At 44.5% G+C, this 72,089-nt stretch overlaps 2 protein-coding genes across 2 annotated transcripts; both read left to right on the forward strand.

The window, feature by feature from the left end:
- Nucleotides 1-42,617: 42,617 nt before the first annotated feature.
- Nucleotides 42,618-44,306, forward strand: LOC103654526 (uncharacterized). The gene is made up of 2 exons (XM_008681361.3): nt 42,618-42,936; nt 43,014-44,306. Exons 1-2 carry the CDS (start codon nt 42,695-42,697, stop codon nt 44,077-44,079), a joined length of 1,308 nt encoding a protein of 435 aa, XP_008679583.1. The 5' UTR covers nt 42,618-42,694; the 3' UTR covers nt 44,080-44,306.
- Nucleotides 44,307-48,517: 4,211 nt separating this feature from the next.
- On the forward strand, nt 48,518-51,237 carry LOC100274885 (uncharacterized). The gene is given in 3 exon segments (NM_001149144.1): nt 48,518-48,629; nt 49,008-50,427; nt 50,578-51,237. Coding segments are annotated over 2 exon segments (1,914 nt in total). The 5' UTR covers nt 48,518-48,629; nt 49,008-49,035; the 3' UTR covers nt 51,100-51,237.
- The last annotated feature ends 20,852 nt before the right edge of the window (nt 51,238-72,089 follow it).

Genomic DNA, 72,089 nt, shown 5'->3' on the forward strand with positions numbered 1-72,089 from the left:
AACAGTGCCGACAACCCTGACTTGGCGCCACCATATCTCCCAAACCAGACCCGATCTTCCCTTGGAACTCACATGAACTAGGTAGACCTAGGTGCAGAGAAGAGATCTTACAAAAGTCTTATGGCGAGATTCACACATTTGGCTGTTCAGCAAGAGCTAGAACTCGGGCAGAAAGAAACGACCACATGTTCGACCTGCCCTGGCAATGCCAGAGCACGCCCCGGCGCTCGGTCGGGCGTCGCGCCGCGCCGTGCGACGCCCGACCTCGCGCCCACGCCCACGCCTATAAAGCCGACCAAGCCCTTGACCCTACACCCCCGCTCGCTCTCAGCCCCGCCCAAGCACAAGTTCATCGGAGCTCGCTCTGCGCACGGCAGCCAACGGCCGCCCGAGCCCCGACCACCGTGGACCGGCTACTCCAGCCCTCCTCCACCCCATCCAATCCCCCGGCTAGCCTCCCCGGAGCTCAATGAAGCTCCCCGAGCCATCGGACCAAGCACCACATCACCGGAGGTGCCGGATTAACATCGCCGGACTTCGCCTGACCGCCGTCGCATGTAGACCGGGATGCACGGTGAGCCACTCTTCGATTCCTTGCGCCTACATCACCATTGACCTCCAGTGAAGCTCCCCGTACGGTTTAATTAAATCTACCACCGTGGGCAGGCCAGAGCACACGTCGCCGATGAGCCCGGTCGCCCGCGCACGCGGCCAGCCCTACTCCGGCCATCACCGCCGGCGATCCGCCCCTCGACGTGACCGCCAGAAGCCCCCGGACCTCACCCGACCCTCCACCGGACCTCTCCCACCACCGGTAAGTGAGAGCACCTAGAGGGGGGGGGTGAAAATGTGATCCTGAAAAAACTTGAAACTTAATGCCACACAACTTGATTAGGAGTTAGCACAATAAAGCCAAGTGGCTAGAGAGGAGTTCTTGCAAGACACGATAACCACAAGAAGATCAACACAGATAGGCACAGTGGTTTATCCCGTGGTTCGGCCAAGTCCAACACTTGCCTACTCCACGTTGTGGCATCCAAACGGACGAGGGTTGCAATCAACCCCTCTCAAGCGGTCCAAAGACCCACTTGAATACCACGGTGTTTTGCTTTGTTTTACTATATCCCGCTTGCGAGGAATCTCCACAACTTGGAGCCTCTCGCCCTTACAATTTGATGTTCACAAAGAAGCACGGAAGTAAGGCTGGGATGAGCAACACACACAAGACACAAAATCAGAGCACAAACACGCACACAAGTCACAACTCGAGCTCACAACAAAACCCGGAGAGTTCTCTACTCAAATGGAGCTCTAGTTGCTATCACAAAGAATCAAATGCGCGGAATTGGAGTCTTGGTGCTTAGGAATGCTTAGAGAATGCTTGGTGTACTCCTCCATGCGCCTAGGGGTCCCTTTTATAGCCCCAAGGCAGCTAGGAGCCGTTGAGAGCATTCCAGGAAGGCAATTCTTGCCTTCTGTCGCCTGGCGCACCGGACAGTCCGGTGCACCACCGGACACTGTCCGGTGCGGATTTCTTTCCTGTTTTGGCGCAGCCGACCGTTGGAGATTCAGAGCCGTTGGCGCACCGGACACTGTCCGGTGCACACCGGACAGTCCGGTGCACCCTTCTGACCGTTGGCTCTGCCACGCGTCGCGTGCGGATTACGCGGTCGACCGTTGGCTCACCGGACAGTCCGGTGCACCACCGGACAGTCCGGTGATTTATAGTCGTACGCCGCCGACGAAACCCGAGATCAGCCCGTTCGCCAGAGTTAGCCTGGCACACCGGACACTGTCCGGTGCACCACCGGACAGTCCGGTGCACCCAAACCGAGTAGCCTTTTGGCTGTACACAACCAACTTCTCCATAATTGTTTCTCCTGTTTCTAGCACTTAGACACAATGCATTAGTCTTCAAAACAATGTACTAAGTCTAGAAACATACCTTTAATCTTGATTTGCACTTCTTGAGTCCTTGGCATAATTTAACACTTAAGCACTCGTGTTGGACACTTAATCACCAAAATACTTAGAAATGGCCCAAGGGCACATTTCCCTTTCAATCTCCCCTTTTTGGTGATTAATGCCAACACAACAAAAAGCAACTAAAAGAAGTGCAACATCAATGCAAATAAGAACACAGATTTGTTTTGAATCAAATTTGGCATATTTGGATCATTCTTTGCCACCACTTGGTTTTGTTTTTGCAAATCAACCTCAATTTCCTATCTCTAAGTCAAACACACTTGTTGAGACATAAAGAGAGTTGTTCCAAGAGAAATTGATCAAAGATTTCAAAAACTCCCCCTTTTTTCCCATAATCAACCACTCTCCCCACAAGAGGCCAACTTTTTGACAAAAGAGACACTAAGAGATTTTTGACAAACCAAAAGCTGTATTCTACTATTTTCAAAATTCTCAAGTGGTAGCTGATCCATTTATTGCTTTGGCCTTATTTTCTCCCCCTTTGGCATCAAGCACCAAAACGGGATCAATCTTGGCCCTAGAACCCCATTGCCTCACCAAAATCTTCAATTAAGAATAAAAAGGCAATAAGAGCATGGAGATGAACTTGGAATAAGTTACCCTCTCATCGGAGTGCAGTGGAAGTCTTGCATGGTCCAAGTCCACCTTTTCCCTTTCAAACCTCCTTTGAGACTAAATTAAGAAAACTCAAGCACATGGTTAGTCTCAAAGGGTCAAGTTGTAGCACATCTCCCCCTAAATATGTGCATCATTCACACATGGACTTTTGAGGTCCGGGGAGTGTTTGTACAACTTGAACACCACAAATACATAATAAAATGCATAAAGGAACATGATCAAAGCATAAGACACATGTATGCTACAAATCAATCCAAGTTCCGCGAATCCAAGACATTTAGCTCACTACGCAGCCTGCAAAAGGTCTTCTCATCTAGATGCTTGGTAAAGATATCGGCTTGCTGGTTCTTGGTGCTAACATAAAACACTTCGATATCTCCCTTTTGGTGGTGGTCTCTCAAAAAGTGATGTCGGATGTCTATGTGCTTTGTGCGGCTGTGTTCAACAGGATTATCCGCCATGCGGATAGCACTCTCATTATCACATAGGAGTGGGACTTTGCTCAGATTGTAGCCAAAGTCCCGGAGGGTTTGCCTCATCCAGAGTAGTTGCGCGCAACACTGTCCTGCGGCAACATACTCGGCCTCAGCGGTGGATAGGGCAACGAAAGTTTGTTTCTTAGAGCTCCACGACACCAGGGACCTTCCTAAGAATTGGCACGTCCCTGATGTACTCTTCCTATCGACCTTACATCCAGCATAGTCGGAGTCTGAATATCCAATCAAGTCAAAGGTAGACCCCTTTGGATACCAGATCCCGAAGCAAGGCGTAGTGACTAAATATCTAAGAATTCGCTTCACGGCCACTAAGTGACACTCCCTTGGATCGGATTGAAATCTAGCACACATACATACACTAAGCATAATATCCGGTCTACTAGCACATAAGTAAAGCAAGGAACCTATCATAGACCGGTATGCTTTTTGATCGACGGACTTACCTCCTTTGTTGAGGTCGGTCTTTCCGTCAGTTCCCATTGGAGTCTTTGCGGGCTTGGCGTCCTTCATCCCAAACCTCTTAAGCAAGTCTTGTGTATACTTCGTTTGTGAGATGAAGGTGCCATCTTTGAGTTGCTTCACTTGGAACCCAAGGAAGTAGTTCAACTCGCCCATCATCGACATCTCGAATTTCTGAGTCATCACCCTGCTAAACTATTCACAAGACTTTTGGTTAGTAGAACCAAATATTATGTCATCGACATAAATTTGGCACACAAATAAGTCACTGTCACAAGTCTTAGTGAATAAAGTTGGATCGGCTTTCCCAACCTTGAAAGCATTAGCAATTAAGAAGTCTCTAAGGCATTCATACCATGCTCTTGGGGCTTGCTTAAGTCCATAGAGCGCCTTAGAGAGCTTACACACGTGGTCGGGGTACCGTTCATCCTCAAAGCCAGGGGGTTGCTCTACGTACACCTCCTCCTTGATTGGCCCGTTGAGGAAGGCGCTCTTCACATCCATTTGGAACAACCTGAAAGAATGGTGAGCAGCATAGGCTAACAATATGCGGATTGACTCTAGCCTAGCCACAGGAGCAAAAGTCTCCTCAAAGTCCAAACCTGCGACTTGGGCATAACCTTTTGCCACAAGTCTAGCCTTGTTCCTTGTCACCACTCTGTGCTTGTCTTGTTTGTTGCGGAACACCCACTTGGTTCCCACAACGTTTTGCTTGGGACGAGGCACCAGTGTCCAAACTTCATTTCTCTTGAAGTTGTTGAGCTCTTCCTGCATGGCCAACACCCAGTCCAGATCTAGCAAGGCCTCTTCTACCCTGAAAGGCTCAATAGAAGAGACAAAAGAGTAATGCTCACAAAAATTAACTAATCTAGAGCGAGTAGTTACTCCCTTGCTAATATCACCCAAAATTTGGTCGACGGGATGATTCCTTTGAATCGTCGCTCGAACTTGAGTTGGAGGTGCCGATTGTGCTTCTTCCTCCATTACATGATCATCTTGTGCTCCCCCTTGATCATGTGCCTCCTCTTGATGAACCTGTTCATTGTCTTGAGTTGGGGGATGCACCATTGTTGAGGAAGAAGGTTGATCTTGCTCCTTTTGTTCCTGTGGCCGCACATCTCCAATCGCCATGGTGCGTATTGCGACCGTTGAAACGTCTTCTTCATCTACATCATCAAGATCAACAACTTGCTCTCTTGGAGAGCCATTAGTCTCATCAAATACAACGTCGCTAGAGACTTCAACCAAACCCGATGATTTGTTGAAGACCCTATATGCCTTTGTATTTGAGCCATAACCTAACAAAAACCCTTCTACAGCTTTGGGAGCAAACTTAGAATTTCTACCTTTCTTTACTAGAATATAACATTTGCTCCCAAATACACGAAAGTACGAAACATTGGGGTTGTTACCGGTTAGAAGCTCATACGAAGTCTTCTTGAGGAGGCGATGAAGGTACACCCGGTTTATGGCATGGCAAGCCGTGTTCACGGCTTCCGACCAAAACCGCTCGGGTGTCTTGAATTCTCCAAGCATTGTCCTCGCCATGTCTATGAGTGTCCTGTTCTTCCTCTCTACCACACCGTTTTGCTCTGGTGTGTAGGGAGCGGAGAACTCGTGCTTGATCCCTTCCTCCTCAAGGTACTCCTCCACTTGAAGGTTCTTGAACTCGGACCCGTTGTCGCTCCTTATCTTCTTCACCTTGAGCTCAAACTCATTTTGAGCTCTCCTTAGGAAGCGCTTGAGGGTCCCTTGGGTTTCAGATTTATCCTGCAAAAAGAATACCGAAGTAAAGCGAGAAAAATCATCAACTATAACAAGACCATACTTACTTCCTCCTATGCTTAGATAGGCGACGGGTTCGAAGAGGTCCATATGAAGCAACTCCAAAGGTCTTGATGTGGTCATCACATTTTTGGTATGATGAGAGCTTCCCACCTGTTTACCTGCTTGACAAGCTGCACAAGGTCTATCTTTTTCGAAAGTAACATTTGTTAGACCTATCACATGTTCTCCCTTTAGAAGTTTGTGAAGGTTCTTCATCCCCACATGTGCTAAGCGGCGATGCCACAGCCAGCCCATGCTAGTCTTAGCAATTAAGCATGCATCTAGACCGACCTCCTCTTTTGCAAAATCAACTAAATAGAGTTTGTCATCTAATACACCCTTAAAAGCTAATGAACCATCACTCCTTCTAAAGACAGACACATCTACGTTTGTGAATAAGCAATTGTATCCCATTTTACAAAGTTGACTCACAGACAACAAGTTATATCCAAGTGACTCAACTAAGAACACATTAGAAATAGAGTGCTCGGATGAAATAGCAATCTTTCCTAGTCCTTTGACCTTGCCTTGATTCCTGTCACCGAATATGATTGAGTCTTGGGAATCTTTGTTCTTGACATAGGAGGTGAACATCTTCTTCTCCCCCGTCATGTGGTTTGTGCATCCACTGTCGATAATCCAGCTTGATCCCCCGGATGCATAAACCTGCAAGGTAAATTAGGCTTGGGTCTTAGGTACCCAACTCTTGTTGGGTCCTACAAGGTTAGTAACAATAGCCTTAGGTACCCAAATGCAAGTTTTATCTCCCTTGCATTTTGCCCCTAATTTCATAGCAATCACCTTCTTATCCTTTCTACAAATAGCAAAGGAAGCATTGCAAGCATGATAAATTGTAGAAGGTTCATTAATTTTCCTAGGAACATGAACATTTCTCCTAGGCACATGATTAATGACATTTTTCTTAGTCACACTTAAATCATGCATAATAGAAGAACTTGAAGCAAACATGGCATTTGAATCATAAGCATTACAACTCCTATCATAATGAACATTTCTAGAATATCTCTTATCACCATAAATGAAAGCATGATTCTTTTGACTACAATTAGTCATAGGAGCCTTCCCTTTCTCCTTGGCGGAGATGGGAGCCTTATGACTTGTTAAGTTCTTGGCTTCCCTCTTGAAGCCAAGCCCATCTTTAATTGAGGGGTGTCTACCAATCGTGTAGGCATCCCTTGCAAATTAAATTTTAATTTATCAAATTCATTTTTGCTAGTCTTAAGTTGGGCATTAAGACTAGCCACTACATCATTTAACTTTGCAATAGAAACTAGGTGTTCACTACAAGCATCAACATTAAAGTCTTTACACCTATTGCAAATTACAACATGATCTACACAAGAGTTAGATCTATTTGCTACTTCTAGTTTAGCATTTAAATCATCATTAACACTTTTTAAACTAGAAATGGTCTCATGGCAAGTAGATAGTTCACAAGAAAGCATTTCATTCCTTTTAACTTCTAAAACAAGAGATTTTTGTGCCTCTACAAATTTATCATGTTCTTCATACAAAAGATCCTCTTGCTTTTCTAACAATCTATTCTTATCATTCAAGGCATCGATTAATTCATTAATCTTATCAATCTTAGTTCTATCTAAGCCCTTGAACAAACTAGCGTAATCTATTTCATCATCGCTAGATTCATCATCACTAGAAGAAGCATAAGTAGACTTTCGAGTGTTTACCTTCTTCTCCTTTGCCATGAGGCAAGTGTGATGCTCGTTGGGGAAGAGGGACGATTTGTTGAAGGCCGAGGCGGCGAGTCCTTCGTTGTCGGAGTCGGATCGAACAATCCGAGTCCCACTCCTTTCCAAGGTGTGCCTCACCCTTAGCCTTCTTGTAGGGCTTCTTCTTTTCCCTCTTCTTCTCTTGTTCCTGGTCACTATCATTATCAGGACAATTAGCGATAAAATGACCAATCTTACCACATTTGAAGCATGAGCGCTTCCCTTTCGTCTTGTTCTTGTTGGGATGCTCCTTGCGACCCCTTAGCGCCGTCTTGAAACGCTTGATGATGAGGGCCATCTCTTCCTCATTGAGCCTCGCTGCCTCAACTTGTGCCACCTTGCTAGGTAGCATTTCCTTGCTCCTCGTTGCTTTGAGAGCAACGGTTTGAGGCTCGTGGATTGGGCCATTCAACGCATCATCAACGTATCTTGCCTCCATGATCATCATCCGCCCGCTTACAAACTTCCCAAGTATTTCCTCGGGCGTCATCTTGGTGTACCTAGGATTCTCATGAATATTGTTTACAAGATGTGGATCAAGGACAGTGAAGGACCTTAGCATTAGGCGGACGACATCGTGGTCCGTCCATCGCGTGCTTCCATAGCTCCTTATCTTGTTGACGAGGGTCTTGAGCCGGTTGTACGTTTGGGTTGGCTTCTCTCCCCTGATCATCGCGAACCTTCCTAGTTTGCCTTCCACCAACTCCATCTTGGTGAGCATGGTGACGTCGTTCCCCTCATGCGAGATCTTGAGGGTGTCCCAGATCTGCTTGGCGTTATCCAAGCCGCTCACCTTACGGTATTCATCCCTGCACAATAATGCTAGAAGAATAGTAGTAGCTTGTGCATTTTTGTGAATTTGCTCATTGATAAATATGGGACTATCAGTACTATCAAATTGCATTCCACTTTCTACTATCTCCCATATGCTTGGATGGAGAGAGAACAAGTGACTACGCATTTTGTGACTCCAAAATCCGTAGTCCTCTCCATCAAAGTGAGGAGGTTTACCAAGTGGAATGGAGAGTAAATGAGCATTGGTACTTTGAGGAATACGAGAATAATCGAAAGAAAAAATAGAGTTAATCGTCTTCTTTTTCTCGTGGTCGTTGTCGTCGTTGTCCTTTTGGGAAGAGGACTCGCCGCTGTCGTCGTAATAGACGATCTTCTTGATGCGCCTCTTCTTCCCTTCCTTCTTCTTTTGACTCGAGTCGTAGTCAGTAGCTTTGTCGTCCCTCGGCTCGTTGAAAATGGTCTCATTCTCCTTATCGTTGACCACCATCCCCTTTCCCTTAGGATCCATCTCTTCGGCGATTAGTCCCTTCGTGAAGAGAACGGCTCTGATACCAATTGAGAGCACCTAGAGGGGGGTGAATAGGTGATCCTGAAAAAACTTGAAACTTAATGCCACAAAACTTGATTAGGAGTTAGCACAATAAAGCCAAGTGGCTAGAGAGGAGTTCTTGCAAGACACGATAACCACAAGAAGATCAACACAAATAGGCACAGTGGTTTATCCCGTGGTTCGGCCAAGTCTAACACTTGCCTACTCCATGTTGTGGCATCCCAACGGACGAGGGTTGCAATCAACCCCTCTCAAGCGGTCCAAAGACCCACTTGAATACCACGGTGTTTTGCTTTGTTTTACTATATCCCGCTTGCGAGGAATCTCCACAACTTGGAGCCTCTCGCCCTTACAATTTGATGTTCACAAAGAAGCACGGAAGTAAGGCTGGGATGAGCAACACACACAAGACACAAAATCAGAGCACAAACACGCACACAAGTCACAACTCGAGCTCACAACACAACCTGGAGAGTTCTCTACTCAAATGGAGCTCTAGTTGCTATCACAAAGAATCAAATGTGCGGAATTGGAGTCTTGGTGCTTAGGAATGCTTAGAGAATGCTTGGTGTACTCCTCCATGCGCCTAGGGGTCCCTTTTATAGCCCCAAGGCAGCTAGGAGCCGTTGAGAGCATTCCAGGAAGGCAATTCTTGCCTTCTGTCGCCTGGCGCACCGGACAGTCCGGTGCACCACCGGACACTGTCCGGTGCGGATTTCTTTCCTATTTTGGCACAGCCGACCGTTGGAGATTCAGAGCCGTTGGCGCACTGGACACTGTCCGGTGCACACCGGACAGTCCGGTGCCCCCTTCTGACCGTTGGCTCTGCCACGCGTCGCGCGCGGATTACGCGGCCGACCGTTGGCCTGGCCGACTATTGGCTCACCGGACAGTCCGGTGCACCACCGGACAGTCCGGTGATTTATAGTCGTACGCCGCCGACGAAACCCGAGAGCAGCCAGTTTGCCAGAGTTAGCCTGGCACACCGGACACTGTCCGGTGCACCACCGGACTGTCCGGTGCACCCAAATCGAGTAGCCTTTTGGCTGTACACAACCAACTTCTCCATATATGTTTCTCCTGTTTCTAGCACTTAGACACAATACATTAGTCTTCAAAACAATGTACTAAGTCTAGAAACATACCTTTAATCTTGATTTGCACTTCTTGAGTCCTTGGCATAATTTAACACTTAAGCACTCGTGTTAGACACTTAATCACCAAAATACTTAGAAATGGCCCAAGGGCACATTTCCCTTTCAGTAAGCCGCGCCACCGCTTTTTCTCTCTGTGGCTACTGTTCTGGCGAGGAGGGAGCGTGGGTTAAGAAAAGGAAAAAAGCCAGGGGGTTATTGGAAATATTAGTGACTCTAGTGAATAGTTTCCCTAGGGCGCGGATTTAAGGTTTTGGTTAAGGAAAACCTCAGGTGCCCCGGTGCAAAGCTGTTTTTCTTAAACCTTTAGATTTATTCTTTTTCAAATTAGCAGTAGACTTAGAAAATTCATAACTTGAATTGTAGTCAACCAAATTTGGTCAAACAAATTTTTGCTAGAACCTGCCTTTCATAAACTACCCAGCAAAAATGATAAATGCCATGGTTCCTGTAACCCTTTTTATAGTTTGGATTTATTTAAGTAAACTGCCCAAACCTTGAAATCCAGAGGAAAAATAAAAAATACTTTTAGACTAGGGCTGAGAAAAATTGGAGACATACTTAACTAGTATCTACACTGTTTAAAAATATTAAACTCCCCAGTATACTAGGTTAAGGGAATATTATCCATTAAAAATTATATTGGCCCAAACCTTAAGAAAATGAAAAAGGGATTTAAAATGAGGACCAGAAGGTAACCACGTTTTTCCTAGCTTGCTCAGGTGATAAAGTTTATGAGAAAAAATTGTTGAGCCCTAATCCAGTACAAAGAAAATGCACCACCTTTTATTTAATAAAAACAATGAGAACTTAGAAAAATAATCTTAAGGAGGAACCACCCCAACCTTAGGAATAACTACTATTATGCTAATATGAATCTAGAAAAAAATACAAGTTCTGCTGTTTGATATTTTTCAAATGGCAAGTTAGTTATAAGTGTCTTTTTGGCATTAAACTTTAGAAAATCACAACTAAATAACCATTGAGTCACCTTCTAGGATTTTTGGCACAAAAACATGTTATTACCCATAGAGGCTAGCCAAAATAACTTTTAGTACAGAACCCCCACCTAAATCAGAGTTGTAGTACAAAATGACCCTCTACCCTCACTTTTGTTATTTTTGCCTAGAGTTTGTCCTAATTTCTCTTAACCTCAAATTTATAGAATAGACTACAGTGACCAATGTTAACCCACTGTATCTGTTACAAAATTTTTAGAAATTTCTAAATCATTATGGTAGTTCAAGCTCACCTTAAAGACATAAATAGAAAATAAAAAGGGGGAATTAATGGGAGGCAATAATGTTACACACCCTACAACCAGACCTCCCTAAATGCCCACTAAAACTTTAATGGGATGATTAAATTCTTAATCCACTCAAAAACCTAAACTAGTAATTATGCACAAATAAGAACTTCGTACAGCAACGAAACCCTAATGTACCCACTGCCTTAATATTGCTTCACCATACATCGTGTTTACAAAATTTGCATATCATTAACATACATGTATCTTATTCATTGCCTTCGATAGACTGTAACCTCGCTGACGGAGAGTACGTACTCATCCCGGAGCAAGGAGTTGCTCAGGAGGGAGTCGAGGAGCTAGCACCAGAGCCTGCCACCGAGGATCTCCCTGCCCCAGCTTTTGAAGGCAAGCCCCGGTTTTATGCATAACCGTTATATATACTATTTTACTGCACTTAATGATTGTAGGCTTGTACTGTGCACCTAAGTATAGGAGTTGCCTGAAACCATAGTTGCATGAACTCAGGATTCCTTTTGAGATGTATACTAGTATGCTAGGTCGAGTAGCTGTTTTGCTAATTAGGGATCTCGGTAGAAGTCGAGTGATTTTTCTAGCACTCGTGTGAGGTCAGGAATTGGTTGTATCCATTTTTATATCAGAATGACGATGGTCTATGGACAACGATCCATGGGGACGCGTTGTCTACGAGACGGAAATTGGAATAAAGATTAATGTGTGGTACCTGTGTCAAGCGTTTGAACGTACTAAACACATGTCGAGAAATATGGTAAATCGATAAGCCTAGTACCTGAGTGAACCTGCCTGCAGATTGCCCTCCTCACGCGACCTGAGACGTGGTCTCCCATTCCAGTTATGGTGGGTACAAGTGCGGTCACTGCACGACGGCAGTCGGGGTTAGTGAGGCATTGTACGCCAAGGCGGTGATCCTCTTTCTGTTGACGGGGAATCGATGGGGACGGTTGATGTGTGTGGGGACGGAGTGCCTCGCCACGTCGTGTGTTTAGGTTTACCTTGCAAGGTTAAAACTCGATTCGAATCGTCTGCTTCTCGCAGCTAATGAGACTGCTTGATCCATTGTACTGCATCGAGTAAGAAGTGGAATGAGGTGACAGTCAAAAGATATTGATTGAAATAATGTTTGAATCCATGTATGAATAGCTAGGTATTCATCTAGTCTAAAGGATTACACTAAAACTTGAAAAGTTAAAACTGGTTTTCAGACTCAGCTAGTGCTTTTGGCAAACCAAACCCCTCATCCAAACAGCTGCATGGTCTAGAGGTAGAGGAGTAGACTCCTCACACCGGGTAAGTCTAGCTGAGTATTAGTACACTCAGCCTTGCTTGTGGCACAATTTTACAGGTACTCTGGAGGATATGGTTGCTGGAGTGCCTTGGCCGTCCACCTTGTCACCGGGTTGGACAGTCGAGTGGGACCCTACCTCAGTAGGAGAGGAGCATGATTGATGGGACAGGCTTCCCCATCCTCTCTTCTTTACCGTTAGTTAATTTCCGCTGCATCGAGAACAATGATTACTACTTTTGCAAAACTCCGATGATGATGTAATAACATTAAGTACTTCTTTAATTTATGGTTTTACGCTTTATTGTATTTTCTCTGTGCCTCACCTTCGAGTGAGTATGTGGTACTTTATCTTGTTAGTGGCTTTATTGGACTAGATCTAAGGGACTAACGATTTATTCCGATTTAAGTGCGGACTTGCCTCTAAGGCAGGACTTGGGCACTTAAGTTGGAATAATTCGGGCGGTTCCGCCACACTCGGTGTATGTGGCTCGCTCTGACGAGGATGGTTTGCCCCTTGGGGAGGAGTGCGGTACATTTAGGAAACCTAACGGGCGGCTACAGCCTCAGGGAATCTTTGTAAAGGCTTTGTAGTGAATCCCTGGCCATTCACCTCGGGAGTGAAGAAGGGTCTTGCAAGCCCGGGCTAGAGAGGGAATCACGGCTCGTGGGTGAAGTGTGAAACCTCTGCAGAGTGTTATGAAACTAATATATCAGCCGTGCTCGGGGTTATGAGCGGCCTTGGGAGCTCCATTGATTAGAGACACATTGATCAGAGATATTACGTTTAGAGATAATGATGAGAATAATTCTGGTTTTGATTATTATGATTATGGTTTATGGTATTCTTTCCGTTTGGAAGGAGTACTTTTGGGTTAACAACTTGGGTTAATGTTAAAACCTGGCTCTGTACTAGAAATAATTACCTAACCAACTAAAAGCAACCACTTGACCTCAACCCCACATAAAGCTAGACCACTACAGCCAAACGGGACATTTGCTGAGTACGTTGATGTGTACTCACCCTTGCTTTCACAAAACACCAGGTTGCCTTTGGTGCAATCTATGCTCAGGTAAAGAAGAAGGTGTCGAGGCGGATCTTCAGGAGTTCCAGGACTTCGGCGAGTTCAAGGATTAGGATAGCGACCTCCCCAGTTAGCTGCCTATGGCGGGTTAATTTACGTTGGCTACGTTTCGATTCTGTGTACTTTGATGTATATTATGTAAATGGCTCTAGTCTGTAATATTATTACTTACTCCTTATTGTTATTCGAAGCATTGTGCTATGATGAGTCATTTATGTAATCGTTGTGTACGTGAATTTCTGATCCTGGCACGTACATGGTTCGTATTCGGTTTACCTTATACAACCGGGTGTGACAACCTTTTTATTGTTGTCCATGCGCCTTTCATCGTTGAAGCGGTGGGTGCGCCTGCCTAATTATTAGGGAGCGTTGCGCTAATCCTTGTATGCTTGGAGATGTCAGTGGCATTGGTCGGGGTGTCGCCCTTGTCCTCGACGGATTTGAGGGTGCCAGAGCCACCCCTAGGTGCACGGGTGGCATCCTAAAAAGCGACCTTCTAGAGCTTGGCTAGCTCCATCATTGTGGCCAGTGTCAAGGCGAGCTCGTAATTAGCTTGCTCGCGAGTGTAGTCGACTTTGAATGAAGCAGAAGTCGCGATGATTCTGTGTGGTCTAGCATTTTCAGCTTCATATATGTGTAGTTTGGTATGGCCATGAATTTGGTGTAGCATCGCCTTTCGAGAATGACGTTGTAGGACCCCCGAAAGTCCACCACCTCGAACTGAAGCCGCTCGGTGCAAAAGTTGGAGGGGTCACCAAATGTGATGCATATAGTGATCCACCTGAGCGGGTAGGCCTGGTGGCCAAAGATGATGTCGTGAAATGGCACCGAGTTGGGTCGTAGTGAGGAGTGTGTGATCCCTAAATCATCGAAGGTCTCAACATACATGATGTTGAGGTCGCTTCCCCCGTCCATGAGTACCTTGGAGAGGCACTTCGAGCCCATGATTGGCTCGACCATGAGGGGGTAGGTCCCAGGTGTAGGATCCTGTCTCGGTGGTTATGGCAGTTGAAGACAATTAGGAACTCTAACCACTAGAGATACCATGGGATGGTAGGCTCTGCCTCGTGCACCTCGTGGTGGGCCACCTTGAGGCAGCGCTTGTTGCCATACGCTTCAGTCCGGCCGAAGATCATGGGGCACCCCGTCGTTTTGGGGCAATCCACACGGGGGCCTCCTGTTCTGTTGGCTTGGCGGGCTCCTCTGGCTTCACCTTCTTAGCAGACGGTTTGCAGATGAAGCACTTTAGGATATCACATTCTTAGAGCTTGTGGAGGATAGGGAAGTCGTAGTTCTGGCACGACGAGTCCATTAGCTTCTAGAAATGGTTGCGTTCGTTTTCAGCGATGGCCTGGGAGACCGATCCACCGTGCCGACTTCCTCTTCATTGCGTCGGGGATGATGGTTCCTCCGGCGCTTGTCAGGGTGTTCCCGACGCTCATTTTCACTGCTTGGTTCGCCGGCATTGCATGGGCCTTTTCCCTTGCAAAAGATGGTCCCTACGGCGTCCTCCCCGTCAGCGATCTTGGTCGCTATGTCGAGAAGATCGGCAGTGGTATTTGGTCACCCTCACTCAAGCTTGTAGAAGAGCGCCTCGTTGGTGGTGTCGTAAGTGAAGGCACTTGCTACATGGGTGTCGGTAGCGTCAGGGAGTTCATTTCTTTTCTAGGAGAACCTCCGAATGTAGTCCCAGAGCCTTTCCCATCTCTTCTGGTTGCACCTATTGAGGTCCCAGGAGCTCCCAAAATGCTTGTAAGTACCCTGGAAGTTTTTGATGAACGCCTTTCTGAGGTCGGCCTAGTTGTGGATGGTGTCGGCTGGCAGATACTTGAGTCAGGCCCTTGCCCCCTCCGTAAGGTGGATGGGGTGAAACTGGATGATGAGGTGGTCGTCCTTGATTCCCACCATGCGACAGACAAGGCGGTAATATTCCAGCCATATGATGGGATTTGAAGACACATCATACTTGGAAATATTTGTCGACGCCCTTGCCTCTGGTTGATCTGACTCGAGGATGGATCAAAGCATCATGGCGGCTACGGCCATGTTCTGCCTAGGGTTGAGGAAGTATTGTGCCCCATCACTGCTCTCAGCGAGCTTGTCGCCTACTTTTCTCACCCAAGATCTTTTGGCTTCGAGGCGTCTTCGCACGATGTCACCGTAAACTCGATCAAGCTTTTGGACAAGAGCATCGAGCTCCTGCTGCTGCAGGGTGGCCTCACGGGCGAGGATGCACACCTGACGCTGGCGCTAGTACTCCCTGTTGGGGCCTACATTGCAAAAGGTCCTCACATATATGTATTACATAATTGTGTTTCAGGTATACAAGGAAAGCCACACGAAGCTAGTCTTCGGCAATCTCAGGCATTTGATAATGGTTAAGCGAAGTTGTCTGTCTGCCAAAGGAGAAAAGCTTCGTCGGTGCGCAAGTGGCGAGATTAACACTCGAAGCCAACAACTTTGGACGCAACCCAAAGGGGAAGCGAAGCCCACATAACTAAAGGCAGAGAAAATACGCTACTGCCTTAATACTATTTGTAAGCAGTGTTTGTAAAACCTTGATGGGCATTATTATAAATATGTACAAAGGCGGTTCATATCCCCTATAAATAGATGAACATTGCCCAGCATAAGGCATCTTTTTTCAAGAGCGATAGCTTCGTGTTGCTTAGCCTTTGAAGAACCTTCGAGCCACCCTCTGTCCAGGAGCCGAAGGTATGCTTGTAATTTTATCTTGTGTAATGGGAGACATAATGAAAATGCTAAGGCAATGGAGATAAGTTGTCATGTATCATTTCCACTATCTTATTCCATTACATATCATTTCTATTAACACTCTTGTCTGAAGACCTCCGTCCTTTGTGTTAACACTTCAAAGAAGTGTTAAACCTAGGACAATGGCCTCCATTCCTAACTTGTGTTGCCTTGATTTTCAATACCTTCAGAGGATTGAGATCAAGTACACAACATTAGCGCCCACCTCTGGTGATTCCACAACCACATCAGCATACACTATGCCATCAAAGAAAGCAACGACAACTGGCTCCATCCTTGCACCCATCTATCCCAATCAAGGGAACGAAGCTCTGATCAGAGAAGCAAGGAACCAGAAGAAGAAGGACACTAGCCCATCACCTCAAGAAGAGGAACTTGATGAGGAGATCAGCAACCTTGAACTCATCCACCAGCAAGTTGAGAAGCGCAAAGAGAAGATGCTTCATCTTTCAGAGCTTTAGAGAAAGATTGATGAAGCAACTGAAGAGATGCGGAACATTGAAGCACATGAAAAGATGAACAACTATAGGGACCAAGATTATGACGGACGCAACCATGAGAACCTTCGTCATGAAGAATACAATGTCTAGGATTTCATCTATGATGAAGCCTCTCCGCTGACACCAGAATTACAAGCTACACCATGGCCACCGTTGTACAAGGCCCCTACACTGCCTATCTATGATGGCCTGGCCAAGCCAAAGCAGTTTCTCATGAGCTACGAGGCTACCATATCCTCGTATGGTGGTAACTCAGCAGTCATAGTGAAGTCCTTCGTCACGACGGTCCGAAGAGTGGCCCAGACTTGGTACTCGTCGCTTCGGCCAAGGACCGTCAATTCATGGCTGAAGCTCATAGAAATACTGCATACTAGCTTTTAGGGTTTTTAGTCTAAGCCTGTCACTGCACAAGCCATGTTTCTATGCACCCAGGAGCCAGATGAGTAACTTTAGTCATTTGTTCGAAGGTTTCACAGGCTTCAGGCTCAGGCTCTAGCAGTTCAAGATGACATTTTCATCGAAGCCATGGTCAAGGGGCTCAGGCTAGGACCAGCTGCTTAGTATTTTGTAAGGAAGCCCCCTCACTACCTTGAAAAACTACTGCAAAAAATGGATGAGTACATAAGGGTTGACAATAACTTCTGCCAAAGAAGGGAGGAGTTCCATAGATACACCAAAGTCGCCAGGGGCTTCGAAGGAAGGTTTCATCCGAGACATGTCCGAAGTATCCATAACCCACCACAGGGTGAGGAAAGGATGGCCCAGTCTAAGGGTCAGTTAGGACAACAACATGCAATCTCTCAGCAGCAACACTCGCATAGCACGTTTCGTCCACCTGCTTCGAGAGGAGGAAGGGGAGGTCGAAGCTTTGGTGGCAGATTCATTGCACCCCATAAGAAAACCATTCTATTTGTTTTGTGGCGAGGATGAAGGCCACAATACAAGAACATGTCATCATACCATCAACAAGCAAAAGGAGCTTGCTTCATCAGTAATGCAACCTTCACAGTCAAAAGATGTGTTTAGTACATCCTCATACTGTTCACCCTACATCCCACAATATGTACAACCTTAGTTGTAGGAACCAAGGCCAAGTCTACCTTCATCCTCAAACGCTTCAAGTAACCCAGTGATGAGTGTGTGGTCACCAGCTGCCTCCTTCGTCCCAGGACCACCCACTTATGACCAAGTCCCTGCTGGTCAACCCAAGTTCCCAAGGCAATACCTACAGCAAAGGGACAGAAGGGAGCAATCCAAAACTCATACTGTTAATAGTATGGTCCCGTAGACGAAGCACATATATTAAAGATCCCAAGGGGTTGGGTAGATGAGCTCGAAGTTATCAAGAAGCCATTATTGTCTATCGACATTTACCTTTGCAAACGTTTTCCTATATCATGCAAATCAATACAATAATGATCTGGTACCTTCGAGTGTAATGACAAAAATGTTTCATTTCACCTAAGTAATGATGAAAAAGCTCCAAAGTTGTTCCTAAGGGAATGCGGAGCTATGTTTCATTTCACTTAAATAATGGTGAAAGAGCTCTGAAGTCGTTCCTAAGGGGATGCAGAGCTATGTTTCATTTCACCTAAGTAATAGTGAAAGAACTCTAAAGTTGTTCCTAAGGGGATGCAAAGGCGTGATTTATTACATCCAAAATAGTGTAAAAACCCCCCAAAGACATTCCTGAGGGAGTGTACATATACATTTTCTTTTGTCACGTGTGAAAAGAATATAAGGTGTTTTTGCCTTCGGCTAAAAAACGCATGATTGGATAAAATTTCACACATTACAAAAGAGAAGAGACAAAAGTGAAACATAAATACGAATATATTACAAAACATTTGAAGAAACTTCGAAAGAGTTTAGACACTTTGAATCATCAAAAAATATTAGAACAAGAAATAATCGGTTTCCTAGGTTGCTCTGCATTGCTTCATCATAAATTTGCTCGCAAATTTTTGGGATAGCATCATCTTCAGCTTTTTTCACAGCTTTAGCAGAGATTGCCTCAGCTTCGACAGCAACATCTTTCGATTCGACTTCATTATGTTTTACTTCAATTATTACCTGTGAAGTGGAAACTTTTTAGCAAGGGTTAGTAAAGCAATTGTTAGAACAAATACACTAAAAATTAACAAAAGCGAAAAGTCAAATACCTTCAGATTTTTTTTGTCTTCAAGCTTCTTCCGGATGTCCACAACCTTTTGAGCCACTTGTTGCGCCTATAGAAATCTTTCGGTTAGTATGAGCATGCCCCGCAAAGGTAAAGACGAAGGTGATATAGTGCATACCTTCACCCTATTCGTTATAGATTCTTCAACAATTAATTATTTCTCGCCCCTCTTCGAAATCTCAGATAAGAATTTTTTGGACAACTTCGAAGCTTTGATACTTGATCTTCGGACATGGTCGGCAGAGACTCTGAAATCAGGGCCTGTGCAATCCCTCACATGATTGCACATGGCTTTTAGTAGAACCAAAGCAGTGCTTCAGGCGCCTATCCAAGCACAGTAGTCCTCTCGAGCTGAGAGAATGCCTTTGAAAGCACGGGTCTTGCTAAGCACCCACCTCATCAGACCCTCCAAGTCACCATCTGAAAAAAAAATATTTAGATAGAGCCCCGATGGAGGATATGGTTTTCAGCAGCTCATTGTGGCATCTGTTGCCGAGGGTGTGACAATTGGCCAGCAGGATTCAGTAGTTTTCATTAAGCCCTCTGTCACACTCGGGCATGAAATAATCACCAAGTGTGCTAGAACCAAGTCTCACACATATGATGACTCATGGTACAAAAACAAATGTCACATCTTTACTATATAACAGAAGTTCTATACAAAATAGCTAAATAAATACATCATATGCAGACAACAATCCAGCAACCATAAAGTTGACTGGGAGACGACGGCCTAAACCACTCACGAACGCATCACAACATCCTTCACGCGCCTCATCCTGTGGTACCTGTTCTTGACCTGGGGGTGTGAGTACAGCAAGGGTGAGCTCACATACGTTCATCGCTCAACAAGTTGTGGGGAATAATGTGCATGATCTCACCAGAGGTGGGAGCTCATGTGAAGTGTAAGGCTTACCAAAGGAGATGGTTAAAGCTGAGCATTGCTTTTAAAGTTGGTCAGAATTTTATTAGCAGTTACTAAGTATAAGTAGATACCAACCCAATTAAGTAAGAGAACACAATTGATAATAACACCGCGATGCAATGCATATGATAGATTAAGTTTAGTTCCATAAATTAATCATGCGGGAGTCCTGAGTTGCTCATGACCGCGAGCATGACTGATATACCAGTTTTACACTCTACAGAGGTTGCACTTTTTACCCACAAGTCGTGTATCCCGTCTAGCCAGGGTTAGCTAGACCCTTAGACACTTCCGAGGTGAATGGCTAGAGATCCACTACGAGGCCTTTACAAAGTTCCACTAGCATCAGAAAACCTGGTACAGTTTCTAGGAAGGGCAAGATAGGAATCACTCGTCCGAAAAGCCAACGCAGCATGATCGACCCGAGAACCTCCCTATACACAACTCCCCTACTGCCCTTGCCCCTTTCGGGTAAGGTAGTCCTCCACTAGCTTTCCTAATTAGTCAACCAAGGGCGTCCCATTCCACCCTTGTGGTAGCACGTGTTTCTCAAGTTAAGCTCCATGTTCCAATTAAGACAATAATCTTGTCATATACAATAATTAAACAACAGTATAACTGGAACATGATCATAATGTAATATTAATCCCAAAACCAAGTAGAGCAATAGTAAAGCTACCCATAATTTCAGTGGTAAACAAGGTGCGGGATAAACAAGTCTAGGGAAACCTATTAGGTCCCATCAGATTAACCTGAGCATGTCACACTGATTAACAGTAACATATTGGGTAAAGAAAAGTGATCAAGGGCACAACTTGCCTGGGACTCGTGATTCCAGGCACCAGGATGATCTTTAGATTCTCGTGACCTCACTGCTATTCGTAGCAATACAAACAAACATGGTATAGGCAAAATTAACATCACACCAAACATAAGCACAAACTGCATAATAATATTCTACGCGTCGTAACGAGATCCTAGGTTCGAGAACCACTAAATTCGAAGTTACGGTTAAAGAGTTGTAATTTTATGAAGATTTAAGTGGTAGATATAAAATAAGTTGAGTGTATAATTTTAACCATAGGCTTTACAGTAAAATAAGGTTACTAGGTGAAGAAAAATATTAATATGAGATTAATGCAACTAGAATGGGCTAAATCGGAGTTAAAATGCATTAGTTATGGATTTCTGAAGTTTATTAGTCATTTGGGTATTATTTTATACTGATTTTTATATACCAGGGGCTAATATGCAAAGTCCTCGATTAATTTTATTTTCTTTATACCGGAAAATGGATGGCAGGTCGAATTCCTAGAACCTCGAGGACTCATAAGCAATTAAACCAGATCGAAGGGATATCCTCAATTCCTAGCTGCCCGATCAAATCCGAGGGCCACAATTTAACCTAGCTCAAGCGCACTGCCCACCATGAGATCATAGGCAGATGGTTTAGATATTATGAAGCCCAGATACAATCTCGACCCTCGGTCTCGCTCTCAACGGCCCGATTTGCATACGTCAAAGGGGTATGTTACGATTTAATCTCTATCGCTCGTTAGCTCATCAACGGTTTCACGCAACTCTGCCCTTACGTCTAATTTCCACCGTCGATGACCAATCCAAACGTTCGCCCCTCATCTCCCTCCTCCCGAGCCGAGGCGCGTCGGCGGGACACCCTCCGTGGCGGTGCCATAGCTGCGGTATGCACCTGAGTACCAAAGTCGAATCGGATAAAAGCCACACAACTCTATGATCCTGGCGAACTTGGCTAGGAACTTACCGGAGGTAGATACGACGCCTGGAAAACCACCCACGGTACGATGCGGGCACACGACGGAGCCATTACTCCGATGAGAAATTGGTTGAGCACAGGAGGATAACTTCGCTAGTGAATCCCCGAGAATCCTCCCGGAGGCTAGGCGCATCTCCTAGGTCCGCTTCCCGGTGCATCAGGGATGGCGAATCGAGGTCCCTCGATGACGGCCTCCAACTTCTCTGTTCGTCCGGTGATGTCGACCGAGCTCTCGACCTTGCAAGAAACCCACTACAACCTGATCCTATGGCCAAGGGGGTGTGCCCGTGGTAGCCATAAATACCCCAGGTGGAGATCCACCATCAAGGTCGACCGTAAGGATTGCGATTTTCCCGGTGCGTGAAACGAGCTAGATGCGCTTGGTCTGTTACGGAGAGAAGGATGGTCCACACGACAGTGATTACACAACAGCGTGCGTACACCAGTGAGCGACCGACCATGGGGCCCCACCTGCCAGCACCAGATGCGCGCGTATGAATGAATCCGGCCAAGTGGCACACGCGGCGAGAACAGGAGGTTGGGCGCGGAGAGGGGGGATGTGGGCCGCTGGTGGAGAATTTCGGCCCAGGTGAGATTTCATGTTTTATTTCTTTTTTTCTTTTCTTTTCCTTTCTAATCTAATATTTTAAATTCAGATTCGCATTCAAGTGTGGTTTTGAATTTCAAACTTCAAAGTAGATGCATCCAACAAAAGAGCTCCAGCATGATATGCAAAGGTTTTATGGTAGTCATTTTAATGTGTTTAGCCATATGCTTCAAAATATAAGCCACATACACATGTTTTATTATTATTATTATTATATAAGATATTGCTTTTGAATGTATAAATTTTATATTCTTATTTATTTGAAAAAGTTAGTTTATACTCTTCATCATGTATTATTTTAATTCGAGTATATATATTATAAAGGGTGCTTTAAGGGAATAATTAAATAATTTGACAATTCCTTCTTCTATATGTTCCAAGTTCAACTTAAACTTCCAGTTTCAAAAATTGGGATCTTAGTTTCGAACTACCCAACTTTTTAATTTTATCATTTATTTACCCTAGCGAGGTAAAACTTTATGAAAGAAATTATTAAAAGTCACTTTATCTCAAATCCTTTGGAGAAATTTTTATAAATCTCAAATTAGGATTTCGAGTGTTACATCCTCCCATATGACCTATTTCATCCTTAAGGTCATCAATCTTCGCCTGAGCACTGCTAAGATTGACATCCACTTCGGCGAATGCTTGCATCAGCTTTGTTGTTTCACCTTCGTGCTCCTTTTTTACCCGTTCCAGCTCAGCTTCGAGTGATGCAATTCGTTTGTCCTTTTCGGCATTCGAAGCTTCAAGCTTATTTTTCTCCTCGCGCATTATCTGGACTTCGGTCCGACTATCAATAAAATCCTTTTCCAGGATCTTGAAAGATTTTTACTTTTCTTCATAATCAAACCGAAGTCCAGACACTTGAGATCTGAGTTTTATTATTTCTTTCTGGGAAGCTTCGCCCTCAACATTCTTCTTGTTTTGTAAGGCCTTGCTTAGGAACTGACCTCGCAAAGATATAAACAGTGAAAAATAAGCCAATCCATTAAAGCAACCTGAAGCTAAAAACAAAAACCGATAGAAAATACCTTAAGATGAGTATAAGCCAGACAATCTGAAAAGTCTTCAGAAGACATAGTCGAAACCATGGCCTCCAGCTTCGGGAAACCAACATTGTCCGCCATGTAGCGGCATACCTTTATTTCCATATTGTCGGGGCAGCAGTATAAAATAATCATCTAGCTCGCCCCCAAAAATGGTAGACTTCGAAGGGTATCCAAGTTGTTCGGTGAAACCGATAGCCTCAGCCAGCTGTTTCGCGCCCATCACCTTTCCTGTAGCATGGTGGACCCGATACCTTTGACCACCCAGGTCTTGGTCAAAAGGTCCCTCACCAAGCGACGTATCATCTTCGATCACTTTCTTGGCCTCGTCAAATTAAGCAGGCCCATTTACTTTGTCCTCCGTTAGGGCAGGCTTGGAGGAACCCTTATCTTCGACTGCCATGATTGCCGAAGGCGACACCGCTGCACTAATCTGTTCAAATATTAGACTACTTGGACCAGTCTCATCTACATCAGTTATCAACCTGTTCTTCGATGCTAGTGTTATACCGACAGTATCTTTCTTAGCTTCTTCTTCATTAGCATTGAAGAATGAACTCATTATAGGAGCTATTTGCTCCCCTTCCTCTTCTTCCTCGCTCCTCGGAAGCGATTCCAAGGGTTTAACCCTTTGTGCTATCAAGGCAATAGCTTCTCCAATATTTGCCTCTTCGACTCCCATAGGAGGGAGTTCCTCAATCTCACTTGCTACCTTGGCTTCGAGTGCAGCCTAAAATAACCAAAATAGAAAATTAATAAAATAAATTCATAACCAGTATACCAAAGACCAAAAAAGCCTATTTACAAGAATTTCCTCTCAAGGTTGAGGAGTTGATTCAAGCTACACCCTCAAAACTTTACTCCACCTTGTATTTACCTTCTTCTTCCTCTTCTTAGAATCCTGGACCATTATGGAATAGTCAGGATAGAAAAAGTCGATAGCATCAAAGACACGATTCAATCGATGCTTCTTTCGAGCCCCAAAGGCTCATTGTAAAGCTACGGCTTCGGGCTTGCTATAGTTACCAAGTATCTCATTACATCTAGCTTCAACATAATCTAGCCACCCATCACTAGGTCTACAAACTCATCTTTGAATATATACTTGTAACAAAGCCTAACCAGCCCAAGCTCGGCATCCGAAGCGTCTCCTTCAGACATCTTTCGCATTTCCCACTCAACCGCTAGTGGCCATGTCTTAAAAGCTAAGAATTCCTGAACAAGATCCCTTGTTCCAATATGTGTGCAGACAATATTAAAAGCAACCATGGCAGCCTGGGCTTCGAAGTTGTTGTAGCATGTTGGCTTTTTATGACCAAAACTTGTAACAGTAGGAGTTTGAAAAAATGCCTCTTATATCAGCCCGCGCAGTCAAGTCATGCTTCATATAAAACCACTCCTTCGCTCATTCATTCGGCCCCTTGCTTCGGTAAGCAAGAGTCGGAAACATCGAGTCCCTTCGATAAGCAAAGTTATAGCAACCAAAATTGTTATGAAGGCCCCTAGTCGCCTTCGTCTAAAAATGCAGTTCATGAATCTGACTGAAGGTTTCGCAGAAAGCTTCAGCATCAAGTTCAATCCCTTGACTCTGAACAGCCCAAATGAAAATTTCTAGACACACTAACTCATCAAAATTGTTATGAAGGCCCCTAGTCACCTTCGTCTAAAAATGCAGTTCATGAATCTGACTGAAGGCTTCGCAGAAAGCTTCAGCATCAAGTTCAATCCCTTGACTCTGAATAGCCCAAATGAAAATTTCTAGACACACTAACTCACCACCTCCCTTGAATCTGATTGAAGGGTTTGGGGTGAGCTGATAAAGATAAATGTTAAACCTTTTTAACAACGTGGTTATCATCTTATGTAGAGGGAATCTAAGGTCAGACTTCAAAAAGCTCCAAAACACGATAACTTCATCTTCTTTCAGATTCGACACTAACTCATCACCTCCTAACCGCACCCAATCAACATTATCATATAGCCAAAATGATTAAGTACCTTAATGTGTCCTCCTTTAATCATGGATTTGCCGAAGTCCACATGGCTTGGCTTCGTTGGGCGTATGATTGCGCTATCCTCTTCAATGTCAATGTCGTTGCTGTCTTCCGACGGATTCATAGAGCCGCCCTCGGCCTAGGAGGCAGTAGCTCCCACTGCTAAAGCAAACTCTTCAGCCCTTGTCTCTGGCACATCTGACGAAGGTGTCAACGACATCTTAACAACACACGGAGTGAAAAGCGAATGATCTCATAACTAGCTAAGGCTATTTTGAAAGTGGCAAAGATGTTCGAAGCTAGCTTCAAAGGTGGAGCAATCACTGACAGTGGTGAATGCAAACATCAAAAGTCGTACCCATAATGGTGGGTGCCACCCCCTTTTATACGCACAACCGTTTGGCTCTAATCGTTGCACTCAATGACCGTTGGGTCCCACTATTCAGAGCTGCCACTTCATAATGAGCTTCGGGGAGGTGGTTTTCGGACCTTCGGCATAAGTCCTCCCAGTTATAATTTTTTGTGATCTAAGCTTGTTTTGAAACAACAAACTCATTCCGCAAGGGGCTACTATTGGGGGCCTACATTGTTGAAGGTCCTAAGCATATTTGTATTACATAATTGTGTTTCCGGTATACAATGAAAGCTACACAAAGCAGGTCTTCAACAATCTTAGGCGTTTGATAATGGTTAAGCGAAGTTGTCTGTCTGCCGAAGGAGAAAAGCTTCATCTGTGCCCAAGTGGTAAGATTAACAGCCTAAGCCAACAACTTCGGACGAAACCCAAAGGGGAAGCTACTAAAGGGTGACGACTGAAGCCCGCATAACCGAAGACAGAGAAAATACGCTACTGCCCTAATACCCTTTGTAAGCAGTGTATGTAAAACCTTGATGGGCATTATTGTAAATCTGCATAAAGGCGGTTCATCTTCCCTATAAATAGATGAACAGCGCCCCGCATAAGGTACTTTTTTCCAAGAGTGATAGCTTCATGCTGCTTAGCCTTCAAAGAACCTTTAAGCCTCCCTCTGTCCAGGAGTCGAAGGTATGCTTGTAAATTTATCTTGTGTAATGGGAGACATAATGAAAATGCTAAGGCGATGGAGGTAAGTTCTCATGTATCATTTCCACTGTCTTATTCCATTACATATCATTTTTGTTAACATTCTTGTCCAAAGACCTTTGTCCTTTGTGTTAACACTTCAAAGGAGTGTTAAACCTAGGACGAATGTCTCCATTGCCTTGATTTTCAATACCTTCAGAGGATTGAGATCAAGTACACAACACTCCTCTTCTTGGTTAGGGGACTCCTTATCTTCCCCACCATTGTCATTCCGTGGCGGCATTGCCATGAAACATGCCCTTCTTGTCACCTCGTCGGAGTTAGAGTTGGGCTCTGTCCAAGTGTGACTGGAGTCGTCTTCGAGCAGGTTGAGGACGGATGTCGGCTGGCGACCGACGATGGCCACTAAGGTTGATGGTGAGGCTTCCTTGGTGTTGGTCACTTATTCTCAAATGTTGTGAGTCAAGAACAAGGCAACACGATTGTTAAGTATTAAGGACCTTCGTCTTCCGAAGCATCATCTCCTTACGGACATAATGATCATCAGATGAAGGTCATGAAGGACATGCCAACAACAAGTGTATCTCATTAATTCATATGTATTTGCATTTCACAGAATCATGCATGAATATTAACAAGATTTATATTACAATGATACCTTCGGCTTGATCGAAGGTGTTGACACGGGGGAGATTACAAATCAGCGTGAACAGTACGGTGCTACTGTTCATCTATTTATAGGCATGAGACACGGCGAGGGTAAAAGTACATTTATGTCTCCGACATTCACCCATGATCATAATATAAGTCATTAAGAACTAAGTAGTCTTTTCCCCCCTTCAGTCAGCATCATCATCATACTTCATCTCCATCACGAGCCGAAGCTGTCAATCTGGTGATAGCTTCGATGTTTATTCTTATCATCTTTAGGTCATATCTTCATCTCGTGTACCTTCATCATGAGAAAAAGACTTGCATCTTGAAGACAAAGCTCCCTGTAATAGCTTATGTTGAAAACAAATGGTTAATTATGTTTTTGAGGACCTTCGGAAGCGGAATGCCCCCAACACTTGGCATGCTGCTTGATGGCAATGGCGACCCAGTTGAGGTGCCAATTAAGGGAAGCGGCATGCCTTTTGAGGCATTGCTTCTTCGCCTTGCTTCCAGCGGTGTGCGTGGGTCCCATACCCATGGCGATAGGCGCGCCAGGACTGGCAAGGCAGAGCTCGCTGGTGGCGGTGGTGAGGAAGTCGAGGGAACCGAACATGATGTGGCTTTTGGGGGTGAAAGTCTCGCCTCCGATTAGTGCTGAGGACTGGACCATCAGAGTGTGTAGGCATACACTCGGTATGGTGTACTATCGCGTCTTTTCTGGTATGCGGGTCACTGTAGAGACTCAGGTGCTGAGGTTCCCTACGGTCGAGGTTGACTAGCCCCCACAAGGCAGTGGGGATATATTCTTGGGACCATTCGCAGGGCGTACAATTGTGTTGACAGCGACCTCCCGGCGCGCCTTTAGTACGCCGCACGTATGTCCTTATGTGGCCTAGGGATGTCGCGTCTTGTCATAGTTGGCGTGGGTTGGTAGTACTAGATTGAGACCTACGTCTCGCTGGGTTGCTCGGCGGGGGCTTGGTCGGTCGCCGGTTTACTCACAGGGACTTGGTCGGTCGCTCCGCCTCGCCGGGTGACTCGGTAGGGACTTGGTCGGTCGCTCCGCCTCGCGGGGCTGGTCAGTTGCTCTGCCTCGCAAGATTGCTTGGCAGAAACTTGGTCAGTAGATGGGCCGTTTAAAAAGAGGCCATGGGCCTATTTCAGGTACCCAGTTCCCGAGTACCTAACAATATTTGTCTACATTTTGTAATAACAACAAGATAATAAGTGATACTTCTAATACAAATATTAATAAGTCCCATAATATTCTAACATACATGTAAGAGGGTGTGGAAAATTATTCATATCATTCTGTAGTGCATGGAAGAGAACACTTGTGTCTTGCATATGTCCTATAGAGGCATACGTAAATTGCATGTCAAAATCAACAACATTCGGAACATTTTGGGTTTCATTGCCACCTCTACCGCTATATCTAATAGCTTCTTCTCATGAAGGTGTCGCAATAATGTGGGATCCATCAAGAGCTCCAATGCAATATTTAAAATTAGATATTGTTCTTCGATCTCCAGAAATTCTACTATGCATTTTGAAGAAATTTGGAAAAATAGGTCGAATATAGTCCTTCCACATGGCTACCACACAATGCAAGACTTCATGGATTTTTTTGCTAATCATCTTTCCAGAATGTTAAAGCATTGTTTGACCAACTATACCGACAAGTAATAAGAAATATGGATAGCGACTCCATGAAACTCATACGAGTATATGATTTAAGACCACATGTACGCTCTAGCAAATCATGCAAACTATAAAATAGTGAAATATTCATTCGGGACATGTTATGACTTGCTCCATCAGTGTTCAAAATGTCCATCAATCAATCATATCCACTTTGTTTGGTTGCCCTAACTTCATTTTTTCACGATACTTCGAATAATAATTGGAAACAATAAGAGCTGCACATATTAGACTGCTTTGTGTACATCGTACCTAAGGAATAACTTGAGTAATAATATTTCCATCATCGGAGTCAATGTCTATCATACCAAAATCGGTGTCAACCAGATCATTTTCAAAATGCATAAAAGAGTGATCAGCGTCCCTAACTCCATACCCAAAGAGGTGCCATTCATATCAATATCATCAATGCAATGGAAATAATAAAATATGCACATAAATAACAAGATGCAAATATTAATTAGTAATAATATTATTATTAGAAGAAGAAAAAATACATTCATTATTACAATGTTCTTATAGAAATAGAAATCAAATTACTTCATAGAATCAAAAACTAATTTCTCCAAGATGCATCGTTTCTTGTCATCCATTCATGCTTGTTCTTTAACCACTGGACCTTTCTTCTAGATTATCGATAGTCACGAACATATCACTTTCAACTCTTTTAGCAAACAATACAAAAGCAATGAAATGTTCCTTTGTTCCAACAATTGTACCACAATCGTTTACCAATGACATACATGTTCAATTAAACATCCAAATGTATCCTCCCTCCTTGTAATAGACACACAAGTCTCTGTTGTTCTCTTTGTCATCTCAAGTATTTGATCTAGGCCTTCTGCAACTCAATTTGCTTTACCAGTCCATCATCTTTTAACTTTGTTATTAGCAGGCATCCTACACCTCTTTCCTTTACTGCTACTAGGGTGACCTCCTCAGGCTCACTCTCTAAAGCGTCTGCATCCTTTTGGATTCAAATGTGATACAAATACTAGTCTCAGAAGGTGAGTATACACATTTATACATTAGATGGTTTTAGATCTGCTTAAACGAGACAAACCTATACAAGTGGCGATCAACTTTAAGAGTTGGTCCACAACTCAGGACATATCATCAAAGTGGGACTAGAGCAGTCTAATATACGTAGCGGAACAAATTAGTGGCCAACTTTCATAGGCATGTTTGGGAAGCAGGTGTAACTCTTATACCATCAGTGATCTTCTCTAAAAAACAACAAATAAGCAAGGGTGAGTACTTATATACTCAACAACCCACCTTCACCTATGGAGTGGGGATTCAAGATTAAATGCATTGAGTCAGTGGAGTTTAGAGTATATTGCAAAAAAGCTATTTTAACGCAGGGCTATTTTGTAAAGCATTTTATTTTTTTAAAGCGCATTCTCTCCCAAAGGAGTAGAAAGTTTTCCATTATCAAATCCAATCCCCTGAATTAAACTAAACCATCTAGGTATCTCGATAATTTCGCACTGATTTTCATTTTCAAAACCAAAAGTAGCTACCGGACTTCTCGTCAACTATAGCTCACCGACCTTTCCAAACCATTTTCAAAGCATTTTAGAAAACAAAACACTAATTGTCAAAACCAAGACATAACTTGTCCATACCAATGGACACGGAATATTTGAATATATTTTTAACTCTATGCAGAGGTGTAAACTGTACCCACTAGTTTAGCTCTGCAGTCCCACTACTATGAGACCCGATACCGAAACCCATCCTCCTCTGCATGGTTTTACCTTAGCGGTCATGCCGAGAGGAACAAGGTCACCATCTTGCCCAAACTAGGACAACAACCTTCCCCTGCCTTTTCCTTCTAGTGCTCCCTAGCCACCAATAACCCTCATGTTTAGCCCATACAGACTTGGATTAAGCGGCTACCCATACAACCTCGAGTGGCTGCACTTTTGAGAGTACAAGTAAGGAGTAATAACAAATTGGTCCTTATGCGAGATGGGACAATCCATCACGCTCACACCTAACCTGACTGAGCCAACTTTTGTTTGTGCCCTCCCATGACCAGGGAGTCCGACCGTCCCGCTCATGGTACTGACAGTGATAACCATTTACTTTTTTTAAAATCATGATTCTTTTGCATAACTCACACCTTGTCTCAAATCACTTTGTAACAAACATTGTTAGGAGTATATATATATGAACCACAACAATGTTCTAAGGCTCGGTGGCTATATCATCATGTGTCTTAGTAGCAAAATAATATAATGCATATATAAAACATGTTAAGGGATTGTGTTTGAAATATAGGTAATTTATGCATCAAAGGGATTCAATGAGCTTGCCATTGATTTAACCAGCGAAAGTGTGAGAGCTCGTGGAACTGGCTTCTAACTTCATTGTCTGGCGTAGCCTCATAGAACCGGCCTTTATGGGACAACACGAACGCTCCGATAACTACACGACACGAACAAGCAAACACAGAAATCAGCGAGTATATCAAGTAGTATTCATTATAGTGGTCAAGAATGGTGGTAGATGAGTGAATAGAGTTTTGAGTAGAGTTTGGGTTGATGGAGTGCAAATGCTTACCTGAAGGTATATCAGATGTGAATTAACACTAGAAGTGTAGTCAGTAGAGCGGAGTGACCGAGTGTGCCGAGGTTTGCCTAGACATAGGGTGTTGAGTGTGTGAGAAGGAGAATAGCTCTCTAGGACTCTAGGTGTATTTATGGTTGAGGTGAAAAGGGCTTAGTACGGTAGAGCTCATGGTTATGAGAATAGTGGTGAAAGAATCAATTCTGAAAGTCACCTAGAGGGGGGTGAATAGGGCGAATCTGAAATTTATAAACTTAAGCACAACTACAAGTCGGGTTAGCGTTAGAAATATGAACGAGTCCGAGAGAGAGGGTGAAAACAAATCGCGGGCAAATAAAGAGCGAGACACGATGATTTGTTTTACCGAGGTTTGGTTCTTGCAAACCTACTCCCCGTTGAGGTGGTCACAAAGACCGGGTCTCTTTCAACCCTTTCCCTCTCTCAAATGGTCACTTAGACCGAGTGAGCTTCTCTTCTCAATCAAACGGGACACAAAGTCCCCACAAGCACCACCACACAATTGGTGTCTCTTGCCTCGGTTACAATTGAGTTGATCACAAGAAAGAATGAGAGAAAGAAGCAATCCAAGTGCAAGAGCTCAAATGGACACAAGTCACTCTCTCTCTAGCCACTATTTGATTTGGAATGAACTAAGGACTTGGGAGAGAATTTGATCTCTTTGGTGTGTCTTGTATTGAATGCTATAGCTCTTGTAAAATGTGGGAAGTTGGAAAACTTGGATTGCAATGAATGGTGGGGTGGTTGGGGTATTTATAGCCCCAACCACCAAAAGTGGTCGTTGGGAGGCTGTCTGTCGCATGGCGCACCGGACAGTCCGGTGCGCCACCGGACACTGTCCGGTGCGCCAGCCACGTCAGCCGGCCGTTAGGTTCTGACCGTTGGAGCTCTGACTGGTGGGGCCTCTGGGCTGTCCGGTGGTGCACCGGACAGGTCCTGTAGACTGTCCGGTGCGCCTTCTGCGCGTGCTCTGTCCTCTGCGCGCGCAGGCGCGCATTAAATGCATTGCAGTCGATCGTTGCGTGCGAAGTAGCCGTTGCTCCGCTGGCACACCGGACAGTCCGGTGTGACACCGGACAGTCCGGCGAATTATAGCGGAGCGGCCTCCCATTTTCCCGAAGGTAGCGAGTTCAGTGTCAAGTTCCCTGGTGCACCGGACACTGTCCGGTGGCACACCGGACTGTCCGGTGCGCCAGACCAGGGTGCCTTTGGGATGTCTTTAGCTCTCTTTATTTGAACCCATCTTTGGTCTTTTTATTGGCTTGTTGTGAACCTTTGGCACCTGTAAAACTTATAGACTAGAGCAAACTAGTTAGTCCAATTATTTATGTCGGGCAATTCAACCACCAAAATTAATTTAGGAAAAGGTGTAAGCCTATTTCCCTTTCAATCTCCCTCTTTTTGGTGATTGATGCCAACACAAACCAAAGCAAATATAGAAGTGCATAATTGAACTAGTTTGCATAATGTAAGTGTAAAGGATACTAAGAATTGAACCAATAAATTCTCATAAGATGCGCATGGATTGATTTGTTTTTCATTTTCAACATTTTGGACCACGCTTGCACCACATGTTTTGTTTTTGCAAATTCTTTTGTAAATTCTTTTCAAAGTTCTTTTGCAAATGGTCAAAGGATAAATGAATAAGATTTTGAGAAGCATTTTCGAGATTTGAAATTTTCTCCTCCTGTTTCAAATGATTTTCCTTTGACTAAACAAAACTCCCCCTCAATAAAATCCTCCTCTTAGTGTTCAAGAGGGTGTTCTAATTTGAAATTCTATCAAAAATAAGATACCAATTGAAAAATTCATCATTTCAAAAAATATTTTCTTAACTCAAATTTTGAAAATTGGTGGTGGTGCGGTCCTTTTGCTTTGGGCTAATACTTTCTCCCCCTTTGGCATGAATCGCCAAAAACGGATACTTGAGTGAAATATAAGCCCTTTGTAACTAATTTCTCCCCCTTTGGCGAACACAATATGAGTGAAGATTATACCAAGGTTGGAGAGTGGCTCGGAGCGACGACGAAGGATGAGTAATTTGATGGAGTGGAGTGGAAGCCTTTGTCTTCGCCGAAGACTCCAATTCCCTTTCAATCTATGACTTGGTTTGAAATACACTTGAAAACACATTAGTCATAGCATATAAAAGAGACATGATCAAAGGTATATTAGTGAGCTATGTATGCAAGACATCAAAAGAAATTCCGAGAATCAAGAATATTTAGCTCATGCCTAAGTTTGTTAAAAGTTTGTTCATCTAGTGGCTTGGTAAAGATATCGGCTAATTGTTCTTCGGTGTTAATATATGCAATCTCGATATCCCCCTTTTGTTGGTGATCCCTTAGAAAATGATACCGAATGGCTATGTGTTTAGTGCGGCTATGTTCAACGGGATTATCCGCCATGCGGATTGCACTCTCATTATCACATAGAAGAGGAACTTTGGTTAATTTGTAACCATAGTCCCTAAGGGTTTGCCTCATACAAAGCAATTGCGCGCAACAATGGCCTGCGGCAATATACTCGGCTTTGGCAGTAGAAAGAGCGACGGAAATTTGCTTCTTTGAAGCCCAAGACACCAAAGACCTTCCCAAGAACTGGCAAGTCCCCGATGTGCTTTTTCTATTAATTTTACACCCCGCCCAATCGGCATCCGAATAACCAATTAAATCAAATGTGGATCCCCGAGGGTACCAAAGCCCAAACTTAGGAGTATAAACTAAATATCTCAAGATTCGTTTTACGACCGTAAGGTGAGCTTCCTTAGGGTTGGCTTGGAATCTTGCACACATACATACGGAAAGCATAATGTCTGGTCGAGATGCACATAAATAGAGTAAAGAACCTATCATCGACCGGTATACCTTTTGATCTATGGATTTACCTCCCGTGTCGAGGTCGAGATGCCCATTAGTTCCCATGGGTGTCTTGATGGGCTTGGCATCCTTCATCCCAAACTTGTTTAGAATGTCTTGAATATACTTCGTTTGGCTAATGAAGGTGCCCTCTTGGAGTTGCTTCACTTGAAATCCCAAGAAGTACTTCAACTCCCCCATCATAGACATCTCGAATTTTTGTGTCATGATCCTACTAAATTCCTCACATGTAGATTCGTTAGTAGACCCAAATATAATATCATCAACATAAATTTGGCATACAAACAAATCATTGTCAAGAGTTTTAGTAAATAAAGTAGGATCGGTCTTTCTGACTTTGAAGCCATTAGTGATAAGAAAATCGCTTAGGCATTCATACCATGCTCTTGGGGCTTGCTTGAGCCCATAAAGCGCCTTAGAGAGTTTATATACATAGTTAGGGTACTCACTAACTTCAAAGCCGGGAGGTTGCTCAACATAGACCTCTTCCTTGATTGGTCCATTGAGGAAGGCACTCTTCACGTCCATTTGGTAAAGCTTGAAGTCATGGTAAGTAGCATAGGCAAGTAAAATGCAAATTGATTCTAGCCAAGCTATGGGTGCATAGGTTTCACCGAAATCCAAACCTTCGACTTGTGAATATCCCTTGGCCACAAGTCGGGCTTTGTTCCTTGTCACCACACCATGCTCATCTTGCTTGTTGCGGAAGACCCACTTGGTTCCTACAACATTTTGATGAGGACGTGGAACTAAATGCCATACCTCATTCCTAGTGAAGTTGTTGAGCTCCTCTTGCATCGCCACCACCCAATCTGAATCTTGAAGTGCTTCCTCTATCCTGTGTGGCTCAATAGAGGAAACAAAAGAGTAATGTTCACAAAAATGAGCAACACGAGATCGAGTAGTTACCCCCTTTTGAATATCGCCGAGGATGGTGTTCACGGGGTGATCTCGTTGAATTGCTTGGTGGACTCTTGGGTGTGGCGGTCTTGGAACTTGTTCATTCTCCTCATCTTGATCATGGGCATCTCCCCCTTGATCATGACTCTCCTCTTGAGGTGGCTCAACTTCTTGATCTTCTCCTTCATCATTTTGAGCCTTACCTTCATCTTGAGTTGGTGGAGATGCTTATGTGGAGGAAGATGGTTGATCTTGTGCTTGTGGTGGCTCTTCGGATTCCTTAGGACACACATCCCCAATGGACATGTTCCTTAGCGCGACGCACGGAGCCTCCTCATCATCTAGCTCATCAAGATCAACTTGCTCTACTTGAGAGCCGTTAGTCTCATCAAACACAATGTCATAAGAAACTTCAACTAGTCCAGAGGACTTGTTAAAGACTCTATATGCCCTTGTGTTTGAATCATATCCTAGTAAAAAGCCTTATATAGCCTTAGGAGCAAATTTGGATTTTCTACCTGTTTTAACAAGAATAAAACATTTGCTACCAAAGACTCTAAAATATGAAACATTGGGCTTTTTACCGGTTAGGAGTTCGTATGATGTCTTCTTGAGGATTCGGTGTAGATACAACCGGTTGATGGCGTAGCAAGCGGTGTTGACCGCCTCGGCCCAAAACCGATCCGAAGTCTTGTACTCATCAAGCATGGTTCTTGCCATGTCTAATAGAGTTCTATTCTTCCTCTCCACTACACCATTTTGTTGTGGAGTGTAGGGAGAAGAGAACTCATGCTTGATGCCCTCCTCCTCAAGGAAGCCTTCGATTTGAGAGTTCTTGAACTCCGTCCCGTTATCGCTTCTAATTTTCTTGATCCTTAAGCCGAACTCATTTTGAGCCCGTCTCAAGAATCCCTTTAAGGTTTCTTGGGTATGAGATTTTTCCTGCAAAAAGAACACCCAAGTGAAGCGAGAATAATCATCCACAATAACTAGACAGTACTTACTCCCGCCGATGCAGGCATATGTACGCAGTGCAGTCCCTCGAACGGCGCCGACGACGAAGAACCGGATCAGCGTTGGTCGAGCGAACGGAGCGAGCAGTCGCGAGTACACTCCCCAAAAACCTGATCGCCCGCACACCCATGCAAGTGTAGCTCTGCGGACGGCGATTTCGGAGGCCTGCTCTCCACTCTCTCTGTGCTCGCAGAAGGTGGGATGGGGATGGGCTGAGTGCAAAGCGTCTGAGAGATGTTCTCGTGTGACTAGAAGAAGCTGCACCTCCTCCGTCTCCTCCGTATTTGTACACGCACAGAGGGAGTGGAACGAATAGTAATGGTCACCATTAGGGCTAGAAACTGACAACCATTACAGCTCGTCCGTTACTACCGTTAGAAAGGAATATTCGGACCAAGGTCCGATCTACCAGGAGCCACGACCTCGGCTTCGGCCACGGCCCGGCCGGCGGCGCGCGTGTGACAGTCCTTCATCCTTTTCCATTGATTTGTCCCTTAAACTTATAGTATGGTACTAAATTATTAGTACATTGTAGCATTGAAGTGGATTTTTACCATTGACTATTATTGAATATTAATTTGGGCCAAGCCCACATTAATCCAACAAACTTAGTGAACAAAATTATGAGATGGAACATATAACGTAACTAGATGTATACCCTGCGTTGCTATGGAGTCAACATGTTATCATACTCTTAATTTCCTGTTAATGGTTTTCAAGCTCTCCAGTTTTTTTTGAAGGGAAAAAGAGATATATGGATGAGCTATCTCAAATATGCTAAAACCAAAATTCAGATTTTGCTTAGTGGACAGTTTTAGGAACTGAAGTCAAACTAATCCTCAGCTCAAATTGTAAAGCTATGTATAAAACAGGGAATGTGCAATATATATTTCTATGATTGGGCTGAAAAATATTGTTGGATTAAACAAAATCACACGAGTTACAAAAAGAAATTTTGAAGAAAAAAACCTAGTTGAGTAAATTGCTATTGTATCTCCACTTAGGAAATTATCGATGCAATGGCAGTGACTAATCCTATGTGCATATATAGAGATGATCCGAGGAGGCTACATGTCTGTGCTAAAAAAAATAGGAGTGCCGAGAAAGAAAGATGCTAGATAAGATGGATACCTAATGCTATGCATTCTAAACTGCTTCAAGCATCTGGACAACGTGACTCATCTCTGGGCTCTTGTCAGGACCAACACAATCCTATATGTTGGATAAACAAACTGCACTACTGCATGCATATGCGTCATGCATGAGAGAAATGTTGTCCAAACAAAAGAGACTTGTCACTCATACACCAGTGCCCCTCGAGAAAAAAATACACCAGTGCCCTCACCTGGTTTATTCACAGGCTACGCTGCAGCAGTAGCTACAGGGAACAAGCAAGGCAACAACCAAGCAGCTTTTGCACCTTTTAAGACCGGCCAATCGGCGTCAAATATATCGCGATAACATTAAATACGGAGATAAGTCGATACACACCTCCTCCGCAAGGTATACAGCTCACACATCTCATCAGGCTCCCTCCCAGCACCACCGTTAGCCGACGCCTTGGTAACCGCCTTAGGTGCTGGCCGTCGCCGGCGAGAGCCCCGTGGTGCGCTCCGGGTTCTACGCCTTCATCAGGGCCTTCCTCGTCGTCTCCCTGCTCCTGCTGGCCATCGAGGTCGCGGCGTACATCAACGGCTGGGACCTCGCCGCCTCCGCGCTCGCCCTCCCCACCCTCGGCCTCGAGTCGTTGTACGCCTCCTGGTTGCGCTTCTGCGCCGCCTACGTTGCGCCGGGGATACAGTTCCTCACCGACGCCTGTGTCGTGCTCTTCCTCGTCCAGAGCGCCGACCGCCTCATCCTGTGCCTTGGCTACTTCTACATCCGCGTCAAGAGCATCAAGCCCAAGCCAAAATCCCCGGCATTGCCGGATGCGGAGCGCACCACGGGGCTCTTGCAGAGGTCGAAGAGACGGCGATCCTGATCCTTGCTCGGTGGCGCACCTTTCTTGACCGCTTTGGCGTACCGGCTCTGCAAACTCCTCACCTTCCTCTTGAGATCGGAGAGGCTGCAACCACTATTGTCGAGCTAGCCAGCGAGAGCGTCGGCCAACACGTCCGTTTGATGCAGCGCGCCGTGCTCCAGGCGTTGTGCAGCGACGGCCTCCAGGATGCGGAAGTCGTCGTCAATCGACCAGCTCACACATCTCGTCAGGCTCCCTCCCTTCTTTAATCTTCTGCTTCGGCTCCTTGGACTTCTTGCCGCCGCCGGCGTCGGCGGCTCCATTCGTTGTTACGCAGCAGTTGCCCATCCCCAGCCGCCGCGGAGATCCGACAGCCCCGGAGAAGGCGAATCGATGAACCTCACGTCCAGCGGAGATCTCTGGGGGAAAAGGACGTGGCTAGGGAGAGCGGCAGAGGAACGAACACCGCGTGCGCGCTGTAGGGAACCGGAGGCTGCGAGCGAGGCGAGGGGTTAAATCGCGCGGGGGGAACTCGGTGTAGACGGGGACAGCGCGGCGGAGGCGACGCCCGTGAGCTTCCCCGCGGTGCGGTGCGCCTTGAGCAGAAGCACCCACGTGATCCGGCGAGCGTTCTTGTCGCGGCCGGCCTTCCCCCTCGCCGCCTCTGGCTCCCCGACGGCCCAGTCCGGGCTCTCCATCTTCACCACCACCGACGTGCCGTCACCGCCACCCCGCGCTTCTCGGCCCCACCACTGCGGCATTGGCACCGCGACGGTGGGGGTGGAGCTTAGACGAGGGGGCGGTAGCGAAAGGAGGTGGGGGTACGAGGATAAGAACGGAGGAGGGGATGCGGGGTAGGGGGAGCGTGCGCGGCGGACGCGGATGCGGCGCGAGCATCGCGGAGGGCAGGGGGAGCGTGGGTTGCGGACGCGGAGCGGAGACTGTTGCATGGAGGGGAGCCAGGCGGGGGCAGTCTACACTGCTGGTTTAATAGTTAGTAGAGACAACATGTGTGTTCAAAGTGTAAAACAAGGCATGGTTAATGTATATGCTACTCGATTTGTATAGGTTATCATATCATTGTAACAGTAGAAAACAGACAGAAAGAGCATGAAAAAATAGTTAAATTGAACAGTACCTTGAGGCGGGCTTGATACCATAGGCCCTCGAACATAACAGATAGTTCCGCCTAAAGCGTGTTCTCCCCAAAAACCTGACCTACCATCTTTCCCATGGCCTTGACAGCTTCATAGGGCTGTTTACTGTATCAACTCGCGTGTGCAAGGTTCCAGAGCGAGGAATGTCTGGAGGTGCTCAATAGTTGTGTCTCGTAATCATAGGGAATAGAATGGCATTCTCATATAAGCCCAGACAGGAAATATAAAGAGATTAGAAACTAATATAAATCAATTGTTGAAACCGATGCTAATTGCTGCAATGAATGAAGCATCAGTTTTCGAAAACGATGTCAGTTACCACAGTGAATCAATTTTGTAACTAATGTTAGTTATCAGTGTCAACCACCAACACATTTGTTACTAATGGTGTTTTGATTAGCTGGTTAAAGTCATTAGTTCCCCATCGAGCCTAGTAGGGTTGGCCATTCAATTTTTTTTTATTTCGGTTCGGTATTCGGTGAAAACCGATTACGATACCGAAATTCTCAGATATAAAAACCGAAACCGAACCGAAGTAAAAAAAACGAAATTTCGGTTTGGTATGGTTTGGGTAAAAAAATGCTCACCCCTAGAGCCTAGACTCGACTCGGCTCGACGCACGTGTGTGGTCACACAATGTCCCTTTTGAAACTCACGATAGAAGAACACATCTAACAATGTCATCAGTAGAGTAAACATTATTAGCCAAAGCCTCTATACACGTCTAACTTAAAATATAGAGGGGGGGAGGGGGATCTGGCAAAAAAAGATCTTTTTGGTTGCACTTGCACTTGCGCCTCCGAGGTTTTCCACCTAAACCTTTATTTTATTCCCCCAAAACAGACCATGCCCTCTGAATCGTATCGACTTCGATTATTTTTATTGACTCCCCCCGATCAGGCGTGCGCTTTTGGACTACCCCTCCTTTAATTTCTTCATCTCGAGCGACTAAGCTTAGTTAGATTGTGATGTCTTAGATAGAAAACAAAACAGGCTACATGTTGCCAAAAAGATGCTATTGCTTTGCATCATTATGTCATCATGTGCTGTAAGTTTAGGATTCTTGTGAATAAATCAGTGCAACCAAAAGAGAAAGCAACGAGGATACATGATTAGCATCCGATGTGACGGAGGCCATCGAAGGAAACGGAGATCATGCAAACGATAGCACAGATTCCATCCCAGCCCCACCATCAAGGAAAAAGCTAGCTAGAACATGCTTGGACATCAAGGAATAATTTTACTGGCCACTGTTCCTTTGTGGAGGACTGACTATAGTGTGAAGCGGGCAGAGAGCCAGAGAAGAGAGACGAGACGACACATCAACATCAGTCAGCCTCCCTGCCTGCGTGACGCTGACGCTGACGCGGCCAGCAAATTAAAAGAAGCAAATTAATAAATCACCTGAGCCAGCGACGACTGGTTCTAGTAGAAAGTATGAAGCACTCCAATGATCAAAAGCTAGCAAGCAGCCTGGGAGCTGGGAGGCGAAGTCCTCGTACCTACTCTGAAATTACAATGCTGATGAAAACTCTCCAATTCAAGCGCTTCTGGGGTGGAGCCAGTAGGTTTCTGGTCTTCCCTTGGCCATTGGCTGACGCGACTGCCGGTCCTCGCACTGGCAGCGAGCGACGCGCCCCTTTGCTCCTGCCCGTCGTAGCCGTGGGTCCGCGAGCAGATCAAGAGATGGCCTCGACGACCTACCTCTCCTCCTTCCTGTCGATGCTGCCATCGTGCGTCCGCCTGCGGCGACGGGCGTTTGAGCCACCGCACCACGTCGGTCCGTCCGCGCGTAGTGGTTCTTTTTCCTTGACCACCGACAAGATCTCTGCGATTGGGTGCTTCTTGGCCTCCGTCGCCGACTCGTTGCCCTCCGGCCACCCAGACCGCTACGCCGACCCCCTATGTCCAAGGTTCGGGTGGTCGACCACGTTGGTTATGGGCGAAAGCCTTGCTTGGCCTTCTGTCAGCCCCGGCTTGACTTCTATGTCAATCTCCTTGTTGGAGGCAATGTCGGGATGCGTGTGTTTGTCATCTTTAGGCGCTCTTAGGGGCGATTTTCTCGAGGTCATCTAAAATATAGGTAAAGGTGATATTTATGCAGCGAAAGTGCCACGCCTCGTGCGCAGAGAGATGTCCTACCTTCGCACAATTGTCTCTGCTCGCCTGATGGTTGCTATGTGTGTTCTTCTCTGTTGTCTTTGGCCTGTAGACGGTAATGGTTGTGGCTCTTAGTTACTTGACCATTAACATCTCTGTTTCGTCATCCGTCTCCTGTTGGTGGTGACATCAATCTTATGCAGGTGCAGTCAAGATCTCGCCCTCTCTCCTTAGAGGATTCCTCCCCTCTAAGGGTGTTGGATGGCGGTTTATGGTGCCTGGATGTGCTGGGTATGGGGTGCTCGTCATCAATTTCAAAGGAGATGGTAGTTCTTTGGTAAGCTTCAACTGGTGTGCTCCCTCACTCTTAGTCCACTCTCAGTTGGGCGGTCCCTCATCCCTCAAGGATTCCTCCCCTCGTCGTGCGCAATGGAGGAAGACAACTGCACGACATTGCTACGACGGGGTGATGTGGTTTACATTGGTTTGAGATATCCGACGAGTACGTTGTTTGATGATTAGGTCCTCAAAAATTCGGTTGTTGTTGTCTTGCTCGCGTCAAGCCCATTTGTGTTGTGTTTGTTTTCTTTTACTCCTTGTCGCTGAAGTACTTGCTACGGTGTGCTTGCAGCTGCGAGTAATCTGTGGTCTGTCACTAAAATTGTAAATGTTTTCCTGGTTTCCCTTAAAAATGAGGTAATTGCCCTTACAGGGTTGTTGTTCCTAGGCTGCCAAAGTCCAATATATCAGGTGGGGTTTTTTGCCCCTACAGAAAAATAAAAAAAACCAAAATAAGATAAGATTCAAATGATACAATACAAAATATGAGGTGCACTAGGGGTGATTAGATCTATTACCACCCCTTAAATATTTGGATCGCGATCCATTAACACTAGGTGGCAGGTGTGATTGGATCGATCGTGAACGATGACAACGCGCTATGCTATAGTGAGAGAGCAGGCGCACCACTCAAGAAACCGTTTTTACAAGCGGTCCCAAAGGGCCACTAATCATCCAACGTTGTGTCGTTCAGACTGTCTTCAGCGGTTCCCCCTAAATTTGTCCCCCTATATCCCACTCACGTGCCACGTCAGCAATCTCTCTCCCCCTATATCTCCACGGTCTACAGCGGTTCCCCCTATAACAATCCTCTATACCCCACCACACCAATATTATATACTTTCCTCATCAACTAACTCAACTACCATGAAATATTAAATTTATTTTTATTTATTCTTTGTATAGTACACGGGCGAATTTTGGTCCACATGTAATTAGCAAACTTCATAATTACTATTACTACATTAGTACATAATCCTGTACAATTTGATGTATTTTTATAAATACAAATTCTCATTCTTCTAGTACACGACACGAGTGGCTTGCACGACACGACTGGCTTGTACCGGAAGCCACGATCGCCTGGCTTCCTTCACACACCTAAGGCACCTATAAATATGGTACCCTGAGGAAATGCTCCACTCATCTACACACTCACCTCTTCTATATCATCCGCCATACCATAAGAAGACCGTAGTACGTACTCGTAGTTTAGGTCGTCATGGAGTCATTGAAAAGCCTTGTGTTGTCCTCGTCATCCGACGATTCCGACGATGAGATTGATACCTTGTTGCTTGCCCAACATGTTGACCACCTTGTACAAGGAGACACGAGCACGCGCCGTAGGCGCTCCTCATTGCCTCGCCGAGTTATCCATAGGGACCACGCTGCTGGAGAAAATCTCATCAAACATCACTACTTCGGACCTAATCCTGTGTATCCATCACATGTTTTTCGTCGAAGGTACATTTCCTAAGTTATGATTTTACTTTCATTTGTAGGTTTGTTTTGTTAATTTTATGCTTTATTTTTGTTTATAGGTTTCGGATGCATCGTCCTTTGTTCCTACGTATCCTTCGTGCCGTTCAGCGAGAAGACGAATACTTCACTATTCGTTGTGATGCAACAGGTTTAGCAGGGCTTGGTCCATTGCAAAAAGTATGTGCTGCATTGCGTATCCTTGCGTACGGGTTACCAACCGATGCGGTAGATGAGTACATACAGATTGGACAGACTACCGCTAGGGACTGCCTTATCCGTTTTTGTCGCGCAATCATATCTTCCTTTAGCGAACGATACCTTTGTATCCCTAACCACGACGACATTGCTCGCATACTACGTGTAAACGCCGACAGGGGGTTTCCTGGTATGCTAGGCTCTATCGATTGTATGCATTGGGAATGGCGCAACTGTCCTACTGCATGGCGCGGACAGTTTTGTGGGCGAAATTCGAGGCCAACAATGATACTAGAGGCAGTCGCTGGGTACGATTTGTGGATTTGGCATGCCTTCTTTGGAATGCCTGGTACCAACAATGATCTCAACGTGCTTCATCGCTCACCTGTGTTTGATCCGTTACGTAATGGGACGATGCCACCAGTGCACTTCACTATTAATGGGACTACTTACAATTTCGGATACTACTTAGCAGATGGCATATATCCAAATTGGCCTACCTTTGTAAAAGCTATTCGCCACACATTTGAGGAGAAAAAGGTTCACTTTACAACCAAGCAAGAGAGTTGTCGAAAAGACATTGAGCGAGCATTTGGAGTTTTGCAGGCTAGGTGGGCTGTTCTACGTGGACCTGCTTATGGTTGGGATCGTAATCACCTCGCAGAGATGATGACTGCTTGCATTATTATGCACAACATGATTGTCGAGGACGAAGGAGATGGTGCAGCTAATGTCGACTTCATTGGCCCCTCTGGGCCGCCTGAACCGTGCAACAATACTGCTGAGGACCGCAACGAGTGGCTGAACAATCATATCCGCTCCGAGTTACCCAACGATCCGGACCAGGACATCACCTGTGAGGCAACATACTTGTCTTTACAGCACAACCTCATAGAACACCTCTGGGCTCGTCGAGGCTCCATGGGTTGATGCATTTTATCCAAATGATGTGCTACACCAATGTTGTTTACTTTGAATTATGAACTAAATGATGTGTACCAGGATTAGTAGTCGTATGTGGTTTGTATGTCCGTAGTTCAGAAGTCATGGTTCCTTGTAAGTGTAATGCCTCTGGTACAAATAAGTTTGCATATGTTTCCTAACTTCAAGTAATGTATCATAATCCTTATTATCAATATCAATAATGTGAAAATAAACAATGTTCAAAAACCAAGCTGATGAACTCAAACAACTAAGGAATTGTTCAACCACTCTAAAATAGACATGTCCAAACACAGAGGAGCACGGTTCGCCGATACAAAGGTGACAAACACCTTATCAAATACAGTAGTACTCGTCACACAGGATTGTTGATGAAATATTCCATTAAACCTTTTCTCATCGCCATGTATACAGCTCTCATCTCTTCTGGTAAAGCATCCATATCCATGGCAAAAAGTTTGTTGAGCTCTTCAACCTTTTGCTTCCTATCTTCCATCATCAATTTTTTTTCCTGCACTTCTATTTCCTTGGACTGAACCTCCAACTTCTTCAGTTCAACTTCCTTCATGAACTCAATGTTCTGTTGTTTCAGCTCTGATTTTTCTTCACTTTGCTTCAATCTTGCTATCTGAATGTCATGGATTCTTGACAGGTAGTCAGTAGATTGGGATGCACTGGACATTGACTTCTTCCTTGATGCTTTCGTTGAGTCACGTCCTAATGGTCTCTTGCCTTTTGAACCACCTTCATCAGTGTGTACTTCATTAACAGAACCTGTAGGTGTAAGACTACGTACTGGCTCGGTCCCCGCATTGCCTCTCCAGGGGCTGCCATGAACCATGGCATCCCATTTGGGTTCGTTTTTCAGGCGAGTCCAGCAGTGCATGAAATTGAATGGCTTTTTCTGTGATGTTGCATACAAAGTTGCAGCTTTCGAAGTCTACACAAGATGTATTACCACTTGTCAGTGCACAAATAACATTACGTTCACATCTACCATGACCATACATTTAGTTTTACAACTGAATATAACTGTACCTTGTCGTTATCTGTAAGGCCACTTTGGTTTTCCCTGAGGACTCTTGTGTAGAATCCGGCAAATTTCCCTGTTTCAGCTCTTATTTTGTCCCACCTGCTGCTGAGAGCCCTATTAAGTCTCAATGGAAACTCACCTCTAAGTTCATTGTACCTTTTCTCTATTCTAGCCCACAAACCCTCCTTCCTCTGCCCTGTGCTAATCACTGGGTCACTACTAATCTCTAACCATGTTTTGCAAAGCAACATGTCTTCATCAGGTTTGAAGTTCTGTTCCTTCGTCCTCCTAAATGTCCCTGGTGTATCTGACGGCTTGCTAGGGCTGTTAACTTCCTGGACGCTGTGTTCTGCTTCGGATTCAAATGGTATAGGGTCAGGCTGGTTGGGAACATGGGTGGGCACCGGTGGACATGGAAGGGGTGGTACCAATTGTGGTTGACCGAAACAAGTTTGTGTAGGAGGACCCCCAGGAGTTGTCATGCCAAAATATGGGTTCCATGGTGTACGAAAGGTATATCCAGATGGGTCATTAGGTCCCTGGGACCAGGTATGATTTGTCATATGGGAATTTGAAGGATTAGTAAATGTTGAAGCCTGTGTTGGGTCGAACCCTTGGGGCTGCCACATCTGAGGATCCCACAAGGGTGGGGGGAAAATTTGGTTACCTGTATTGGGGCTGGCAGCAGGTGGTCGATAAGGATTGTTTGAGTTGTTGTCAGCCATTCTGGAATGAAATACATAAATACATTAAGTTGGACAACACATAACAAACTTGAACTGTAAACGTCACACTTGAAAGCATTGCAAATCAGCTTCAGACAATACGAACAACAGGATGAAGCACTGGAAATAAGTTGACTACAAAAGGATAAAGCATCCCACAACAGGTTCGTACATAAGTAACATAAGCTACAACCATTCGTACATCGGTTACGCAAGCATCAAACACATACCACACAAGTTCCTACTTTATTTGGATGCATTAGTACTACTACGACCAGGTTCTACGTACCATTATTACAGGTTCCAAATGCTATACCTAGTGGACCTGTCGGAGTCGTAGGAGTCATTGTCACTGGCGTCATACAATTCTGGTGAGGATGGGGGGGTGAAAGTTATTTGTCTAGGCACGGGCTTGGCATCCTGAGCAAGGTTAATTTGTTCCTCCATCCTATCCTTCTCTGGGTCAGACCTTGCTTTGCTCTCAATTGCATCTTGCTCCATCAGGTCTACCTCTTTTCGAATAGCAAGTAGAGCATTCAGAAGGTAATGCTCGTCACCCAAATGACGGAAAGCCTCTTCTAAAAAGGTCCTAATATTGACTGCACGACTTTCCATTGAGGAAGCAAGATTGAGGACCAAGTTTTGCACCAGTTTGGCATCATGGCTGCTCATCTTGATTTCAATCGTCAAGCGATTCCTCCTTGGCTAGACAAGGTGCATAGATGAAAAAATTAGGGGCACTTCGGTTACTATTTGGGTAAATTGAAGTGTTAATGTCAGTTACGAAACAAAAGTTGGTACCAATGCAATAAACAAATGTGGCAAAGTTATAAACTAAAATGTTGTTGCAATTTACCAACAAATGTTGGTTGCAATGTCTATGCCCTGTAAATTAATTGATCACAGTATCCATGCCTGGGTGAATTTGTTCGTGGCTTCTAATAAAATGAACTTGCACAACAAACATGGGAGCACAGACATCAGACATGGACAGTACACTTAAGAAGTTGATTATAAACAAATAACTAAAGCGAAAAAGGATTTACAACCTCAGTTAGTTGAAGTGGACGTCAAATAATGAAATAAATATTTCAAGTTGCATAATAAGTGAAGGTTTCGTTAGTTGCATGCAATGCTTAGTGATGTATCAAACAAAGGGGTTGTATGTTAACTAAGTGGAGTTCATAAACAGAGTAACTTATTACAATGCAAAAAAAGGGATATGCATCAAACAAAGGGGTTGTCATGAGGAATTGAACGGTAATTCGTGCTTAGTTGTTGGCATTCCAATATGAACAATGAATTGTGTACCAACATGACTGACCAATGAACATACAAGTGACATGAGCACATATTATTTGAGCTGTTCGACTTAGGTGGATAAACAAAGAATAAGCACGCCACGATGACGACTATCAAAATCACACCCGACTCTTCGTGTTCTATCGTATGCTCCAAAAACTATTAGCCTTGGACATGGTCTACAAGATAACGACGGATCAGTTAAGCGTAAAAGCCTAACAATAGGCGATGGGGAGAACCCGTAAACCCTAACTGGGCAAATCGCCATGAACAAATGAATCCATCTACTAAATCAAGTACATGGACATGTAAACACTACGGTTAAACCAACGGAGTTTTTTTGTTGGTCACGGATTGAATCCGACATGAAAAACTGGGAGGAGAGAAAGGGGCGTACCTTCGACGTCGTAGCTCGAACGAAGCAGATCTGGTGAGCGTCGATCTGTCGCCGATTCGAATATTTCGCGTTGACGTCAGTCCCGCAGACGACGAACTGGCGTGCGAAGACGACCGACGGCGGCGTCTTCGCACGGATCGACCGGGTCGCCGCTCCGCGAAGCTGCCCAGTGGATCCGCGTGGAGGACGGCGTCTGCTGCTCGCCGCCCGGAGCAAGGCAAATGAATCGCGGCGGAGGGCGGATCCACGACAAAGTTCTCCGGCGGTGGTGCGGTCTCCGTGGACTCGCCTGGAGCTCGCTCCTCGGAGTTTTCCGAGCGCGCGGGCTTGTCTGCGAAGCTAGCAACCGGAGGGGACGCGAGCGCCGTAGCGTGCCCATCCATTTAGCGGGAGAGAGAAGAAATCGGGAGGGGAGAGGAGGAGGAGGAGGAAGCCGGTGAAGAGAAGAGGGGCGCACTGTAGCCCCTAAAACGGCTACAGTGGTAGCGGAGGGGGAGCCAAGGGCGCACCGTTGAACATAGTCTCAGGCGAAGGCCCAAAGGTGAAAAGCCCAGCCACTGCCCTCTGCTACCAGTTTGGAGTTTGGCCCATCGATACACGAATTCAAATACGCCGCAACTGAGCCGCGAACACCGTGTGGGTGGCTCCGTGGCACAAACACACACGGTCAAAGGGACCGAGGGTGGAACGGTCATTCCGGCAACCCCAAATTCAAATTGCGCGGCCGCTCCGCCCCCTTCCGCTGTCCGCTTCACCTGGAACTGAAAACACCCCCCGCTCTCACGCACACGCACCCGCGCCCGCGACTCTGGCTGCAGGTGGGCCTCTTGGACCCATCTCCTCCGCGTGGCTCGCCCAACGTGAGTGAGAAAAGTAGTCTGGGTTGCTCGCTTCGGTTCGAAAACGCCGAGAGAAGGGACGCAAGAGCCCCTGCCCTTTTTAACCCCACGCGGACGGCGGATCTGAGCTGCTGGTGCTTCTACGGGGCCTGGCGATTTGAATTCGAGTGGTGCGTGTATAGAGCGTGAGAGAGAGAAAAGAGAGTGGCTCTTGCGCTCTGCAGTCCAGTTCTTGAATCCAGGTGAGTTCAATGCAACGCCCAAACTTCTTTGCCAGTCTTGTTGAGTGTCTCTCAAGTTCTTGAAAGATTGAGCGTTTTCAGCATCTTTCGTTTGGTTTTAATCCGTATCGGTTTGTACTTGTCTCTGTGGATTTCAAACAATCGACTTTAATCCAAAACGAACATGCCATTTTTTATTTGGTAAATGTTGGCCCATTTGCTCTTTTAACTGACTCCGCCCTGCGATGTGAGAATCAGTATTTTCGCGGAAGATAGGCTGATTCGATGGGCGCGACCACCGATTCCCTGTGGTTCTTGCGCTTGACTCTGTCCCGAGACGCCTGAAAAACGCGCCCTTTCCCGTGTCTAAACTATTTGTTTCGTTTGTTCTACACACAGAGCTGCGATTCGTGCTCGCCTGACGCCGATGGGCCGGAGCCTGAGCCCGCTGCTACGGCAGGAGCTGGACAACCTGGACAAGGACGCTGACAGCCGCCGCGCCGCCATGAAGGCGCTCAAGTCGTACGCCAGACACCTGGACTCCAAGTCCATCCCGCACTTCCTCGCCGAGGTCTCCGACACCACCGCGGCCGGCGCCGGCGCCGGCAGCGGCATGCCCACCGGCGGCGAGTTCACCATCTCGCTCTACGAGGTGCTGGCGCGGGTGCACGGCCGCAACATCGTGCCGCAGATCGGCAACATCATGGCCACCATCATGTGCACGCTCTCCTCCAGCGGGGGCTCCTTCCCGCTCCACCAGGCCTGCTCCAAGGTGGTGCCCGCCATCGCGCGGCACGGCATCGACCCCTCCGCGCCCGACGGGGAGAAGGCCGGCATCATCGCCTCCCTCTGCAGGCCGCTCTGCAGCGCGCTCATGGGGGGGAGCCAGGACGGCGGCGCCGCCTCCGGCGCGGCGCTGTGCCTGAAGGCGCTCGTCGAGTCCAGCAACTGGAGGTTCGCGTCCGGGGAGCTGGTGAACGAGGTCTGCCTCAAGGTGGCCGGGGCGATGCACGACAGCGCGACGCGGTCGAACGCGCACATGGGCCTCGCCATGGCCCTGGTGAAGCACAACGGCCTGATCGCGGAGGCGTACGCGAGGTCCATCGTGCGCTCCGGGCTGCAGATCCTTGATGGGGACACGGCGGATAGCAGCTCCCAGAAGCGCCTCTCGGCGATCCAGATGATCAATTTCTTCATGAAGTTCGTTGACCCCAGGTGCCTGTCTTCAGAGCTTGGCAGGGTGATTGATGTGATGGAGCGGTGCCAGAATGACCGCATGCCTTTCGTCCGAGGTGCTGCGTTTGAGGCATCACAGAGTGCGAGGAACATCGCCGCGCAGAAGGGATCAAGACATGAGGTTGGCACGAGCCCGATGGTTGGCTCCAATTTCCACAAGAGAAGGGAGAAGAGCCCATGCCGGAGCCTCTGGGGTGCCAAGCGCAGCCCTGCAGCCTCCACCATGGCTGCTGCTTCTCCAGTCCAGTTCAGATCCCCGGAATCGCAGGTTGTGGATTCATCCATCATGAACGGCAGCACGCTCCACGACTCACCGGTCTCAGTCGGGCAGTCCTCTTGCAACTTTGATCAGAGTCGGCGCACGAACCGGAGGTTGTGGAGCAATGATGCCGTTGATGTTTCTCTGAAGGATGGCTTGTTCATTCAGCTTTGCTCAAACAGCAATTCCTATGAAGATGACTTGGGCGAGGTCTGTGACAGTGAAGTGACTGATGCTAACTTTGAGTGTACCAACACATTTGCAGGGTTTGTGTCACCAAGCCACAATGGTTCCATATCAAGGGACAAGACTCCCAGTCCCAGGGTAAATATGTTTACATATCTCGACTGTTTTAATAAATCTTGCAAGATTGCTTTTTTTTTTCTTTTTGTACAATTAGTTCTTCATGAGTTGCATTGTACAGTACCTCAGTTGAGCCTGTAATTAACTTTATTGTTTTGTTATTTCCCCTAGGCTTCAGACAGGCCGATAAATATTGATGACGTGAAGATATACTCAACACCAAGGAAGCTTCTCCGATTGCTTCAAAGCTCATACGACTCTGACTCTGCTAGCAACATCGGACAGTCCACTGCAAAGCTCAGAGGCTTGTCGTCACCAGATCAGGAACACAAGGGACTAGTGATCTCATCTGAACAGATGCAATCTCTGCATTCAGACAACAAGGGTGATGAGATGAAAGATGAGAACGAAACCATTTATATGCAGAACAGCAAAGGTCGGACTCAGACTCTATCCAATGCTGATGCATCAGTACTTTCCACTACCGAGGCTGAGAACACATCCATCAAGACTTCCCCTGAAATTGAGCTCAATGGGGATGATGTCTGTATTACAAGCAGCATAGGGAAGACCAGGAAGTATAGAGCAAAATTCACTTTGTTTCTGAGCGTGATCGTGATCTTTTTAGCAATCATCACCATGCTCATCAGGATAGAGAATGATGATGATTCAGCGTACCTTGTCCCCACTTAATATTTTGTATGCTTCATTGCTGTCTGTTTAAATTCCTATTTTTATTTTATCACTATAGAGTGGTTTGTGTTTTGAACAATTTTGCAGTCATCTATCCATGAATGACAGCAAATAATTAAATTAGAATTTTCATGCTCACAATGTGTTTATAGTGTTCTACAGTTTCATTCGTTTGGTGAAATACATAGTGAACACGGTTTAGCCAGATTCAGTTTGCTATACTTACTGAGCTTGTCTTATTGTGGATATTTTTGAATGAATTTAGAGTAACTTATTTTATAATGATATCATATTTTCATTTCAAGAGTTGCTATTGAGACAGTTTATTGAGAGCACCTACTTGATGCGTCTTCTATTGGTGTCTAATGTTGACAAGTTTACTATGGGGTTAGCCCTGACGAGAAACCAAACTCGATTGCGGATGAGAGAACGATTTAGATAGGTTTCAACACCATGGGCTTGTTTGGTACAACTGAAGAGCTTCTCTGGAAATATGGATTCGTGGATAATTTAGCTGTCACAAGGGTTTGCATGTGAAGGAGATGGAGTCCGTAGGGTTTAGGGTTTAGGAAGCGGCGAAATCCTCATGTCGCGACCACTTGGTGGATTCTGCACTCATGTTGATTTAAGAGATTTCATAGAAGCAGACTGAAAATCGAAGCGTTTGTGGCGGCTAGAAGCCGATTTTGATGACCAAAATTGGAGAGAAGTCGATCCAAAATGGCCTATATAGCGCTATACCATGTGTCCTATACATTGGATTGTCTATTGTACTGTTGAATATAAGTTATTGCAAGGGGAGTACCGTTGCCTCTCTTTATATAGTCGAGAGGATAGGTGCATGATTTTAGTCCTAGTCGACTAATAGAGAAGAATTATAATCATATTATAATATAAAGATGGTCCTTTTATCTTATTAGGATGGGTTACTTGTCTTAGAGACCATGTTACATTGTTTTATGTTTTTTGCGACAGTACAAGCTTTGTGAGGGGCTCTTGAGCTCATCCTCACTGGAGGAAGTCAAATTGCATCTCTAGTATAATCGAGTCTTATGTGGGTATCTAGTTGATTCTTCTGGCTCAAGGTTTAGTACTCAAGTTGGAGCCATCTTAAGAGGTAATCTTAAGCTTGTGGGCTTGGAGATAACAAGAGGAGTGGTAGCCTAGAACTAGCCTCAACATGGACTAAGTGACCAGCAAGTCACCAAACCACGAGTAAAACATTGCATGTCATCCTCTACATTATGGTTTGTATATGTGAACACAAGTTTACTTCATCATAATATCATGTATTGTGTTGTTTAGCTTGTGCTTAGTGTTGGCCACTTTCTCACTACTATATGTAGGAGCTCTAGTTTTCTTACATGTGCTCTAGTTGCCTAGATTGTTTGATCTTGCAAATTCGAATTATTTAGGTAAGTTTCCATTGGCTCGATGCCCTTAGTTGTTCTAGTTCAATCCTTTTAAGGGTGCTAGCAAATTTAGATAGAAGGGTGTTGTACTATTGTCGTGGCTAGACCATTCACTTCTGCATTTAAATTGTTTGAAGTGTTGCGATTAATTTTATAAATAACTAATTACCCTCACCTAATCAGCCATGTCAATGCTACACCCACTACATCTGTAGCCCCACGCATGCATCCGTGACGTATGGGTAGGTGAAGCTGTCGAGGTGAAGATGAGGCCCTCCCTACCACGACACAACATTTCTCAGTGAATAGATCGAAGAACAGATTTGTGTGGGCCATGTCGCCAAGCTTGGTTGCGCAGCAAATGAGCAACACCGGAGGCCAGAGAGGTGACAACGAAGGGAGGAAGAGGTGAGGAGGAGGCTATGGATCTGGTCAATTTGCCACTTGCTGGTGCGGTCCTCGAAAGGCTTGTTCGGTTATCCAGGAATTATTCCCTAGGAACTATTTCACTTGGAATATTTTCGGTCATCATGTCGGCGTAACCGAACAGGCCCTAAGGAGGCTATGTACAAATGAAGCTACAATCAGGTTCCTTAAAATTTGGTTTTACTTGCACGCGTGCATTCCACGGAGGTGGAGTTCTACCTATGTTTCGATGCGTGGCTACCCTGAAAACGAAAATTCTATACAAGCTAATTCAACGTGCTTTCCTGCCCGCCGTTCCTCACTCTATCTGCCTCTCAGGCTCCCTCCTCCTCCGGCATCCAGACTAGCCCCACCCCATAGTCTCGCCTCCCTTGTAAGTTGCCTAGAGACCCGCAACTAGTCGCATCGTAGCCACCACAACCGCTATCATGAATATGATATCTTGGCCCAAGGTTTAATAGAATTAATAGAGTTCTCATACCAACAAGATGCATCTTCTTTTTCAGAAGCTTACCTCGAAAGAACCTCTAGGTTAAGCGTGCTTGGCCTAGAGAAATCTTGGATGGGTGATCGACCGGGAAGTCTTCCTAGGTGCGTACGTATGAAGACATAATGCACACGAAAGACTTGTGTTGGTCTGTGGGGACGATCTATGATCCTAGAGGGCTGCCAGGAGTAAATTCCGCTAGTCCAAAAGTGGACGAGGTGTTACAAATAGTATCAGAGCCGACCCTCACGGTTTCATGGGCGTGTGTGGGATAGGGGTTCGGGTATAAGGCACATGGCATATGTGGGCCTAGAGTGGTCACATGGCATGGCATATGATGACACTAGACACACAAACATGGCCAAGAAGGAAAGTTCCTGGCTTGGGGTTGACCGACAATGATGTCGGTCTTCTAAGAGGGTGGATTGTGATATTATAGCCCAAGTCTTAATAGAATTAGTATAGGTCTTATACCAACAAGGTGCATCTTATTTTTCAGAAGCCTACCTCGAAACAACCTCTAGGTTAAGAGTGCTTGGCCTAGATAAATCTTGGATGAGTGACCGACCGGTAAGTCTTCCTGGGTGTCCACGAGTGAGGACAAAGTGCGCACAAAAGACACGTGTTGTTCTGTGAGGACGATCTATAGTCCTAGAGGGCTACCAGGAGTAAGTAACGCTGGTTTGGAAGTGGAGGTGGTGTTACAATGGCCTATGGCATTGAGCCTAAGGAAGCGGAGCCACCAAAGAAGGGAAGATTTGGCTTTCTCTTTAGGGGTCTAGGGACCAGGAGAGATGTAGCGCCGATGAGGGCACACGTGGGCAGGATCACATGCTCTAAACCCTAACCTCCCTATCCTTCCCCACCTGGCTCTCATCCCTCCCTATACACATAATCATCCCTCCTTAGGATATAGAGGGAGGGCTAGGGAACACCCAAAGGATCAGAAGATAGAACAAATCTACCACACACAGAACATAGGGTATTATCTCACATTGAGATCCCAATGTATACTGAATTAGCCGAGTTTTGCACACCTGAAAGATGATGTGTGTCCATATATTTATAGTTTGATAATACATTGTGAAAGTCTCCTAGAGGGGGGTGAATAGGCGGAATCTGAAAATTATAAACTTAAGCACACACTACAAGCCAGGGTTAGCGTTGGAAATGAATTCGAGTCCGAGAGAGAGGGGAAAACAAATCAACCAAGAAATAAAGCGGATGAACACAATGATTTGTTTTACCATGGTTTGGTTCTAAAGAACCTAGTCCCCATTGAGGTGGTCACAAAGACCGGGTCTCTTTCAACCCTTTCCCTCTCTCATACGGTCACCTAGACCGAGTGAGCTTTCTCCTTAATCAAACAGGTCACTTAGACCCCGCAAGGACCACCACACACTTGGTGTCTCTTGACTTGATTCCAAGTCACTTGAGAACAAGAATGAGGAAGGAAGAAAGCGATCCAAGAAACAAGAGCGCAAAGAACACGAACAACCTTTCTCTCAAGTCACGAGGTGAGTGGAATGTATTTGGGACTTGTAGAGGCTTTGATTCTTTTGAATTGTGTCTAGGAATGAATGCACTAGCTCTTGTATTGAATGTGAAGTGCTGGAAACTTGGATGCTTGGAGTGGTGGTGGTTGGGGGGTATTTATAGCCCTCAATCACCACATAGCCGTTGGGGATGGCTGCTGTCGATGGGCGCACCGCACTGTCCGGTGCGCCAGCCACGTCACCTAACCGTTAGGGTTTGGGAGCTTCTGACCGTTGGAGGCTTTGTCCTCTAGTGGCACTGGACAGTCCGGTGCCGCACCAGACAGGCACTATTTAGTGTCCGGTGCGCCTCTGACGGGCGGGCTCTCCTCTGTCGCGCACTGTTGCGCATAGTTCCTCTGAATCTTCAGCTTTTGGAGGCGACCGTTGCGCGAAGTAGCGGTTGCTCCGCTGGTGCACCGGACAGTCCAGTGGCACACCAGACAGTCTGGTGAATTATAGCGGAGCGCGCCCTGAGAAACCCGAGAGTGGAGAGTTGGACGTTGTACGGTCCTGGTGCACCGGACACTGTCCGGTGGCACACCGGACAGTCCGGTGCGCCAGACCAGGGCATACTCGGTTTCTTTGCTTCTTTGAATTTGATCCCTAACTTCAATCTTTTATTGGTTTGTGTTGAACCTTTATGCACCTGTAGAATATATAATCTAGAGCAAACTAGTTAGTCCAATATTTGTGTTGGGCATTCAACCACCAAAATTATTTATAGGAAAAGGTTAAACCCTATTTCCCTTTCAATCCCCCCTTTTTGGTGATTGATGCCAACACAAACCAAAGCAAATATATAAGTGCAGAATTGAACTAGTTTGCATAAGGTAAGTGCATAGGTTACTTGGAATTAAACCAATTTATAATTTCACTAGATATGCATGGATTGCTTTCTTTTATTTAACATTTTGGACCACATTTGCACCACTTGTTTTGTTTTTGCAAATTCTTTTTGAAAACCTTTTCAAGATCTTTTTGCAAATAGTCAAAGGTATATGAATAAGATTGCAAGAAGCATTTTCAAGATTTAAAATTTCTCCCCCTGTTTCAAATGATTTTCCTTTGACTAAACAAAACTCCCCCTTAATGAAATTCTCCTCTTAGTTTTCAAGATGGTTTTAATAGATACCAATTGGAAGTATATTTAGATGCTAGTATTGAAAATATATCTTTAAATATACCAATTGAAAATATCATACTAGTTAAAGAAATTTCTATCATAAGATACCAATTGGAAAAACAAACATAAATCATCATTTCAAAATTTTTTGAAGTTGGTGGTGCGGTCCTTTTGCTTTGGGCTTAATATTTCTCCCCCTTTTTGGCATTAATCGCCAAAAACGGAGACATTGAGAGCCCTTTTTATGTTCTCCCCATTGGTAAATGAAATATGAGTGAAAGATTATACCATTGAGAGAGTGATGTGGAGTGACGGCGAAGGGTAAATGATACCGTTAGAGTGGAGTGGAAGCCTTGTCTTCGCCGAAGACTCCATTTCCCTTTCAATCTACAACTTAGCATAGACATACACTTGAAAACACATTAGTCGTAGTCATGAAAGAGATATGATCAAAGGTATGTAGATGAGCTATGTGTGCAATGTTTCAATCAAAATTCCGAGAATCAAGAATATTTAGTTCATTCCTAAGTTTGCTAAATGTTTTCTCATCTAATGGCTTGGTAAAGATATCGGCTAATTGTTCTTTGGTGCTAACATAAGCTATCTCGATATCCCCCTTTGTTGGTGATCCCTCAAAAAGTGATACCGAATGTCTATGTGCTTAGTGCGGCTGTGTTCAACGGGATTATCCGTCATGCGGATTGCACTCTCATTGTCACATAGGAGAGAGACTTTGCTCAATTTGTAGCCATAGTCCCTGAGGGTTTGCCTCATCCATAGTAATTGCGCACAGCAATGGCCTGCGGCAATATACTCGGCTTCGGTGGTGGAAAGAGCTACTGAGTTTTGTTTCTTTGAAGCCCAAGACATTGGGGATCTTCCTAGACACTGACAAGTCCCTGATGTGCTGTTCCTATTAATTTTACACCCTGCCCAATCAGCATCTGAATATCCTATTAAATCAAAAGTGGATCCCTTGGGGTACCAAATCCAAACTTAGGAGTATAAACTAAATATCTCATGATTCTTTTTACGGCCCTAAGGTGAACTTCCTTAGGATCGGCTTGGAACCTTGCACACATGCATACGGAAAACATAATATCTGGTCGAGATGCACGTAAATAAAGTAAAGATCCTATCATCGACCGGTATACCTTTTGATCTACGGACTTACCTCCTGTGTCGAGGTCGAGATGCCCATTTGTTCCCATGGGTGTCTTGATGTGCTTGGCATCCTTCATTCCAAACTTGTTAAGTATGTCTTGAATGTACTTTGTTTGGCTGATGAAGGTGCCTCTTGGAGTTGCTTGACTTGAAATCCTAGAAAATACTTCAACTCCCCCATCATTGACATCTCGAATTTTTGAATCATGATCCTACTAAACTCTTCACAAGTTGATTTGTTAGTAGACCCAAATATAATATCATCAACATAGATTTGGCATACGAACAAATCTTTTGCGACAGTTTTAGTAAAGAGAGTAGGATCGGCTTTTCCGACTTTGAAGCCATTAGTGATAAGAAAATCTCGTAGGCATTCATACCATGCTCTTGGGGCTTGCTTGAGCCCATAAAGGGCCTTTGAGAGTTTATACACATGGTTAGGGTACTCACTATCTTCAAAGCCGGGAGGTTGCTCAACATAGACCTCTTCCTTGATTGGTCCATTGAGGAAGGCACTTTTCACGTCCATTTGATAAAGCTTAAAGCCATGGTAAGTAACATATGCAAGTAATATACGAATTGACTCAAGCATAGCTACGGGTGCATAAGTTTCACCAAAGTCCAAACCATCGACTTGTGAATAACTTTTGGCCATAAGTCGGGCTTTGTTTCTTGTCACCACACCATGATCATCTTGCTTGTTGCGGAATACCCACTTGGTACCTACAACATTTTGGTTAGGACGTGGAACTAAATGCCATACCTCATTCCTCGTGAAGTTGTTGAGCTCCTCTTGCATAGCTAGCACCCAATCTGAGTTCTTAGTGCATCCTCTACCTGTATGGCTCAATAGAGGGCACAAAAGAGTAATGTTCACAAAAATGAGCAACTCGAGATCTAGTACTTACCCCCTTATGAATGTTACCGAGAATGGAGTTCACGGGGTGATATCTTTGAATTGCTTGGTGGACTCTTGGGTGTGGCGGTCTTTGACCCTGAATCTCTTGTTCATTTTCCTTGTCCTTATTGACTTGATCTCCCCCTTGATCATTGTCCTTCTCTTGAGGTGGCTCATCCTCTTGATCTTCATCATCTTGAGCCTGATCCTCATCTTGAGTTGGTGGAGACACTTGCATGGAAGATGACGATTGATCTTGTGCTTGTGTGGGCTCTTCGGATTCCTTAGGACAGACATCCCTAATGGACATGTTCCTTAGCGCGATGCATGGATCCTCTTCATCATCTAATTCATCAAGATCAACTTGCTCTACTTAGGAGCCATTAGTCTCATCAAACACAATGTCACAAGAAACCTCAATTAATCCAGTGGATTTGTTGAAGACTCTATATGCCCTTGTGTTTGAGTCATAACCAAGTAAAAAGCCTTCTACAGCCTTAGGAGAAAATTTAGATTTTCTACCTCTTTTAACAAGAAAAAAGCATTTGCTACCAAAGACTCTAAAATATGAAACATTGAGCTTTTTACCGGTGAGGAGTTTGTAAGATGTCTTCTTGAGGATTCGGTGAAGATATAGTCGGTTGATGGAGTAGCAAGCAGTGTCGATTGCTTCCGCCCAAAATCGGTCTGGAGTCTTGTACTCATCAAGCATGGTCCTCGCCATGTCCAGTAGAGTTCTATTCTTCCTCTCCACTACACCATTTTGTTGAGGTGTGTAGAGAGAAGAGAACTCATGCTTGATGCCCTCATCCTCAAGGAAGTCTTCAATTTGTGACTTCTTGAACTCTGTCCCATTATCGCTTCTTATCTTTTTGATTCTCAATCCGAACTCGTTTTGAGCCCGTCTTAAGAATCCTTTTAAGGTCTCTTGGGTTTGAGATTTTTCCTGCAAAAAGAATACCCAAGTGAAGTGAGAATAATCATCCACAATTACTAGACAGTACTTACTTCCGCCGATTCTTATGTAAGCTATCGGGCCGAATAGATCCATGTGGAGTAGTTCCAGTGGCCTGTCCGTTGTCATTATGTTCTTGTGTGGATGGTGGGTGCCAACTTGCTTTCTTGCTTGACATGCGCTGCAAATCCTGTCTTTCTCAAAATGAACATTTGTTAGTCCTAAAATGTGCTCTCCCTTTAGAAGCTTGTGAAGATTCTTCATCCCAACATGGGCTAGTCGGCGATGCTAGAGCCAACCCATACTAGTCTTAGCAATTAAGCAAGTATCGAGTTCAACTTTGTTAAAATCAACTAAGTATAGCTAACCCTCTAATACTCCCTTAAATGCTACTGAATCATCACTTCTTCTAAAGACAGTAACACCTATATATGTAAAAAGACAGTTGTAGCCCATTTTGCATAATTGAGATACAAAAAGCAAATTGTAATCTAAAGAATCTATAAGAAAAACATTGGAAATGGAATGGTCAGGTGATATACCAATTTTACCAAGTCCTTTGACCAAACCTTGATTTCCATCCCCGAATGTGATAACTCTTTGGGGATCTTGGTTTTTCTCATAGGAGGAGAACATCCTTTTCTCCCCTGTCATGTGGTTTGTGCATCCACTATCAATTATCCAACTTGAGCCCCCGGATGCATAAACCTGCAAAACAATTTAGTCCTTGTTCTTAGGTACCCAAACAGTCTTGGGTCCTTTCACGTTAGAAACAAGCACTTTGTGTACCCAAACACAAGTCTTGGAGCCCTTGTGTTTGCCTCCAACATATTTGGCAACTACTTTGCCTAATTTGTTAATAAGCACATATGATGCATCAAAAGTCTTAAATAAAATGTTAGGCTCATTTGATCTAGTAGGAGTTTTCTTTTTAGGCAATTTAACATGAGTTGATTGCCTAGAGCTAGAAGCCTCATTCTTATATATAAAAGCATGATGTGAAACAGTATGAGGTTTCCTAGCATGAATTCTCCTAATTTTGTGCTCAGGATAATTAGCAGGATATAAAATATAGACCTCATTATCCTGAACCATAGGAGCTTTGCCCTTAACAAAGTTAGATAATTTCTTAGGGGCATTAAGCTTGACATTGCTTCCCTGTTGGAAACCAATGACATCCTTAATGCCAGGGCGTCTCCCGCTATAGAGCATGCTTCTAGCAAATTTAAATTTTACATTTTCAATTTCATGCTCATTAATTTTTGCAGTTAATTGAGCTATATGATCATTTTGTTATTTAATTAAAGCAAGGTGATCATGAATAGCTTCTACATTAACATCTCTACATCTAGTATAAATAGAAACATGATCAACAGTAGATGTAGAGGGTTTACAAACATTTAATTCTTCTATCTTAGATTTTAGCATGGCATTTTCATCTCTAAGACAGGAAATAGAATCATTGCAGACATTCAATTCTTTAGCCTTGGAAATTAAACTATTTTCAGTTCTAAGGCTAGAAATTGATTCATTCTATTTATCAATTTTAGCATTTAAGCTAGCATTTTCATTACTAAGATTGGTAATTGAATCATGGCACATGCTAAGCTCCTTCGTCAAATTTTCATTTTTCTCTACTTCCTGAGCATAAGCATTTTTTACTTTAACAAGCCTTTTGTTTTCTTTAATAAGGAATTCCTCTTGGCTATCCAAAAGTTCATCCTTCTCATGAATGGCTCCTATCAATTCATTTAATTTTTATTTTTGTTGCATGTTAAGGTTGGAAAAAAGTGTAAGCAGATCATCTTCATCATCACTAAAACTACCCTCATCACTAGATGTAGTATACTTGGGGGTGGTTCTAGATTTTACCTTCTTCTTTTTGTCGTCCTTTGCCATGAAGCATTTATGGCCGACGTTGGGGAAGAGGAGTCCCTTGTTGACGGTGATGTTGGCGGCTCCTCGTCGGAGGAGGAGTCGGTGGAGCTCTCATCAGAGTCCCATTCCCGACACACATGGGCATCGCCGCCCTTCTTCTTGTAGTACCTCTTATCCTTCTTCTTTCCCCTCTTGTCGTCGCCCCTATCACTGTCACTAGACTTAGGACATTTAGCAATAAAATGACCGGGCTTACCACATTTGTAGCACACCCTCTTGGAGCAGGGTTTGTAGTCTTTCCCCCTCCTTTGCTTGAGGATTTGACGGAAGCTCTTGATGATGAGCGCCATCTCCTTATTGTCGAGCTTGGAAGCGTCGATGGGGAGCCTACTTGATGTAGACTCTTCTTTCTTTTTTTCCGTCGCTTTGAAGGCGACGGGTTGCACCTCGGGTGTTGAGGTGGTGCCTTGCTACAAATTGACAATGTGTTTGGAGTCTTTTATCATAAGTTCAAAGCTCACAAACTTGTCAATTACCTACTCGGGAGACATTAGCTTATATCTAGGACCACTACGTATTAATTGAACTTGAGTAGGATTACAAAATACGAGGGATCTAAGAATAACCTTGACCATTTCATGGTCATCCCATTTCGTGCTCTCGAGGTTGCGCACTTGATTGACCAAGGTCTTGAGCCGGTTGTACATCGCTTGTGGCTCCTCTCCTTGGTTGAGGACGAATCGACCGAGCTCCCCTCGATCGTCTCCCTCTTGGTGATCTTTGTCACCTCATCTCCTTCGTGTGCGGTCTTTAGGACGTCCCAAATCTCCTTGGAGCTCTTTAACCCTTGCACCTTATTATACTCCTCTCGACATAGAGAGGCGAGGAGTATAATAGTGGCTTGGTAGTTAAAGTGCCGTATTTGGGCGACCTCGTCCGAGTCGTAGCCCTCGTCCCCTACTGTAGGTACCTGTGCTCCAAATTCAACAATGTCCCAAATGCTTGCGTGGAGTGAGGTTAGATGATGTATCATTTTGTCACTCCACATACAATAATCCTCACCATCAAAATATGGTGGTTTGCCTAATGGAACGGAAAGTAAAGGAGCGCGTTTAGAAATACGGGGATAACAAAGTGGCATCTTACTATACTTCTTGCACTCATGGCGCTTAAAAGTGACGGACGCCGCGTCGGATGTGGAGGGCGATGAAGAGTCGGTCTCGTAGAAGACCACTTTCTTCATCTTCTTCTTCTTGTCGCCACTCCAATGCGACTTGACGCGGGGAGGGATTCCTCCTTCCCTTTGGCGCCGGACTCCCTTGATGGAGCCTTCCCGTGGCTTGTGGCTTCTTGCCGGTTTCCATCTCCCTCTTGGCGGATTCTCCCGACATCACTTCTTGTGGTTAGACTCTAAATGAAGCACCGGGCTATGATACCAATTGAAAGTTGCCTAGAGGGGGGGGGGTGAATAGGCGGAATCTAAAAATTATAAACTTAAGCACACACTAAAAGATATTCAAACTCAGAATGGATCGATCTGCTAGACTGTTGGTTCGTGTCCATGGCTAACTTGTCTAATGGATGCCAAGATATTCACCTCACCGAAGATACAGAAGATAACAATGATGAGGAGGCAACTAGGGACTAGAGAAATCTCGATAACCACCTCTTATACAAAGGAAAATTTGTCATGCCCAGTCACTAGAGCATCAATGAGCGATTTATATCTACAAGAACATGGCAGATCTGTCCACAACCAAATTCAGATGGTCAACTTCTAGGGTTGTCAGGTCTACGTAACACCCGTGTAAGGAAAATGGACCTCGGGCCATTTGGCTCAAAAAGATTTTGGTGTTTGATGATCAACGTAACCTGTGGACTAATGTGTTTGCTAGTGTTTATGTTTATAGTTCACAGGATGCGAAGAGGATTGTACTAAGACACTGAGGATGCAACACCTCAAATGAAGACATAAAAAGAGCTTAGAAGTACAAGACTCAAGAACAAAAAAGCCCAAAGAATCAGCGAAGAAATCCATGAAGAAGGGCAGTCAACTAGCGCACAGGTGGTGCACTAGACAGTGAATAGTACCCTGTCCGGTGTGCACCGGACTGTCCGGTGGGACACCCGGACAGTCTGCAAATTTGAATTGTGAGCAATCAACTAAAATTGAACAATTAGAGTCTAGTGCTCCGTCCACAACTACCAATGATGACCTTATTAAAAAGAATAAAAAACTTAAAGCTAAGTTAGCTAGCTCCCAAGAAGCCATTGAAAATTTGCTAGGGAAAATAGAAATTCTTAGCATACACAATGATGAGCTAACTACTAAGCTGGAAAACATTGGTAGCACTCCAGAAGTATCTTTTGTTGAAATATCTTAAATTATTAAGAAAGATGCTTTTACTTCTTGCTTTGATTTAATTGATAATTCTAACCCTTACAATCAAGTTCTTGTTAATAATGTTGTCATTGATACATGTTCGGATAAGATTGCAATGGAGAATGAGCAATTAAAGTAAGAGGTGGCTCGCCTTGGCAAGGCCCTGTATGACAAGAAAGGCAAAGCCAAACAAATCGAACCTCCTCAGGATAACACCACTGCGGGAGTGAACAATCCTGTAGAGGGCGAAACTGTGATTTGTAGGCTATGTCACAAATAAGGCCACAAGTCTTTTCAATGCAAGGCGAAGACCGGGGATAAGCAAAAGCTCAACCAAAAGCCAATAAGAAAAATCTCCAACACCTACATCAACAAGGTGGACAAAAAGGCTGCTACACCATACTTAATCAAGAAGAAAAAGAATGGAAATGTGATAGCAATCAAGGCCAACAAAGGCAAGAGGCCAAACGCATCAGGGTGCCAAAGGAAATTATTTCAACCATGAAGAGCACCAAGAAGATTTGGATCCCAAGAGGGAAGTAAGGAGTCCAAAGGACCTCGGGGAATTTGGAGACTTAGCAAATTTGGGATGTATATCATGGGATGCATCATATTGGATCAAGTCTATTGCCAAGTAGGTTAGTGCATACTTTGGACCCAAATTTCACACCCATGACTAAAGTAACTAGATTTGTTATATTTCTTGTTTTTAGATATGCGTATCTATTTTCTTGTATCTAGTTTTTACCTTTCATACCTAGTACTACAATTGTTATTTACTTTTGATATATGCATACTAGGTAAATCATATGGTAGGATCCCTCACTTTCAATTCATATTTTTGAGCAAACCTGTATGGTTTAAAATGTTTAATTAAGCACGACACATAGCTTATTCAATACTACTAAGAAAATGATACATCAATTGATATTTTCATATGACATATACTACTATTGACATACTAAAAGTGGTATAATACTTCAATTGTGTTTCAATTGGTATCATTTAACTTATATGTGCCAAAGCTCGGATTATAGATAATTTGCCCCTCTTGGTATGAAATCAAGTGCATGTCTCCTACAAGTATTCAAAACTTGAATGCACACTTTCAGGGGAGGTTACTCTATAATCTAAGTCTTTGAGACTAATACATGTTTTCAAGTTTATTTTATAGTAGTCTCATTGTAAGGAAAATGGAGTCCCCGGAGAAAGACAATAATCTTCCACTTCAAATCTACAAGTATTCTTATGTCTCACAAGTCTACCAATTGATCTTCATTTGGTACCTTTGAGACTACTTTTGGTATCATTTACATGTCTTCTCTAATATTTGATTAGACTATATTTCACATCCTACACTTCTCATGTTGCTATAAATGCATAAGTTGTTAACTCATATTTGTTACCTATGTAAGTCAGTCTAATCAAATCATGTCTTGCACCTCCATTTCTCACATGCTCTTTCCTAAGTAGAAGATCTCTGTCAGGGGGGTATTTCTTCATCTCAAAAGAGGGAGAAAATTCTTTCAAAAGGAGAACACTCATTTAGGGGGAGTAATCTTTTAATGCTTAAATTGTTGAATCTTTTAAGAGGGCAAGTCTGTTTTGCTTCCTACATGCTTTTAATGTCTTCCTTTTCGGTTGTTGATGCCAAAGGGGAGAAGTTTTAGAGATCAAAGCAATGAAAATGATATCAAACACCAAACACCACCAAATTAAAATTTTGATCTTGCAAGTGGTTTTGGTTTTTTGGTCTAAAATAGAAAGTAAGTGAATTATGGAGTTAGGGGAGGCTTAATTCCATAATCTGCTAGAGTGTTGGTTCGTGTCCATGGCTAACTCGTCTAATGGATGCCAAGATATTCACCTCACCGAAGATAAGGAAGATAACAATGAGGAGGAGGCAACTAAGGACTAGAGAAATCTCAATAACCACCTCTTGTAGAAAGGCAAATTTGTCATGCCCAGTCACTAGAGCATCAATGAGCAATTTATATCTACAAGAACATGGCAGATCAGTCCACAACCAAATTCAGATGGTCAACTTCTAGGGTTGTCAGGTCTACGCAACACCCGTGTAAGGAAAATAGACCCCGGGCCATTTGGCTCAAAAGGTTTTTTGTGTTTGATGATCAACATAACTCGTGGACTAATATGTTTGCTAGTGTTTATGTTTATAGTTCACAGGATGCGAAGAGGATTGGACTAAGACATTGAGGACGCAACATCTCAAATGAAGACATAAAAAAGCTTAGAAGTCCAAGACTCAAGAACAAAAGAAGCCCAAAGAATTAGCGAAGAAATTCATGAAGAAGGGCAATCAGCCAGCGCACAGGTGGTGCACCAGACGGTGAATAGTACCCCGTCCGGTGTGCACCAGACTATCCGGTGGGACACCTGGACCGTTTGCGCAGAGAGACCCACAACGGGTGCTCACTGAACAGTCTGGATAATGGTCGGATCCAACAGTCGACTGCTACAGACCCCAACGGTCGGCTAACATGGCAGACACAGATGCTGGCCGGGCTCGATGAGTGCGATAGCTTCATATACGGCGGCACACCGGCGCCATCCCCGGCGTGCTGCGTGGCCTACGAGGCCGCATTCTACACCGACCCGTTCTGCCTCTCCTACGTCGCGGACGGCACGTATGGGCACGCCACCGGGTACGTCGTCGACGTCGCCCACGCGCTCCAGATCCTGGGCTTCTGCGGCTAGGGCCAGCCACCCATCAAGCTCTGCAACAGTAAGTAGCAAGCAACCACCACCTACCAGAGTAGTACGTAGTTGCATCTTCAAACTGTTTTCTGATCATAATTCATAGATGTTCCGATGTTCGATCGATGGATGGATCGATCGGTTCTTTATGTCCTGCAGTGGAAGGCCTGGTGCTCCATCCCTACGCGCCACCGGCGCAGCTTCCTGCTGCTGCCGCCGCCGCTCCGAATGCGCAGCCGCCTTCAGCTTCAGGTACGGTACATTGTCAATCGTTAAAGTTAACGTTGCCTTGAGCCCGTGTATATAACTATATATATAAGGCGAAGTGAAGCTGCTCCGATCCTGCTCATGGTGGATAGGATGTGGTGTTCTGAGAGCGTTTCGTTTAATTTTGGGATTACTGCAGGCTCGTCCTCGTCGTTGCCCATAGCGCCTCCGACTTTCACTTCTCCACCGCCACCATCGTCCTCGGAAGCGCCAGATCTACTGCCAGAGCTTCTCATACTTTTATCTGGCGCCTTCCTCGTCCTGAATTGCATTTAGATATATCTTAGCTATTTAGATATATATATATATATACTACTTATTAAGACTGTAAGGGTAGAATGCCTCCGTGGTTCTGCCTTCGGTGAATCTGCACCGTTCGCTTCCGTGAATCTACACAGTCCACCCATCCACGCCCACGTTCGTCCCCCGCCTCCCCCTCCCCCACCTCGCGTGAGCCGCCGCCGCCCTCCACGCGAGCCGCCGACAGCCCCTCACCACTTGTTTGTATAGGGACTCGCGGCCCCGTACGCCAAAGCACAATCCATGGGATATTCCCCGCAAATTTCGAGTTTTTAAGTAGACCGACTCGATCAGTTGAAGTACAAGGAGGAAACCTAGAGCTCCTTATTAGGGGAGTTGTTGCATCTTGTGTGTGTATATATATCCCCGGCGGTGGGCGGTGGCGAGTTTTGTTGAGGGAGAAGGGGGTGGCCAAAGAAAGCAGGGGCAACAGAAGCAAGTAGTAGAGCGAAGGTGAGCGTATCACTGATGGGGCCTCTGCCTCTCCGCCGCCGCGTGGGCGTCCTGTTCCTAGCCCTCGTGCTCCTGGGCAGCGGCGGCGCGGACGCCGGCATGACGAGCTCGTACCGGCGGAAGCTGGAGGCGACGGTGGAGATGCCGCTGGACACCGACGTGTTCCGCGTCCCGCCGGGGTACAATGCGCCGCAACAGGTACAAGATTCCCTCCCCACCACCGTCGCTCCTGGCCACTCGCGTCGCATGCCTCCTTTTTCTCCTTTTTTCTCAGCAACCGATGGATGGATGGGTTGGGCATGCGCAGGTGCACATCACATTGGGCAACCAGGAGGGCACGACCATGATCGTGTCGTGGGTGACGGCCAATGAGCCGGGCAACAGCACCATCGCGTACGGTGAGGACCCGACGAGGATGGAGCGCCGCTCCGACGGTGCCCACACGCTGAAAGTCGCCTAGAGGGGGAGGGTTGGATAGGCGAAACCTAAAAATTAAAACTTTACACCCCAACTAGATCCCTTGATTAGTGGTTAGAACAAGATACACAATTGTCGGAGTATAAAAACTAAGTCCTTTGCTTGTAAGGAGTATTGCTTTCAAATAATGCGGAATTGATGAATCAATACTACTAATAAGTCTATAAGAATAAATCAAGAAGGCTTAGATAAGAAGAGCAATAACACAAGTTCTTTCTTGCAAAGTGTTGCTTCACTAAATGAGAATTTAACTTAAAGCAACACCAAATAGTATTAGCAAAGAATAGTGCAAGAAAAACTTAGAAAGGAAAAGAACAAACAAATCACAAGCAATAAGCACACGAGACACGGGTGATTTGTTTTACTGAGGTTTGGCCCTCGAAGGCCTAGTCCCCGTTGAGGAGTCCACTAAGGACGGGTCTTTTTCAACCCTTTCGCTCTCTACACCGATCACCAAAGACCGGCGAGCTCTTCTTCTTCTCAAGGATCACTTAAGACCCCGCAAGGACCACCACACTCTTTGGTGTCTCTTGCTAGCTTTTACAAGCCTCCAAAACTTTGGAGGAAGTTCAATGGGAGTCAAAACTCCACGCACAAATGATCACAAGATGTAGTGCTCACTAACTCTCAATAATTCTCACAAGGAACTCTTGCTAGACTCACACGAGAGGCTTTCTTTTGCTAGCTCTCTTTTTGTGGCACTTGTGTTGGTTGTAGTGGCCTAAATCTTGCGCATAGGATAGATCAATGAATATATGTGGTTGGGAGGGCTTGAGTATGTCAACTAGATGACTTGGAATGTTGCTTGGGCTCCCACACTTGAAGTGGCCGGTTGGGGTGGTATTTATAGCCACCAACCAAATTGTAGCCATTGGAGAAGGCTGCTGGCGATGGGCGCACAGGACAGTGTCTGGTGCTCCGCCACGTCATCCTGTCGTTAGGGCTTGGAGCTGGTCGACCGTTGGAGGCTCTGTCCTCTTGTTGCACCGGACAGTCCGGTGCCCCTCTGACCTTCTGCTGTGACATCTGAATTGCACTGTTCACTTTGCAGAGTCGACAGTTGTGCGCAGATAGCCGTTGCTCCGCTGGTGCACCGGACAGTCCGGTGAATTATAGCGAAGCTGCGCCTGTGAAACCTGAAGCTGCAGAGTTGGAGTTGATTCACCCTGGTGCACCGGACACTGTCCGGTGGCCCACCGGACAGTGCGGTGCGCCAGACCAGGGCACACTTCGGTTTCCTTTTTGCTCTTTTCTTTTGAAGCCTAACTTGTTCTTTTGTTGGTTTGTGTTGAACCTTTGCCACCTGTAGAGTGTATAATCTAGAGCAAACTAGTTAGTCCAATTATTTGTGTTGGGCAATTCAACCACCAAAATCATTTAGGAAAAGGTTTGACCCTATTTCCCTTTCAATCTCCCCCTTTTTGGTGATTGATGCCAACATAAACCAAAGCAAGTATATAAGTGCAAAATTGAACTAGTTTGCATAAGGTAAGTGCAAAGGTTACTTTGAATTAAACCAATATTCATTTCATAAGATATGCAAGAATGCTTTCTTCTTATTTAAAATTTTGGACCATACTTGCACCACTTGTTTTGTTTTGCAATGTTTTGGAAATTCTTTTTCAACAATCTTTTGCAAATAGTCAAAGGTACATGAATAAGGTTTTGAGAAGCATTTTCAAGATTTGAAATTTTCTCCCCCTGTTTCAAATGCTTTTCCTTTGACTAAACAAAACTCCCCCTTAATGAAATCCTCCTCTTAGTGTTCAAGAGGGTTTTAGATATTAATTTTGAAGAGGGTATACCAATTTGAAAAATCTTTTCTTAACCTAATTTGAAAGACTACATTTTTTGAAATTGGTGGTGGAGCGGTCCTTTTGCTTTGGGCTAATACTTTCTCCCCCTTTGGCATGAATCGCCAAAAACGGATATGAGTGAAATAATAAGCCCTTTTTACTTTATGTCCCCTTTGGCAAACAAGATATGAGTGAGGATTATACCAAATTTGGAGAGACGGCGGAATACCGGCAAAGAGTGGATAATACCAGTGGAGTTGAGTGGAAGCGCTGTCTTTGCCGAATACTCCATTTCCCTTTCAATCTAAGACTTAATACATGAGATGCTCATGAACACAAATTAGTCTTAGCCTTGGCACAATAGAGATAGGAAATATGCAAATGTACCAAAGGAAAGAGACATGATTAAAAGGATATGTCAATTAAGCTTAAACAGTTCTATATAATATAGGTTGCTCCCCCTAAATATGTGCCTTGAGAGTAACACATATTTTGGCCTTAAATGCCAATTGCACATAATTAGGTTAATGAGAGCATATCTATATCATACAGAATGTGAAGTGCATTGTGTCATAGTATAAGTGTGATGCTCATGACAGTTTATGCACTTATGAAAGCATGTTAGAAACATCTTATGCATTTACCTTTAAGGATTTCAAAGAGGCTTAAGGACCATCCACCTTTGGAACAAAGGCAGCTTATCCTCGTTACAAGGTTAAGCTTTAAGCTCTTTGACAATAAAATTACTTCACCCAGTTTTAACAAAGATGCAAGAATGAATGTTTGAGAAGTTAAACTAGGTATGAAGCAGGGCTAATGCATGAACATGCTTTCTCTTCCTTTTATACAAGATGTGCAAAGAAAGTATGAAAAAGGAAGATTTAGGTACAAGTTAAAATGAAAGGAAGTTGTTTTACCTTTTTGTACCTTCACATAGAGACGCTCTCTTCATTGTGCTTTGTCCTTAGTCTTAGTCGCTTAAGACCTATACTCAAGACAATATATGGAAATGTTTTGCACAAGAGAGAGTTCTACAACTAGTGATCTTTTTTTAAGTCATTGTTATTATAAGTGGATCACAAATTGCATAAATGTATCATGAATTCTCCGTTTTAACTTAGTGCACATCAAGAGAGATATCGATTGATAGAATATGCGACACTAAGAATCATAAGGTTAATTGAAGTTATTCAATGATCAAACAAATAACAGATGTGATCAAAAGAACAACATATGCATTAGAATAGGAGAATCTAGTGAATATGCTACTTTAGCAATGAAAGCAACAATCCTTGATAAGAGCGACATTATTTTAACAAGTTGGATTGATATGTAGTAGCATACATCATGAGAAACTTATTCTCATGCAAGAGACTATATGAGATTACTAGGATAAAGCGATAGTCTCGATATGATCAAGATATAGAAATAGGCACCCCCTAGAGATATGCATCAAAGAATTGGAATGAAAAGAATAGATGCATTCAACTTTAGAGACAAATAGGGAGAACCATTATTCATCTTGATCAAGGCTTATAAAATTTGCAATAAACAATTTATGCCTAGTATTCTCAATGAAAAAGATTTAGAGTGCTTACAACTACACCATTGATTGTTTTGAAGATCTCATTATCCAAGTAGGTGTTGTTGCTCTTGATGTCTTTCTCTTTCATGTGAGTGTCCTCCCTTTGTAGTTGTTTCTTTTTCCTTCCAAACTTATTGAAAATACTCAAAAAGATGTTAATAGCATAAGGAAGTATATTATGAACGATGATTTCTTTAGATAGAAAATAAAGACAATTCATCATCCATAAGTCACATAGACATGAAGTAAACTTCTTAACATTAGTGCACATCTTTTAAAAGGGAATATGCATTTTTTAAACATTTTGATCAATCGTAGGAAATTTACTTCGTCATATTGAATTCATTAATCATTACTTAGAAGCAAGTCAATATGAGAACATATATAGCAAAGGCATGAAATAGATTCTAATGGACAAGTGCATTTTATGAGAACGAGATTGAATGCACACTTAGCAAAAATTAAGTTCAATAAAGAATCTATTCTTCACATAGGTAAAATAAGATAATTAAGAGTAAATATCCATTGATGGGAAAAAGAGTTCCCATACCTTTGCTTTTACCTTTCTTCCTTAGGGTGAAGTGTAACCCTAGAGGCTTGTGACTTTAGAAATGCACTTTCTCTTTTGTAGATTTCCATAAGTAAGCTCAAGAGATATGTCATTAGTAACACAAGCACTAGTTTCCCTTTTGTAATCATTTTTGACAAGGAATGAAAAGTGGATTACTAAAGCATGGAAACTTTTATAATATGAACTAGATTATTCCTTGAAGTATGCTCAGTTTTAACTTATAAAACAAGCATAGTTAGTTCTTTTAAGATTATGGGAATAAATCTAATTCATAACATGGAGAGAGATAAATGTAGAAGAATCATATCCAATATAAGCAAGAAGCAAAACAACATAAATCATTGGATTGGCTTTTCTTTTCATGTTAGATTACACATCTCCAATGAGAAACTTATTCTCTACTAGTGAGACTACATGGGTTACTTAGATAAAAGCATTAGTCTCACTATTCTAGTTATAGAGAGAATTTTCCTTTTATAAGTGTCCTAAGGATTTGAATTCCTTACATGACACCTTATTCTTTTAGGAACTTGGAATATCTCTCTATATCTAGAATCAT

Source organism: Zea mays, chromosome 4, assembly GCF_902167145.1.
Source record: "Zea mays cultivar B73 chromosome 4, Zm-B73-REFERENCE-NAM-5.0, whole genome shotgun sequence".
NCBI classification, from domain to species: domain Eukaryota; kingdom Viridiplantae; phylum Streptophyta; class Magnoliopsida; order Poales; family Poaceae; genus Zea; species Zea mays.

Excerpts from the sequence above, each read along its gene's own strand:
- LOC103654526 (XM_008681361.3), top strand. The coding sequence starts at position 42,695 with ATGGAGTCATTGAAAAGCCTTGTGTTGTCCTCGTCATCCGACGATTCC. Across the intron at positions 42,937-43,013 it reads TCACATGTTTTTCGTCGAAG|GTTTCGGATGCATCGTCCTT; the intron begins GTACATTTCCTA and ends TTTTGTTTATAG.